Source organism: Sander lucioperca, chromosome 3, assembly GCF_008315115.2.
Source record: "Sander lucioperca isolate FBNREF2018 chromosome 3, SLUC_FBN_1.2, whole genome shotgun sequence".
NCBI classification, from domain to species: domain Eukaryota; kingdom Metazoa; phylum Chordata; class Actinopteri; order Perciformes; family Percidae; genus Sander; species Sander lucioperca.
Window position 1 is genome coordinate 37,483,517 of NC_050175.1, and position 72,089 is coordinate 37,555,605.

Genomic DNA, 72,089 nt, shown 5'->3' on the forward strand with positions numbered 1-72,089 from the left:
GCTATTCAATGACTCAGTTAGTCTACACATACATCTGTACATGAGATTCCTGAGTACAGCAGGACAAGTGGATACATCAACACTTACAAACATTTGCTTGCACTGCTCCATCGAGGCATTTTAAGCAGCAGCCTCATGCCATCATTATATGCCACATTGAGTTTCTGCATACTGCTTTTTTTTATAGCGATGTGTCTTCTAACTGCCTGGTTCAATAATAATAAAAGGCTTTAATACTGTCGGTATAAGACATTTCTCTTTTGGTTTTCTTTTTAATTTGTCTTTAGTCTGAATTCCAGAGCTCATGTCCTACATGAAATGTACTTTTGTGGTTAATGTGTGTCTGAAGGGATGAGATGGAGTTGATTAAAACCCTTCATTTCTCATGTAAGTGGTACTTTCATAAACATGTAGATGTATGGGGCACTGTGATTTAGGATTCAAAGACAACTTATTTGTGTTTATGTCCATTTTATTGCACTACTCTCTTCCTGTTTAGATAGATGTATAGATTTAGGCTAAAGATGAGGCTGTCTGTTAGTCACTCTGGCCAATGTGTTGTCATTTGTTTCGTAACCTACAACTTTACTGTTTTGGCTCACGCTCACTGCTCTCTTCAGCACAATTTCCATCAGCAGGAAGCAGCTGTTTTAAGTGAAAAAAAGTTCTGATAAAGCCACCTAACCAGCACCAAATGACAGAGAGAAACAGTTACAACTAGCGGGTGAAAATAGTTGAGCATTCGGCAGCTAAAAAGCCAGATATTGCTCTCACGAGTAGGCCTGTCGCGATAGTCAATACATGGACTTAACGATATATGGAAATGAGCTCGGTAGCTTTTGGTGACGCATTATATTGCAATTGATCATTTGTATAAGCCTGCGCCGCCGTTGGGGTCTTCACTATTTACCCATAGCTGGGACAGTGGTTGACGGGCATCAGGGCGTTTCCATTCACCGATGGGCCTGCATGCCACGTCTCTGGGGCCCACTGCTGCTCCGAGATCCCGTACAACTTAGCCTGGAACCACAAGGGACCAGTTACCATGTGTGCCACGGGGAGGCGTGTACGAGATCTTGGCAGTGGAGAGGCTATGTACCGGCTGAGGAGGCTTACACACTCGGCTCCTCTTTTCGCCCCTAAAAAAGGGCTGTCCGGTGGCAGTAGCTGAAAGCAGAGAGTGGCAAGCAGAAGCAGCATGCACTAACTACAGCACTACTACTCCAACACTACTGCACTGACGCATCACACGCCCTGCGTGCAAACGCACACACACACACACACACACACACACACACACACACACACACACACACACACACAGACCCACACACAGACCCAAACACACACACAGACCCCCCCCCCCCCACACACACACACACACACACACACACACAGACAGACAGACAGACAGACCCACACACACACACACACACACAGACACACACACACACACACACACACACACACACACACACACACACACACACAGACAGACAGACAGACCCACACATACAGACAGACCCACCCACACGCAGACAGACAGACCCACCCTCACACAGACAGACAGACAGACAGACCCACACACAGACAGACAGACACACCCACACAAAGACAGACCCACCCACACACAGACAGACAGACAGACCCACACACAGACAGACAGACCCACACAGACAGACACACCGACAGACAGACCCACCCACACACAGACAGACAGACAGACAGACAGACCCACACAGACAGACAGACAGACAGACAGACAGAAGTACAAATTAATTTTCTTTTCCTCAGCCAGGCAGAAGCTTTTTGTACCACTTCTTCTTCTTTGGCTTTTGCATCATCTGGCTCTGAAGATCTACCAGCTGGGACCTCATGGTGCTCTCGGTCCTCTCCCACTCTTTATCCTGCTGAGTCAGCTTCAGGCTTTCTGTGGCCTGAAGGAGGGATGACTTGTCCTCCTTCCACTGGTTGAGATGACTCTCCAGCTGCTGCTCAGTCTTCTTCAGAGCAGCCAGGAGGCAGTCACTCACAAAGCTTTGCTCGTCATTCTGATCCACGTATGAGGCTCTTGATTTCTTGCTCTCCTCCAGCAGGGAGGTTTTCTCCTGCTGCCATAGGACACGCTCACTCTCTAGCTGATGTTCACATTTTTTCTCAAGAGCAGCCATGAGTTTCTTGTTGCTTTTGTCCTGCATCTCCAGCTGGGCTCTATGGGAAGACTGGGATCATTCCAGTATCTCCTTTGCCTCCTCGTCCTGTTTTTGGAGAGCTTCCTCCATCTTGCTCAATTTATCCTTCAGCTCCTGAGCTTGAGCCCTCTCCATTTCCAGATAGCTCTCCAACTCTAACTCCACATTGGTCTTAGCTACGGGGAGCGTCTGTCTTTCCTTACAAAGCTCAATCTTCTGAGTCTCCACATTGTCTTTAAGGGCCTCCTTCTCTCCCTTCATCTGCTCCAATTCGACTTTCAGGTCTTCGGTAATGAAGTACTGCAGGTCGAGATCTTTCTGGGCTTTTCGCAGCCTGTTGCAGAATCTTCCCAGCTGGGTTTTCAGATACTCTGTTTCCCCGGGTGGGGAGTGGACACGTTCAGCCAGAGCCTGATCCTGCTGGGCTCTATGGGAAGCCTGGGATCTTTCCAGTATCTCCTTTACCTCCTCTGCCTGTTTTTGGAGAGCTTCCTCCATCTTGCTCAATTTATCCTTCAGCTCCTAAGCTTGAGCCCTCTCAATCTCCAGATAGCTCTCCAACGTCACGTTGGTGGTCTTACCTACCGCGAGCATCTGTCTCTCTTTACCAAGCTCCATCTTCTGAGTCTCCACATTGTTTTTAAGGGCCTCCTTCTCTCCCTTCATCTGCTCCAATTCGACTTTCAGGTCTTCAGTAATGAAGTACTGCAGGTTGAGATCTTTTTGGGCTTTTCGCAGCCTGTTGCTGATTTTTCCCAGCTGGGATTTCAGATACTCTGTTTCCCTGGGTCGGGAGTGGACATGTTCAGCCAGCTGAACTTTCAAGTCACACATCTCCCTCTGCATCAGCTCTTTCTCATGCCTCCAACTGCTGCCCTCTCTCTGTTGTTGGAGCTGATCGAGGACATTGGCCAGCAAGTCCTCTCGGATGATCAGGTGAACTCTTCCCTCAGATTCACATTGGGTGAGCCTCGCCTCGCTGTCCTTCAGTTCACACCGTACTTGTTCTTCAAGTGAACTGAGATAGAAATTCATTTGCGGTTCAATCTCTCTGGAGTGGAATTCCATGTTTTCCAACTGTGTATTCTGCTGGACCAGTGTCTCTTCTCTCGTTGCAATGTGCACCTTTGGATTGTCACAGTCAAACGACTCTCTGATACAAACTGCTGTCTGACTAAAGTTGGGTCCCAGTATTCATAGTGTGTCGTTATGACAACAACAACATGTTTTCCTATGTTTTCAATCCAAATGGTTATTGATTCTATTGCATTATATCTTTGATTCTATTGTTGTTATGGGATACCAGTTTGTTTATGTTTGAATGTACAGTATGAATGTAATGATTTCTGATGATTCCTATAATATGGCAAAGAATATTTATATATTAAATACGTCACTTTACGAAATATGGAAAGGAAAAAGATGGATGTCTTCTTTGCACAAGAGCAGTACACCCAAGTATGCGCCAGTTGGGACGCCATTTTCTCTAACTCCAATAACCATGTGCGCTCAGCAACTACCTATTATTTAAGATGTGCATTTACCACAATAAAACTTATTTTTTTTTACTTTTATTCAAACTGTCCAATACTTTCGATGTTGGATTTGAAAAGCCGTTTAGCCCCTGCTCATGTTTATCTTGTCAATGTTAAAAGTTGTCGTAAAGGAAGTGAAATATGAAGCTATCACTATCCCTCGCTGCTGCAACAGTGAGAATGTCCCCATTGTGAAAATAAAGGACTTTTCACACAGGGAACGACACTTTGCCTGCGTAGTCGCGTGGATCCGCGGGATCTCGCTCCTCATGTGAAGGACAATTCACAAACATGTCATGTTACTCAGTGTTTTCAGTTTTTGGCTATTTCTATTTCTATTCTGTTGTATTATCTGTTATCCCTGTTATAGGGTTAGATATGTAAATATGTACATACAGTATGTAATTAGATTATCTAATGATGTTTTACAGTTTCTTTTGTTTGACCTTTTGTTTGATCATAATTACTGATAAAATAAGACACATTCTATTCTATTTGTCTTACTATATCAATAATTATGATCAACCAAAAGGTCAAACAAATGATAGAATTATGTTATGCAGTTTTACAGTTTTTCCTCTATTTGCCACACAAGCCATTTACATATGGGGGTTTCCGTGATCCGTCTTCCAATGCCATCCTGCCAAGACCTTTTGGCACCCCTTTGCCACCCCATGTCAAATTTTCTAGATCCGCCACTGATTTAGAGGTTATATCAGAATAGGTTTACATGGTTTAATTTTCAAAAAACACCATCTTTTTGTTGTACTGCACATTGCTGCAGCTCCTCTTTTCACCCTGTGTGTTGAGCTCTCTGTTTTAGCTACAGAGTGAGACCTCTCACTTCTGTTCCATCTTTGTTGGGAGTCACATATGCGCAGTACCTAGGTAAGGACTACTAGCCAGTCAGGAGCAGAGTATGAGGGCGTGCCCTGACAGTAGCTAGGTAAGGACTACTAGCCAGTCAGGAGCAGAGTATGAGGGCGTGCCCTGACAGTAGCTAGGTAAGGACTACTAGCCAGTCAGAAGCAGAGTATGAGGGCGTGCCCTGACAGTAGCTAGGTAAGGACTACTAGCCAGTCAGAAGCAGAGTATGAGGGCGTACCATGCTAGCAGCTAGGTGAGCATTATAACGTGTGTTCCAAAGTGACCACGTTTGTCTCTGAAGTAAAGGCTGGACTACAATAGAGCTGTTTGGAGCAGTTAGTGAACAGTGTTTTCTGTTGGAGATGGTAAGTCCCTTTGGGGTGGACTTTGGGCTTTTTCACTTTGTAAACCTATAACGTGCACAAAAAAGATATATAACACAATAAAGGAAAGGGGAAAAGCATAATATGAGTACTTTAATATTGAAAGCTTGTCATTATTTTGAGAAAGCTTCTCATTATTTTGAGATAGTCTACTAAGGGCGCTTTCACACCTTTAGTTCGGTAGACTTCGGTTAAAGTTGCAACATTGTTGTATTTTTCATTTGGTTTGATAGTGTTCACACTGCACTTTAACAAGCACACCAAACAGTGTAAAGAAAAATGGGTCGAAACTGTTGCTGGTCTATTGGCCAAGACTTCCTGGTCTCAGAAATAAGAGCGCAACGCACATTTTTATCATCTTGGGTTTTCTGGTTTTGCTTTAATGTTTCTAATATTTTAGAAGAAGGCGAACAATATGAGCAGCTGACAGACAGCGAGTGAAAGAGAGGGCGGTCCCTGATAAGAAAGAGAGAGATGACGATGACAGACAACCAGCGATGTGTGGTCATAATAGGTCATGGATTTTAAAGTTATCATCCTTTTGTTTAAATCATATATAGGTTTGTAAATTATGTGCAAGGTTGAAATTGCAGGCTAGTAAACACTGTTTTTGGTTCACTTCCTGTATTTGGGTTGGTTTGCATTCTCACCTAAGGTAAACTGAACTCTAGAGCACTTGGAAGCAAACTGAGACCCACATTTTCAAGTAGACAAGCTCACATTCAAAAGAGCTTTCACACCACCCCAAACGAGCTAGACTCTCTCACGAAACGCTCTACGGTTCGGTTAAAAACGGACCAAACTGCTGTCGTTATTTTGAGAAAGTAACTCATTATTATCACTTACTGGATCTTATTTTTCATCACATTGGCAGAAATGGACTTCCACAGTAATAGACATTTACATTGTGTGAATTACAAACAAAAATGTACATGTACTAGAATAAAGTGTAAGCAGAGCTGTGCAACATTGCAACATTGTAATGAAATATATAAATTAAAATAGGTCAAGTTGAACTAATATTTACATATAGGCCTATATATACAGATAAGTAAAGATAAATTAAGATAACAAATAGAATAGTGTGGCCATTGCAGTTAAAAAAAGAAATAAAAACAAATAAGTGAGAACTACTGTATTCAAACACTGCAGCATTTTCAAAGTATATCGAGGTATCTGTTGTGTATGATTGTGAGTGTCTATACCATAGAAATATAATTATTTCATTTTATTTCTATGGTCTATACAGCAGGGGTCTTCAACGTTTTTTAAGCCAAGGACCCCTTAACTGGAAGAGAGACGGAGCAGGGACCCCCTACTACATATATTGTATAAAATGTTGCATATTAAACTGGGTCTACAATCACTTGTAGGGCGGACTAAAGCCTTTATAGACATACCTTTTTTGCATAAAATACTAAGCTATTAAAATAGTTGTTTGAATGATTTTATAAATCTTGTTTTAATGTTAAACATACATGTGGCACAGTGAATCCTTAGAAATAACTGTATCTGTGGATGGCCTTAGTGACTACCTTACCTATAGGCCAGTTTGCTTATAATATGTTGGATTAATTTTTTAGGACATTTCTAATTTTTGAAAAAAAACAACTTAAAAAACTTAACCATAATTTGGAGGCCCCCCTGCATTGACTCTGAGGACCCCCTAGGGGTCACGGACCCCCTGTTGAAGATCCCTGCTATACAGTATACAGAGATCAGCACAGCACTGCAGATGGTCAGTGCAGGAATACACAAATGATTGACAGCCTTTATGGTGGTTTTATTTCAGTGGTCACAACAGCTCACAAATCTTGCTTTGCACATTGCTGTATTTCATCCAGCCGGTATGGATGTTTTTAAAATCTTTTTGGGGTGTTTGTAATGTGTGGAAAGTATATGTCTCTCATGTCTTGTTACAGGTGGCAGGTAGTTGTGTGTGGTTCTGTGCAATCTGTCACAATGTTTTTTCTGTCCTCCAGCATGATAATTTCCCTGCCTGTCTGTCTGCCTAAATGCTCTTTCTCTGCACACACCATACAGTCAACAGTGGCAGTGTCATTCACACCCACATAGACAAAGAAGCTCCAAAACACGCAGCAGTTCAACATAGCAAGTGTCCAATACTGCCATATCACTGTTTCACTAATGGCATTGCATGCATTGCACGAATAATTAAAATGTGAACATATGACACATTTTTATTTATTTATTGTCATAAGCACAACAATTACAGAGAAGCAGTCGTTGGCAGTGGCAATCTTAGATGTCAGGCTGCCTCCAACAACTAAATATGTATAAAAAGAAAAGTAAAGTAAAAAATGAGAATCTAAGACATTAAAAAGTTCAGAAGCTAAAATATAGGGATACAATAAAATCAGAATCAAAATCACCTTTATTGGCCACAGTATGAGTACACATACAAGGAATTTAACTCCAGTTTTTTTGCATCGCTCTCATGTACTTAAACAGAAATAGACATGACAGCTACTGTTCGAGCAAGGACAACAAAGCTGGATAAATAAAGTTTAAGAATAGACAGGACTATTAAGTACACAATATGTGGAAAAAAGGTGTTTATATAAATATAGGACCAATGACCAACAATAAAAATAAAATGTCTACATACAATTGTGCTGTAAGTTGTAAACAAAATAAAACATATGCTATATAAAATAGAATAATACATATTTGTGGTATACAGGTGTACAGTAACTGTAAAGTGAATCAACTGTAATGTAAACAGAAATGTAGTATATGCATAATGAGAAGTAATACATATATATGTGGAGATGTAAACAGGTAGCAAACAGTAAGTAAAAGTAAAAGTAGAAGTAATGTTTATCATTAGCAGTAAATACTTTGTTTAAGAATCTTTATTATTATCAATTATTATGATGATGTTGACAGAAATTCACTCAGTTGTGACACGATGTAATGTCAAGTGGTGTCTACAGTGGGTTTTGTGGTTATCTTTACAGTGCAGACGCAGAGAAGACCACTCCCACTCTCTATCTCGGAAGCTGATCCTGTTTTCAAATGTGACCAGTTTTAGCGCAAACCGCTAATTAGCTTATAACGCTAGTCGTCGGGGCACTGATAAAGTAAAAAGAAATCGCTATTTCTATACCACTAACAAGGCACAAAATAGCACCACACACTCAAACAACGAACGCCGTGCAACCAGTAACATAGCTCAAGCACGGCGTTCGTCGTTCAACTGATCGTGACTGTTTTCCCAAGATGGTGCCCGCATGTATACGTGAATGCTATTGTCTTTATAAACTATCTTTTGAATAAACTGTCTGTACACTTACAAAGTTCTCAATGCTTCGGTTTACATGTAGGGACCCTCATTATGCTACCATGGAAGTGTGATGCTATTTAGAGCCTTGTTAGTGGTATAGAAATAGCGATTTCTTTTTACTTTATCCGTGACCCGACGACTAGCGTTGTAAGCTAATTAGCCGTTTGCGATAAAACAGGTCACATTCGATTAGCATGAAAACATATCCCAGAGAACGGTCGACTTGGTACACGTGTTATTAACCCCTAGGTTCATTTTGCGCCGGATTTGTCCTTTAATAATCAGAACACAGTCTGAGATACTACAGTCTAAACAATACTCCATTACAAGTAAAAGTCCTAAATTCAAAATGTTACTTAAATAAATTACATAAGTACCATCAGCAAAATATACTTAAATGTATAAAAAGTAAAAGTACTCATTATACAGACTGTCACCTTTTATTTCAGGTGCAGCTTTCCCTCCTGGTCTGAAGTCTCGTTCGTGTCCCAGCTGGTCCTTCTCTCTGATCTGTTCCAGTTTATCCCAGCAGGCAGCAGCTCGCATCACTGCCGACATGACTAATGCCCCCCAGCTGACACACTTGTTAGCTCCATGATTCAGCAGCTGGCCTAGGGGGTCTGAAAATTTCAGTTTAAATGGCATTTCAAATGAATCATCAGACCATTTTCACCACCAAAACAAAAACTGTGAAAATGAACACAACTGTCATGTAACTTATTCTGCACGACTGGTCTACTAATCAGAAAATCCAGCTTCAGCCAACACGGTTCTTCTGAAATTCTGCATTTAACTTTACTGAAACAATTTTAAGACGTAAGTTTGGATATTGTTGTATAATTAAAGAGATTTTTTACTTTTCGTAATCTGCAAGCACCTTGAAGATTCCATATTGTAAACAGTGAGATTTCCATGTCTTTTTTTATTATAAAGCAGGTTGAGGTGCTATGTAAATAATGTGAAATTATAAAAACGTAATCCAGAAACTGTGCCTTTACACGAGCCGTCAGGACTTCCATACAGTTGTGATGTCACAAATATACTATTTATAGGTACAAAGTGCCGCTACAGTGCCGTTACAATCATTCCCCGGCTGGAATGATCGTGCAGAGACTCTGGGAGCACAGATGCAAAATACCAGGAAATGTTGACCAATCAGAGTAGACTGGGCTTTTTCGGGAGGGGGGGCTTAAAGAGACAGGCACTAAAATAAAGTGTTTCAGACAGAGGGTGAATAAAGGTATATTCAGACAAACAGTATGAGAAAAGAGTTTTTTTAAACATTAAATCATGTAAACATGTTTTAGTATAAACCCCAAAATACAAATACGTATAAACCTCAAAATGAGCATAATATGGGACCTTTAAATGCCCAAACTGCTACCAGCTCAGATTTTGATCCAGTTCAGTAATGTGTAAGTCCACAATTAATTGGTTCACTGGACTCAAGTGAACACTGTGCTGATCTTCTGTACGTGCTGATGTACACGTATACAGTCACGAGACTGGAGTAACATAAATGTTGTGGGTGATACGGTTCAGTGCAACTTTACAAAGTCAACAATATTGTGTAAGCGTACCTGTGTAAACATCAGCTGGCTGTCACAGCATTGTTCAATCTGGACCCATGAGTTACCTACTTTTCAACGTGTGAATTAATCTAATTTCATTTCAAAACCTTTGATGGGACATTTGCAGATATAATTTAATAATGCACACATCCATAGTACCAATACAAATGTTTAATACTGTTTTTTATATTAAGCTATCGGAAACAAAATACTCAAATGAAAAAGCCACTGTGCCTTTACCTTTAACTAACACACAGCACAACAGACTGACATTACTGAAATAAAAATGATACTAAAATGCTTCTGCTGAACATGTGAGGATGTACCTCATTGCTGAAATTAGTTTTTTTCTGGGGCTGGCCCCTGTTAGTCAACTAATCGGTCTTAGTCAAAAAGAGTTGAAAATGTCTTTAGTCGATTAGTCATTTTTAATGCTTTTTCATGCTAAATGACTTCTTTCCAAGAAACTTATGAGTACATCTCTGGTAAACACAAGATTTAAAGTGGTGCTGTTACATGATTCTTTTGTGAAGAAACTCAGTTTTACAGATGATAAATGGATTGCATTTATATTACGCTTTTCTAGTCTTGATGACCACTCAAAGCACAGCTCTGTCGATTAGTTGACAAAATCATATGAGTGTTAGTCAAATAAGAATGTCTATAGTCGACCAAAGTCCTAGCATTTCCAGCACGAAAATGTGCAGTTTGTCTGCAAAAATAGGACAATACTTCTCTGGTGTGAAACTATATTTCTGCTAAATATTTATGTCTAGCGACAGATTTCCTCCTTTACGACCTGACACAGTCCTCCCTATAGTCACATTGAATCTGTACTTGTCAGCGTTGTGATTTTAAATGATTTTCTAATAACTGTAAAGCATTCATCGTTGCTGTCCGGTTTCAAAGTCCAGGTTGATCCCGGACAGCAGCTCTCCTCCACAGGAGCGGTTCAGCAGCTCCTTCAGGGCTTCATTCACGTCGTTGTTGAAGACGGTGGAGAAGCTGCAGTTGGAGTATCCTCCGCCACCGCCATCCGTGGGAAATGAACCCATCACCTCCTGCACCCATTTCAGCTCGTTGCTCAGCTCCAGACGCAGTGCGTCGAGGTGGCTCTGTCTCTCCTGGTAGCGGCTGCTGACGGCCCCGAGGCTGGAGCTGAAAGCCTGCATGTCATCCTGCAGGCTCCTCTTAAAGGCCTCCACCTTACGGAACTCGTAGCGGATTTGCGAGAGCTCGTGGCGCACATCTTCGCTCTCCTCCTTGTACCAGGCCTCCTTCTCGTTGTATATAGAGACCATGGCATCGATGTCTTCCTGCAGAGAGTCGTGGGCTGCTGCCAGGCTAACGAACGAGCTCTCCATCTGGTCAATGTCCTCTACCACCTGGGCAAAGCGCTCAAAGTTTACGTAGGTGTTGTTGGGTGGCATGCTCGAGTGGGACTTGATAGTGTACTCTCTCAGGCGCTTGGTCTTCAGCTGGCGACGCTCCCGTTTCCTCGGCTCCTGGGCTTTATTTTCCTCCTTGTGCTCGTTGGACTTCAGGGATTAAAAAAGGGAGCGTTAGTGTCGTACAAATAAGAAAGGAGCAGGCACAGATACAGACAGCTCATGCTATTATATAGACCATTTCACAGTTGTAAAAATAAACATTCTTAATTGCCCCAAGTTGATTTCCTGTTGCAGCGTATGAGACTAGAGCTGTAATCGGGCCATAAAAGTTAGGCCCGACAAGGCCCGAGCCCGACAGAATTCGGCCCGAGCCCAACAAGTACGTTTTGATTGACAGCTTTTTAAAAGCCCGAACCGGTTTACAGCCCGACATTATTCAAATGTGCGCACGCACACAGCTCTTTTGCCTTTTGTCAAGAATGAGTCATTTATAAATGTTTTAACATCATGACTAACGTTGGCGCTAGGCTTGGAAGTTGGAACAAAGAAATAAAATAAGTCCTCCGCCACCGCCGAACGAACCCGTTGGGTCCCATCGGGTTCGGGCAAAGATCTTCAGCTCTATATGAGAAATCAATTGACAGGAAGTTAACAAGGGGTGCAGGTTGTTGCCTAGCAATGGAATTCCATTGGAAAGGTCTGTAGAGCTCAACAGTGACCGTCCACTTTTTTAACGGCTCTGGTTCTGAAAGTGTTTTTCTCCATTCATTGACTTTTAGAAAACTGCTTATATAAAGAGTTTTAAATCTGGAACCAAGCCAACCAGCTACGAGAGGAATCGTGAGCATAAAACATTTGATTCGGCGCAAAAAAACATTTTGAAAATGGCAAAAAAAGGCAAAAGGTACAAGACTGTGTACAGTAACTATATCATAGACTTCAATCGCAGAAGCTCGCTCTAGCCTTTCGGGGTTTCGCGGGTACAGTAAATGTTTCTATGGTAACAGCGAGTTGGACCAATCAGAGACGTTACTGTTACGCTTAGGATTGTGGGTACTGTAGTTTTTCTCCATGGATAAAACATGTTTTTCTTAAAACAAGGTTGATTTCATACGGACTTGTAGCTTCTACAGGAACAGAAACTTTCGTTTCACGACCACGCAGCTCATGGTCAGTCTACCTCGGATGGTTTAGACATTATGGCTGATAATCAATGGCATTTTTACTTCCGGAAACACACTGTTAAGCTCTATACTATGGTTGAGTCCGAAATTGCATACAATGCACTACACACTCAATATTTATACTATCGTTCGACATACTTTTGTGTAAAACAACATTAGTGTGTATCTTTTTTGGACGCACTAAGCTGTAATTTTCAACATCACTTCCACAGCCTCCTTGCCGGTTGGAGACGCGTAACCGTGGTAACCCCTGCCGACCTCCACTCTTGCGGCATTGCCAGATAATGCTTGAATTACTGAAAAAGGTCATTAACTAGACCAACAGTTGCAGGTGACAAAATCACAGATTTTAAATTATGTAGAATGTTACAGAGCTGCCTTAGCTGACGTCTGTTTGTCTGTTATGAACTTTGTGGTTACTACTGCATTGCATTGTGGGATACATATGCATTTTGTAATATATATATATATATGTATATATGTATTTCCAACTTTTTTTATTTGAATTTTAAATTTTGACAACAAGTGACACAACACAGTAAACAAAGTGAACACAGCATAGTGGAATTGATATGTCACTTCCCCTCAAGTCCCCTACCCCCCCGCAAATCAACCCAGTACAGGTCCGAAATGGGGACAAACAACAAGACCCATGCACACTGACAAACACACACCAGTAAGGACACACAACATCCAAAAGATAAAAGTAGAAAAGATAGACTAATTAAAAGAGATAGAGAGCTGGCGTCACATGCAGCAGTCCAGAAGGAGGTGTGGTGCACATGAGAAAAAAAAGAGAATGATTTGGCCATGGGAGACGTGTGCCTCCATGGGTCAGTGAGCCCAAGTCGTTTGGCAAAAGCATGCAGAGTTTTGGCTGATTTAGTTAAAGAGTATGGTTTGTTCGACGATCTGTTCAGTATAGGTTCCTGGACCAGATTAAAGTCTCCACCCACAATGATATGATGATTTGCAATGTTGCATTTTGTAATATTTAACCGGAAATATTATGCAATTGACGTACTATTTTTCATACTAAATACTCATACTTCATACTATCTCACATACTGTTTTAGCCTACTAGTATTAGTATGGGATTTCTGACGCAACCTGTGTCTAAATTAAGGAAAACAGCAGTCATTGGTAAAAGAACCTGGAAGCTTAGTATCAAAATGTGTGCAGATTTAAATAGGAACAGCTTCCTGTTTCAGTGTAGAGCACAATAATGCTGTCTATAACAAGCTGGAATTACCAGGCAATGTGTTGCTTCAGCAAAGCTCTTCTTCAAACTTCACAATAGAAACAGGAAGTCAAGCCACCTACACATGATCAGAGATAAACCCGCGAGGTAGAGCACAAGGTCATTGTGCTTCCAGCTTTGGTTGCGCACTGAAAGGTCAGCCATATTTGCTGAAACTGACCCTATGTTCCAGTAGAACTACATGAAGCAGGCCAAAAAATCCCGCTCCTCTGGCACCACCTACAGCCTGTAGTGTGATTTGCAAAAATCCACAGCTCCCTGTTCAGATGCACCAATCAGGGCCGGGGTGTCTAACTGCGTGTCAATCACTGCTCATGCACACGCATTCATTCTCCCTTGTGGGGGGAGGGGCTTAGGAGACCGTTTTGGGCTTTAGCAGAAAGGGGGGGAGGGACTGAGAAGTTGTTGATGTTCAAATTTTTTGGCTAAGTCCTGGATCTTCACAATCCTAGCTACAGCACCTTTAACCTGTAAAAAAAGTAAAAAAATAATTGAGGATATGAAGCTTTATCTGCACATCTTTACATGTTTGTATTTCTGTGATAACCCGTCATTTAGAGTTACTATTGGTCATTTACTGTAAACAAATACTCGTAGTGACGTCGACGCAGCGGTAGCGGTAGCAGCAGAGAGGAGAAGCCATCAGGCAAGTGTTATTTAAATAAACTCCTGGTGTACAAACTTTCCAATGTCTTGTTTTATGAGTACAGAACCTATTTGTACTACTGGAGAAGTTTGGTACCATTCCGGGCATTATTAGTGGTGTAATTTACGAGATACACCTTTGGTTCCGTTAGCGCCTGCACTAAGCCATTTGGCTGATAGCGCTAACTCGACCAATGTTAGACCAAGGGAAAAAAGCTTCTGGGGGGGAGGTGTTTGGCTCGAGGTCAAGGTGCAAAGCAGCCTAGGGTGAAATTACTCCGAACCATCCCTTTAAAAAATGTCTTAACTAAAGTTAAGTTTACACTTTACCTTGATCCATGGGTGATTTAGAGCATCTTGAATTGTTAATCTTTTCCTGTAAGAGAAAAGAAAAAGTCAAAATAATGTTACTAAACTACCATAAACATGAACATTACACAACTAAAACACAGAGATTCACTTTGTTTTGCCTTGAAGAAAACGTCATTTACTACGTTACGCTTGAGCTCTTACTTCTTTCTTTATAATAAAAAAAATCTGTTTATTGATGGAAATTACACAGGAAATACATAGAATAAATGTATATCACTTTTTAAACCTTTTTCTTTAAAGGGGCACTATGCCGTTTTGGCCATTTCTTCGCTGTTTTCTCACTTTTTGCTCGCAGGTTTCTCCATAGAGCTCCCCCTACAGCTTCAGAATAGATATTTGGTAGCACTGTGTAAAAACTCGCTCGGTCAGTCTGCCGTTTCCTCTTTCTCTGTTCCTCCGACAATGTTTTCCTAGCTTTCTGCTTCTTTTTAGCCGGCTCAGCCATGACGATAATGTGAAAAACTCCATCGCTACCTTGCTAGCCGGTTCCTGAATTGGCGCATGTGTGCAGTGCCGTGAAGCAATTCGTTACATCGCGAGACCTAATATCACGCCATACTTCCTGACGCTGAAGTATAGCTTGCCGGCCAAAAGTTGCAAGGCTGGTTTTTCCGCTCACAGACGACCACCATTCAACCCGAAAAAAAGTCATATAACCATTCCAATGACTCCGAAGCTGTTCAGTTAAGGTAAATTAAGCTAAAAAAACGTCGTTTACATCGTAAACATCATTCATCAAAATGCCTTGAACTAGCATTATAACACTACAAGTAAAAGACTAAGAGTAAAGTAAAAACAAAAAACACAACAAAAAAATAAGGGGGGTACACATCAAGGTATCATATCAAAATGCCAAAGTAATACTGATAATAATAACCTTAGTAAATCAAAACATAAACGTAGGTGTTTTATGAGCATTTGCCTGTGTACTGCACATTCTCAAAAAAAAAATTAAGTTCTTAAAGTAGGTAATGATGGGTTGCCATCTCAAGTAAAAGTTTGTCATTGACTCTCTCAACGTAAATTTAATTTTTTCTAACTTAAAGCTACATTGTGTAAGAATTTCTCCCATCTAGCGGTGAAATTGTATATGACAACCAACTGAATATTACTTTCTAGCCCTTCCTCCTACGGTGGCTGAACCCGAAATTAGCTCTCTCCATCGTTTACACGCAGCTGTTCTAGCCACTCCAATATTAACTTTGGTCTTGTTGCTTTGCCTGTCGTGTTGTCATTTTAATTCTCTTTTTCGCTTCCCTGACTAGTAATCTCCCCCTGGCATTCGTCACGGTGCCAACAGGTGTAAGAGGGCGAAATGCGGAGGTATGTCCCTCTTTGGCTAATGTATTTTAAAGATGGAGGTATGTCCCTCTTTGGTTAATGTATTTTAAAGATGGAGGTATGTCCCTCTTTGGTTAATGTATTTTAAAGATGGAGGTATGTCCCTCTTTGGTTAATGTATTTTAAAGATGGAGGTATGTCCCTCTTTGGTTAATGTATTTTAAAGATGGAGGTATGTCCCTCTTTGGTTAATGTATTTTAAAGATGGAGGTATGTCCCTCTTTGGCTAATGTATTTTAAAGATGGAGGTATGTCCCTCTTTGGTTAATGTATTTTAAAGATGGAGGTATGTCCCTCTTTGGTTAATGTATTTTAAAGATGGAGGTATGTCCCTCTTTGGTTAATGTATTTTAAAGATGGAGGTATGTCCCTCTTTGGTTAATGTATTTTAAAGATGGAGGTATGTCCCTCTTTGGTTAATGTATTTTAAAGATGGAGGTATGTCCCTCTTTGGCTAATGTATTTTAAAGATGGAGGCGCTACATGGCTGCCGTCATTCGAGCGAGCGTCAGATTCTACGTGTACAAGAATACTTTGATTAGTTGGTGGAAGTAATTACACATGAATGAGTACATATTTGTGAAAGAACAAAGGGTTTTTTGCTAAGAATCAACTCAACAAATTACACAATGTAGGTGTAAGTAAGAGCATAACATCCTCCAGCCAACGGGCTAGCGATGGAGGAGTGTTGGATTTCCAGCTCTTACTTCTTATCCTTCTCCAACAACTGGCTGATGAATTTCTTGGCTAGCTCACTGGTGTGACAGAAGAACTCCTCGTCAAACTCATAATTTACGGCTGAAATGTTTTCCAACGTGTCCTGTTTGGTCTCCCCCAGGAAAGGCGAAGCACCACTCAGCCTGGAACAAAACGTAAAAAAGAAAGAGCAGTTCATCCCCCTGTTTGACAGGAGCTGCAATGTAATGTGCAGTATACTCTAAGTGACATTTTGGTATTCGTGGTTCACTTGCAGGATATAGGTAATGACCCCAACGCTCCACATGTCTGCTTCTAATCCCAGTGGCTCATAGTTGACAATCTCCGGTGCTTAAAAGGCAAACAGATGACAGGCAGAAAATATCTCTGTTAAAGTAGTTGAAAAATAAGCAGACTCCTGTTCAGTGTGACGCATTACCAGTCCAGCAAACCTTTCCCTTAGCATCTAATATCACAGGTTCTGAATCTTGTTGCGCAGACCGATTCCTCCAGTCATCTAAGGGAGGCCTGGTGTGAAGACATTGGTTTTGAGATATGAAAACATGATTATATCAGAAAGGTAAAGGTAAAGGTAAAGGTAAAACTCAACTGCAACTTAGTAGTTTCATGTTGATTTACACAGTATGAGATCTTTAGCATGACGTGGTCATACTCAGATTCTAGTCAGAATATGAGTCTGATACTGCTCCATTGGGCTGTGATTATGGGGCGTGTTTCAACCGAACCAGGAAAGAAAATGCCTCTGCACTCAATTGGACAGACCTACAACCAATCAGAGCAACAGATAGACCTACAACCAATCAGAGCAACGGATAGACCTACAACCAATCAGAGCAACGGAGACAGACGTCACAGAAGCTGCAAGTCAAAGCCAGGCTTCGACAGAGCAAAGGCCGAGGCGGCGGACGGGTGTGGCACACTGTTCCTCTTTTAAAATGAATGCGTTGTCGATATCTTCTATAACAGACGCGATGGCGGAATCTACACATCTCAATTCTCCAGCAGCAGCCATCTTTGTTGTAACTGTTGATCATCTGTCCATCATCGTATAAAGCCCGCCCTGACAATTTGATTGGTCCGAACAGCTCTGGTTGGAGCATAGTTGCTCCACAACGGATCAAGTCCAGACCGAACTTCCCGACCTTAAATTTTGTGGGCGGGGCTAAGTTCGGCTGGCATCCAGGCTATGACATGTTATCTTAGCGTGGCTAATTGTCAATCTAAGTTACCTTTTCTAAAGATCTTTCACCGGACAGCCCTGACTGTGTCTGTCTGGACATTTTCAGCCTGGATGGACATCAAATGACAGCTATGGACACTGGAGATACTCTGCATCTTGCATGCATGAGCATCTACATACTTGCTAATCTGGAAACTCTTTCATTTTGTCTGACTGTACGTCAGCAGGTGTGTTGGGTGGAGGATTCTGACTTGTGTTTCGTTGTTTCTCGGTTGTGTATGTGTTTATACTTTGTCTTACCTACAAACTCAGGTGTTCCGAAGATGTTTTTGAACTCAACCCCGGCTTCAATCTCGTGGGCAAGACCGAAATCAATGAGTTTGATTCTGGGCAGCGGCACATTCTTGTCCAGCAGCATAATGTTTTCTGGCTGCAGACGAGAGAGAGAGAGAAGTTTAAAATGTTTGAGAAACGCCTACCTAAATAACAAAATACAGACGACATTGTCGTATGATATCTGTATTTCTATTTTAACAACATCTAACAACACGCTTCTGTCGCTTTGACAAAATGTCACGGCCAAGTTGAAAGGTGCATTTCAGTGCAAAGATGTGACTCAGAAATGGGAGTTGTCTCCTCCACAGCACATGTGGTTAAACCTGAGTGTAGTGTGTCTTCACTGGACAAACCTTGAGATCAAAGTGGGCTATTTTCCTGGCGTGGAGGTAGTTGACCCCCTCGAGGATTTGCTTGATGAACTGAGTGGCCTCTTCCTCGCTCAGAGACTCCTTCTGTGCCAGGAAGTCAAAGAGCTCACCTCCAGAGACCCTGCAACGCAGACACGCATCATCCAACTGCCTGCTGTCACCAATTCAGTGCAGAGTAATACTATAAAGATTATTTTTTTGGAGGCAATTTAGGCCTTTAATTGACAGGACAGATGGGGAGAGAGAGGGGGGAATGACATGCAGCAAAGGGCCGCAGGTTGGAGTCGAACCTGTGGCCCGCTGCATCAAGGAGCAAACCTCTATATATGGGCGTCCGCTCTACCAACTGATCTGGGCACCCCAGAGTAATACTATAGAAAATGTTTCACATTCTCTAATTCAGCATAAAACAAAGTGATAGGACATGAAAACTGCCATGGACACATGTTAAACTTTATTATATATGTTTAATACCATTAACACAGCTAATACCAAAACATACCTATATTTGTTTCCCTTTTATTTCTCATGTTTCTTTAGTACCACACTGATTCTATCATATACATTGTAATTAAGTAAAGTTTATTTGTATGGCACTTATCACAGACAGAGTCACAAAGTGCTTCACAGGCCAAATAAATAGTTACTATAATGGCTAAGCCTAAAAACTTAAAGCCACTGAGGGGCTGCTTTACGGACTTGAAACTAACAGTCAATGGCTAGTAAACTAGCTGATGTGCTCTCTTCCACCTTACACCACTCAGTAGCCTACTGTTGGGATCACAGTTTCCAATAGTCATCGTTGCGTTTTGATAGACATGTATTGATCACAATGTTCTTCAAATAAACGTGCAAGAATCCATTTGTCCATTAAGCTCCATCAACAAACATTTCCACATCCACATGAGCGTTGCGGTGTCTAGCGCTTTTATGCGGTTAAAAACTATTTGTGCTACTCCGATTAAAAGCACCCCCTGTTATGTGTTGAAAGGTTCCTACCCAAAATAGACATCACTCTAAAGCACACTAGTGACACCAGTGGGCAATTTGTGTCCTACACCCAAAAAAAATGAAAATGGCTCTTACAGTTACATTATAACAAATTGATAATCATAAAAAGCACAATAAACCACAGTAGGTCATAGTAAGACATAAAAGCATTAAATAAATGAGGAATACGGTCAACAATGTAGTTAAACGAACGCCTGACTAAAAAGATGTGTCTTTAGCTGCTTTATAAAGATGTCAGCAGAGGCAGCCACTCTTAAAACAAGAGGCAACGCGTTCCACAGTCTAGGAGCGACTTTTTCAAAAGCTCTGTCACCTTTAGTGTTCAGCTTAGTACGGGGAACAGCCAGTAAGCCCCGATCAGAGGACCTCAAAGATCTGCTGACAACATAAGAAGAGGGCAGCAGATCACTAAAGTAGGCCGGTGCCTGACCACTGATGGCTCTGTATGTAATTACAAGAATCTTAAAGCTTTAGTGAGTAACTTTTTGATGTTAATGAACGTCCATTACGTTCAAGCCATTGCCAAATGAGTTGCTACAAAGCTAATTAAGACTATCAGCTCCACACAACTCTCTCTGTATTTCTCAGTGTGACTATATTCAGAAGATTGTGTCGTCCCGTGACTTTCGCGCGCAGAAACTCGGATGAAGATAATGACCTCTTCTGAAGAGTGCATCATGGTTTTTTTAATCCTTCGTGTCCTCCTTGAATGTAAATGATGTTCATTAATATCAAAAAGTTACACACTAAAGCTTTAAAGAAATGCCAAAAAAACCAGAGCACTTTTTTCTCCCATCCCTGAATGCTGTGTGGACTAGCCAGACCCTCCTCTGCAGCGCTGTGGAGGAAGGTCTGGCAATGCGAGACTACACTAGTCTGGACCGAGCTTCTTATGTGCTTATCCATCCCGCTTAGGATTGACCCATCTCCCAGAACAAATAATCTTGGGCTGAATGGAACGTGGGGCCCTGTAACCTGACATAGGTTGTCATGTATAAAGATTTTCATTTTTAAACCAAAACGTAGTAGTGTAGATGTAGCCTAAGAGGCTTTATATGATATGATTAAGATGAAATGCACAACTGTGTTATGATGACTAACTCCCTTGACTGATGGTCTGTCACTCACAGCTCCAGGATGAGCACCACGTCGGTGCGGTTCTCGTAGACGTCGTGCAGCGTGACGATGTTGGGGTGCTGAATCTGCTGCAGGATGTCCACCTCCCGCTCGATGTCCTCGCGCCGCACGCCTCGAGAGCTGGCCATGCTCTGACGCTTCTTGATGAACTTGGCAGCAAACTCCAGCCCCGTGCTTTTCTCTCTGCATTGCTTCACGATGGCAAACTGCCCGCTGAAACACAGAGGAGGAATCACACAGAGTTGGATCTGAAGAAGTAGGAGAGGCTAGACTAGTTTTTAGTAGTTTTAGCTTATAACAGATGTATTGGTATCTGCTGGTTCATCAATCAGTGAGTAACATGTTTAAGGCAATTTAGAAACCCTGTCATCATTACTTATTACATACTGGTTTCTAGCTATTTATTGAGAACATGGAATGAATGTGTATGTGCGAGATGTGCTTGGGTGAGAATGTGCTGGTGTATGTGTGTATATATATATACTGTATATTTTTTTATCTTTTTTATTCTATGCTGCTATTTGGAGAGGATGGCTCCAACAGAATTTCGGTGTACTGCATACAATGACAATAAAGATCTCTCTAAATCTAAAATCTAAATGCTTGTTTTTTATGTTTGTTTGTTTAAAAAAAAAATATATAAATTAAATTATATATATATATTTATTTAAATGTGAGTATTGGGCTCAAAATTCACATATTGTTATTAGGGTTGTAACTAATGATTATTTTCAAAATCGACTAATCTGCCAATTAATTTCTTATTTAATAAGTTAATCATTTGGCCTATACATGTATAACATCAGAAAACTGTGAAAAATGAAGAAGAAAAAAAACATAAACATCCAAAAAGCTAAAACAAGAGAATATTTGGATTTTTTTTTTCATAAAAAGACTTTTTTTGCTCTTTGACTAATTCATGAATTGACTAATTGTTACAGTTTTCATTGTTGTTTCCAATGGTTCTCTTTACTGAATTTAGCCTGGTTTTGTGTGTTGGCTCGAGTGACAAGTCGCTATTGAACCCTCCGTGTAAAAGGTGTGTTTTTCTTTTATTTAAGACAAATTGAGCTAAAACAGGTTCATCTCACCAGACAACATGCAACTTATAACTTCATACAGACACGTCTAAAAGATATTTAAAAAGTACACACATTGGCCTGATGGGGGCACTTCAATCAAAGAAGACATTTTCTAACTTTGAAAAGCTACAACTGCTCCTCTACTGGTCCATCTCAACCTTTAAACTCTTAACTTTATTTTTGTCCCCGGAGTGCAATTGGTTTTGCAGCAAGGTACAATACATGAAAAACAACATAGTCACACAATTCAGAAGGAGATTGCTGATGGTGGTGGGGGTGGGGGTGGGGGGGTTGACCCGAGTACCAGTGGGCTAGAAGATCAGCAATAGTCACTGGTGACTGACTTTGACATTTCTAAGTGTACAAAACAAAGCATCAATAACGTCTAAAAAAAGGCGGCAGAATGAGGACACAGCCACAAATACCCACAATACAGTGCAAAGTGACCAGACATATGGTCAGAAATCCTTTTTTCATACATACGCCAAAATTTGGAACGACATTCCCCATCACATCAGAACACTCCCATCCATCACGTATTTCAAAAAGACATACAAACTGTTCCTTCTCAACAGTTAAACTTGCCCTCACTTGATTGAAGAGGTCGAGGGGTGTGGCGATGACATCATCGATACGATAAGTACGCGGTTTCGCCGTCCAAACGAAGCCAAAAGGGAGCCGTTTTCGAATTTTTTCACACTGGTACCAGGTTTCAAAAAAGTGCGTTTTCAGGCAGTGCATTTACTGGATTCGTGTGGACGAATGATGCTAAATATGTGCGTTTGCACCAAAAAGCGTCTCCGTGTGGATGGCCCCTAAGTTGTCTATATCTGTCTAGCCCACGCTGATGTCCTGTACAAGTGTTTCTGTCCTCATGTGCCGTAACTGTGTTCTATGTTCTATGTTTCTGCAGAACAGGAACCTGCTGGAAACTGAATCAGGCCCAATTCTATTGTAACTTAATGTTACTTTTAACTTTCCTGTATAATAAGTGAAAAATTCAATGAACGTCTCTTCCATTGTAACACAAATTGTCTCCATCAGCAGCATGGACATCATCATTATCATCATCACCACCACCATCATCTTGATGTCACAATTACCCTATTAAGTTTAGTTTTATTATTTGTGTGTTGCTAAATGCTTAATTAATATTGTGCACCCCACAATAACCCATGCTACAGGACTCAGACTACTGGTGGGATTGACTGTGATTATATTTTCTTACTCACTCATATTTTCCCACCACTTCAGTCTATTTATAGCATCACACAAATTCTGCCACAAAGTAATAATTGTAAATTCGGCTCTCTTAGATACTCACACATCCCAACACAAGCAAACACGTCATGTAAAATACGTTGTTTGATGTAGATACGTGTTTAAAATTCAAAAGGTTATTTGACTGAACAACTGTATCTCTTTATTTCTGGTTCACTTGAGTGGTTTGTAATCTAACACTCCACTTCCTCATGTGCAGCCAGTCTGGGGGTAGATATAGCCGCAGCTAAAGATAGACGAGTCCTTTAGAAAGCAGCATGACACGCGTAGCAGTTGTCTCCACCTGACGACGCACAGCAACAAACCTATAGGGCTAAAACACATGCAAGTTAATGTTTCTTTCCCCTTTCTTCTCTACCAGTATTATTTCAGTGTTCTGAGGTGTATAGAAACACTTTAATGTGTGAATATACTGTATGTGAAAGCACTCATGTATCAAAGAGGAAGCTTTGGCTCACACATTTGACTCTTGTTAAAGCAGTCAAGGAGAATAAAAGTTATCACAGGTGCAGGAAGTATTTGCAGCATGCAGTTAATAACTCAGAGTCATTTCCATATTGTTATAGACCAACAATAACTGCTCGGTGCAGCGACCTACACGCTTGTTGGTGCTCTTGAGCAATGCAATCTCAAGTTTCCCAGTATGAATGGTGCCTTATTATGAAATCTATGTAGATGTTGTTATTACAAATACCTCTCACAAACTCTACACCAGCACTAAAATCAATATTACTGATGTCTGACTCACTGTTCCTGATCAACTAAAAGATTATGTAAAGAAGTTAGGGCTGTGCGATATGGAGAAAATCAGAGATCACGATATTCTTGACCAAATATATCGAAATCTATATTGCGACGATATTGTAGGGTTGAAAACTGGTGCTTTTACAAAAATATTTTCACAATTAGATTTTAGATAAATAATCATTAATAATGTGGATATAATCACTAAGTGGGTAAAGGCAAGTAATAGAACAGCTAGAACAGTCTGGTAAGTTCAGAAAATGACATCACTTTACTGTAATGCAGCCTTTAAAACCAGGAAACAGACAACACCTAACATATATTACAATATCCCAAATCTAAAATGATATCTAGTATCATATCACAATATCGATAAAATATCGATATATTGCCCAGCCCTAGAAGAAGTTATGCCACACTTTACATCTGCCATTCACAGAATTTTGTGCTGTATGTCCTCACACAAAACAATTAAAAAAAAACAAGATAAGTTCCTCTAAATCATAATTTATCATGACCGGATTCCTCATAAATAATTTCTTTATATATAAAACATTAAAATAGAAAGAAACAGAGGTTTTCCTGCGGCTCTCACTGAAATAATTGAATAAATACATAAATAATAGAGCGGGGTATCGCCAAGTATTCCCCCGAATTGATTATATTTCGATTCACAAGGTCTCGATTCGATTACAATTCTGATTCAATATCAATTAGGTAAGGGACATTTCAGTTTCAATACCAACTTTGCTTGGATATAAAAAAGAATCTCAGATCTGCTGTACATTGTACAAGAAAGAAGCAAACACACTAAAATGTTTTTATAATGCACCAGGTTAATGTTTACATTAAGAAGTTTGTTTAAAGAACTTTTCCATGGTGAAAAGACATGTAGGCTTATAAAAGATAGATGTCTTGATTTTATTAATAATCTCAGATCACTCACAGAAAGACGATCGATTATTTCAACCCAGCCATAAATAAATAAAATGTACAGCATATAGAGGAGTAGTAGTGCTAGCAGGTAGTATCCATCTACCCATCTATCTACTTATCCATCCATCCATCTATCTATCTATCTATCTATCCATCCATCCATTTATACATTATTAGATTTAAGATAGCATTACCCTGGCATGCATTAAAGTGTCTGCATTCACACCATCAGTTATTTGGACTCTGATTTACATTAAACATCTCACCATTATTCATTAAATAAAATAAAAAAAAAACAGATACAAATATTTTACCATTAAGAAGTAAACGAGAATAAATACTGCATGCGTGCATGTCTTTACCTTCCCAACTCTTCACCAATTTCATAGAAATCCTCCACTTTCTGTTGTTTGAATGAGTCCATGGCTGCAGTCCTCACTGATGTTCTTCAGTTAGGATAATACTTCATCTCTCTTAACCTGAAATAACAAGCGTTACACAGTTATTATTATCATCTGGAAAAATGTTTCTACAACTCTTTACATGTAACTAAAAGATACAAAATCTGAGAGAAACGTTTTTAAAACATCCATAGCTATCCTGATATCGAAAATGCAATTCAGTTGAAAGTTTAAACAGTCGCCCACCGACGGTTTCGGTCACCTTTTGGCCCTGGACACTGAAGTAAGAGACTAGTAGGCCTATTGTAAATGTCATAAGTCATAACTAATACAACACATAACAATCAGTGAATATAAAATGTCTTACCATGTAAAAACGTCAAGTCTTAATCATGAACACCATGTCCTCCTCCTTTCGCTGTGTGCGTCTCCTTGTGTTCAAAGAGCACTCCAATTCCCAGCAACACATTCCGCTCACTAGCACGGGAACAGCGTCACACTGAACTTCATTCAGAAAACTACAGATTTAACGTGGCGTTGCTCATAACGTTCTGCATGATATTAGTGGATGAAACGTAACATATTACCGTAATGTAGTGCACGGATGAATGACAACTGTGAGCCGAGCAAAGCAGTACATTTGAATTCAATTTAAACATTTTTTTTTATTATTTCTTCACACTGCTCCTTACATCTTTACCTGACACAATACTGTGAAAACTTATTTTCAAAAGAAGCTTTAGGTGTATTATTTTCAAGCCGAATCAAAAACGGAAACGTACGCACTCAAGCGATACATTCAGAAGAGTTAAATCATGTATGTAACTCTGCAGACATTTAAGTAAACTTTTACTTTGCAATAATACAAATGAGGTTTGGCGTGACTCTGTCTGTGCGCGCGCTCTGCCTCTTGGCTCGTCCGTCTGTTCAGCTCGTGAAACTATGACACACCTGTTGTTTCGCGCGCTCTAGCACACTGTCAACTCTGAAAATCAATTGTAAATAGACACCATCAGGGAGTCAAATAAAAAATATATATTTATTTGACTCTTTGGTGGTGCCTCTTTCATGGGGAAAGCTAAATGCAAATTCTGATCAATAAAGATTTATTTATTTTTCACACTTGCACCCCTCCCTTACCATTTTCTTCATAACTTTCTAAGCTAGCCTATTGGTTACAATTATTTATGTCCCAATCAAGAACAAATTTATTATATATATATATAAATTTAATCTGCTGCAGACATTCATGTTCCCCAGAGTATGAATCCTGCTGATTTTGATGATCTCCTGACTTTTCACTTCACTTCTTCCATCGCCGTGAGGTTGACAGTTTGATTTTGAGTGAAATATCTTGACAACTACACTGTAAAAAGTGCTTTGTTGTATCAACTTAAAATAACGAGTGAACTAGTTGCATTAATTATTTTGAGTTTGAACAACTCTTTCTGGATTGTGCTGCCAACATAACGATAATAGTTGAGGGTACAACAATAATTTGAAATGCACCGCGATGCAAAGCAACCCCGACGCAGAACTCCGAAAGGGTCACGACGCCGTAAGAGCGACGGTGTATCTACGGCGTGGAGTTGACGCAGAAGCATAGAACAGCCTTTAGTCTTTACAACTAATTACCAAGTTTTTAGAACAACTAATATCAAACGGCAACTTGCAAGTCAGAACGCCATGTTTCAAATCCCTTGGACAAAAATATTTTTTTTTGTAGACAACATGAAATAATATATATTGCTGACAAAAAAATTAAAAACCTATAGTGGCTAAATTGTCATGAAATCTGCTACGTATATTCATGTTCCCCAGAGGAAGAATCTTAATTACTTTATTTGAATAGGGACAGATGCTTAGACTTAGACATTTGTTCAACTAATCTCCAATGAACAGCATTACAGCATTTATAGCTATTGTTAATTTCCAATGCCCGTCCCTGGAAGGGCTTTTAAACAGTCATGAAAACAAACATTATGCCCTGCCACACAAAACAGTTTTTACCTCTATTTTTTTTTTTTGAAATATGTTAGGTCTAAATGTGAAAATGAACTGCTACCTCCTCTGTCAGCTCTAGCCACTGAAAAGAAATAAGCGGAGAAATCAGGCCAATTACAGAAGCTGGTCAGTCTGACGTGGTGTTGCCTGAGCTCATTACTATTCATGAGCTCGCCCAGTTGCGCTGGGTAAAGGATGCTGATAGCCAGGCTCTCATTGGCTAGCTGTTAGCCAATCAGTGTCAAGCAGCTTAGCTCGTTGAATATTAATGAGAACTGGCACAAATCGAGCTGAGTCTTCCTGCAGGCTTTCTATACCACGCTAGAATGGCTTGAAACAAGGTAACCAAGGCATTTGTTCCACAAAAAATGTTACAGAGTCCATGGTAGAACTTCAGACATTACCACAAAGTAATGAAATACGTGTGGCAGGGCACCTTTAAACATTGCCACAATTAATTTACAAGTTTGTAACTTTGGTGACCCCCTGACTTTTCATCTAGTGCCATCATCAGGTCAAGATTTTACCAGTGGCCTACTATGGTTTCTGACCAAATTACCTGCCAAATGAATATGGTTCCAGATGCCTGAATGGCTGCCCACATCTTAACCTTAAATTTGAATAGTTAACATTGTTGGGATGGGCCAGAGGGTGCGCGTACACACACACACACACACACACACACACACACACACACACACACACACACACACACACACACACACACACACACACACACACACACACGTTTTTAGTTCCATCAGCTCCTAAAATATTAATTACTATGTGATCAAGCTGTTAAATTTCAACCTGGGACAAGGAACACAGATAGTAAAATGAAATTGGCAACCCAATGAAAGGAGTCTTTGGTAGATAAACTGAAACAATACCACTATTTAGATGAGGGAAACGGCCAAAGGAAATAGTCAAATGAGGCACCTGGTCTTCCTGTAGAGAGTTATGTGAGCGTATAACGTGTGCAGCCCCGACTCTGTCAGCTCCTGACAAATCTGTGAGGATGGAGAAGATGTCGGGTGTCGACCTGCACATGGAGACTTCAGAGGGAGGCCTGAAGGAGCTGGTGCTCAAGTGGTTCACCGAGACTCAGGCACTGCTCATCCTGAACCCTAACGGAAACTTCCCCGACTGGTTTCAAGGCTTTGCTGCACGAAAGTAAGCAAAGAGTCCAACTATAGAATCAGTGTTGACAGAGAGAAGAGAAGTCTGAGTTTTCTTGTGGAAGTTTAAGACTTTAAAATAGAAGTCTCCTCCTCTTCATCTTTAGTTTTGGCCTTTGTTTTTGGTGTTTTTGCTGCTTGGCAACAAACAGCCATTAGGTCACCAACTGGAATGGAGCGTGCATTATCTTGGCAATTTAGGAGCAAACCTGCTTATTTCCAGTGTAACAAATTTGTTCTGATTATATTTTGTAGTAACGAGTGACTAAGATGCTGAGGAGGAAATGTAGTGGAGTAAAAGTATACATTTTATTTAGGAAATGTAGTGGAGTAAAAGTAGAGTATCTTATCTCCATCTCAAAAAAGGTTTTTATAACATTAGCTTTGCATTAAAGCAAGACAATTCGACTTTTGATTGATTTAATGTTTCAGGGCATATTTTTTTATTACAAAAGTGACATAGTCTTGCTTTAAGGAAACAGACATAAAGAATGTTTGCAGAGTGAAAAATCTATTTATTTGACAGGATCGATGACCCTGGGTGTAACAGAAATGAATGTATCGTCCGTAGATCTTTGTCCAGTCCATCACTAAACAGAGGTTTCATGACATGGCAGCAGCATTATTTTTGAATCTAATTTCTAATGTCTCGGTCTCGGCCTCAGGGACACGGAAGATCTACTGAGAGATAAAGCTCTGGGCTGTTTCCTCATTCGCCTCAGTGACAAAGCCATCGGCTACATCCTGTCCTACAAGTGAGGAAAATCAAGTCTGATAAACATTGTCCAGTTGCCTCTTTACTGTCTTTTGTAAATCATCTCACTGGTCGTGCTTTTTTTTTTTCCTCTAAAGGGGCCTCGACAGGTGTCGCCATTTTGTCATCACCCAGAATCCAGATGGACAGTTCGTCATATCAGGAGACTGTCAGACATACGGCAGTCTCACAGAGCTGATAGAGCATTACAAAGTCAGCCCCATCCAGCCCTTTGGAGAATACCTGACCTCCAGTTGTTATGAGGTGAGGAGGGGCCTGTTTGTTGCAAGTGTTAAAGCTTTAGTGCGTAACTTTTTGATATTAATGAACGTCCGTTACATTCAAGCCATTGCCAAATGAGTTGCTACAAAGCTAATTAAGACCATCAGCTCCACACACCTCTCTCTGTATTTCTCAGTATGGCTATGTTCAGAAGACTGTGGCGTCCAGAAACTCGAGCGCGGTGCGGGTTCATGGAAGGCTTGTATCATGTGGACGCGCCTCATGGGGGAGACAGAAACTACACACTATAGCTTTAAGATCCTTGCACCCTGAAGGTCCTTGCACACTGAGTCTGAAATTTTCGTATGCGTTTTTCTGTATCCATCACCCGAAAAATTTGTCATGCATGGAAACCTTGCAGTAGCCTGGCTCTGCCCTCCTACGTACTTCCACTCAATTTTCATTTTCCTTCAGTACATCGTCTGGGTTTGCGGTATATTCACGGGTTTCCTCCGGCCAATCTTTACCGGTCGTATCAGCGAACAGAGGGAGTGGCTGAGAACGATGACGTTGAGGTTGTGCGCTAATTTGAGTTGTAGTTCCGTAATGGCGGCGGAGAAATATGCGAGTGAAGCCATTCGGTCCGTTGTTGTAACGCTGCCGAATATCCAGAAGTTAAAGCCCGAGCAAGAACAATCTTTGCTGAGTTGTGTTGGTGGCCGTGATGTTGTGGCCCTCCTCCCCACCGGGTTCGGGAAAAGTTCGATTTTGCAGCTCGCTCCGTTAGTGGTGATCGGGTTGGCTAAGGCGAACGCTAGCGAAGCTAAGCCGACATCATAGCCAACCAGCAATTGGTTATGGTAGATCCAGAGTGGCTCTGGGCAGATCCAATAGTTTTAAACTTCAACAGAGTACCCGCCTTCAAGGAAGAACATCAAAAGCTAGTATGTGAGGCTAGCAATGACTTTGTATGAGTATGTGAGAAAAATGACTTTTTAATCTGTTGCCATGAAATAATTGAGGAGGCACATGTCTGTTCTTTTGTATGGCAGATCATTTACTTTCATAGCTGCTTTTGTTGCCTGAAGCACAACGCTTGATTGCATTTGTGCATTGTGCATTTGTTAACCCTAGAGACTGTCCTTCACCGAAAAAACGCCTAAATAAGTACTTTTATTTACGTTTATAGTGACGGCACCTTCTAGTGGCTGTAGTAGTTATGACGGGAGCAAAGCAGGAAGTAAGGTTATAATACATTCTTGTTGTGGATAGGTCAAAAAACACAGGACTTTCACCCAGGAAGGTTCGAGTCAAGTTTTATTTTTTACTTTACGGAACAAACAGAGTTTAGTCACGTTCTGCGTCCTGTGCATAACTGGAAGTACAGTAGTGTCTGACTTTAGCCCAAATCATGACATTTTTCTAAACTAATTAGTTTTTGTGCCTAAACCAAACTGTGACCTTTTCAGTGTTTAACACCGCAACCATTACACTCTCTGGTTTACCACTAGGGGTGCTAATTTATATTACCCTGTATGTGGTAGGCCTATTAGAGGGTAGAAACAAACGACCTATATGGTCGTATGGTTTGGAGGTCTCGTAACTCTAATGCAGAAGTGTCAAACTCAAGTTCACTAAGGGCCACACTAGAAAAAGAGAATCACCATCAAGGGCCAGACATGTAGAGTTTATTGACATGCTTTTATTTAATTGAAAAAGTGAAATATCTTCTCACTGTATGTTGCATTTTTCATCATTTTTGTAGTTTTTTTTCAACTTTTGTTGCTTTTTTCGTCTTTTTTGTAACTTTCTCCAACGTTTTAGTCAGGTTTTTTTTATTTGTCATTTTTTCTGATGTTTTTAGCACTTTTTTCATCGTTCTTGTTCCTTTTTTTTACACTTTTGACACTGGTTTTGGACACTTTTTTGGACACTTTTGTCGCATTGTTCCCGACATAAAGCCCAACAAAAGTCAGCAAAAAAAGTTCCATAAGCCATCATAGATTTTAGCAAATCAAAAAAAAAAAACATTCCCGTCTTTGATTTGGCGCACAAGCCCACATTTATTTTGAACCTAAATTGATATGCGGGCCGGATCAAAATCTGCGAGGGGCCGGGTTCGGCCCGCGGGCCATGAGTTTGACACGTGTGCTCTAATGTAACACAGTTTTGTCATTTTAATGACATTTTTAACAGGTTGAATCAGATATAAAACAAAATACACTGTTTGCTCCACTTCAACACTCCACAATCTGAGAGCCATATTGCAGCACCACTGGTTTAATTTGACTGGTGCCTGCATCATTTGCATGTCTCACTTGTGTGAAGAGACAATAACTCCGGTGGTTCTTTTCAGGTAAACACAGGTGAGCTGTATGATGTGGTGAATTACAACCCCAAACAAAAGCCTGGGGTGAGTGTCCAAGCTCTGCGGACTCTCTGGGACCAAAAACATAATCATCACAGCAACCCTGGCAACAATCAAAGGATTCAGCAGCAAAATGACTCTCCTGCAGCTCAGCCACCTGCACTGCCAGCTAAATCCAAAAGCAGAAAGCTGACGGGAGCAGTGTCTGTAGACACAATGTCCCTCTCACAGGTATGACGGAAATGAGAACTAATCAATTATGCATGTATGTTTGTTGGAGAATTCAGCTTCACACGAAGACACTTTTATAATTCTGTTCTTCATCAAAAGGTTGTATTTATTCTAAGGTGTTTGAATGCCTGACACCTTTGCAGAGGTGGAAGAAGTACTCAGATCTTTTACTTAATTAAGTAAAAGTAGTCCAGCATCCCGGGATGGGAGAAAAACGTGCTCTGGTTTATTGGCATTTCTTTAAACCAATCACAATCATCTTGGATGGGGCAAAGTGCTGGACCTAGCAACAGTGCCGCTGCAAAATAGGAACTTGTTTTGGTGTAACGTGTACATTCAAAAGTTGTTTTAGTCGGGAAACAGAAAACTCAGATTGGACAGATAGTCTAGCTAGCTGTCTGGATTTACCCTGCAGAGATCTGAGGAGCAGTTAACCATAGTCCTCAGAAATCCACCAGAGGTTAGAACGCCAACACAAGAAAAGAGGAGGGTGACGGACATCCGTCCGAAATGAGGGACGCCCGCCGGAATTTCCGGCGGCACCTGAACAATCCCAGAAATGAAACGTCGTTGATATAGACTGAGACCACCTAAACCGAGACAAAGTCATCACTAAGACCAGGGAGTATCGAGGCAGAGACAAGACCAAGACCAATGCAAGTCCCACACTGCATGACATGAATAAACGTGGAAAATGCTAACCATAGGCACTCCTCGAATTGATCTAAAAGATCCACATTTGCATAAAAAAAATTCACACGAGACAATAGTTAAAATGCAGTCAATTCCGAGACGAAACCGAGACCTTCAAAAAGTGGTCTTGAGACCAAGACAAATAAAGGTTCTGCATTTTAGATTTTACTCACTTAATATTGTCTTCATTCAAAGTCAAAATAACATTGCAGATTTGAGTGTTTATGAAAATCTTCGTACATTGACATCACACAGACACAAAGAGAGTCACATCCAAACCACACACACCAGACCCAACTGAATAAATAGCTCAATAAAAAGGTTAAAGATTCCATGTGAGTTCTAAATACAGATTTTTATCCGAGTGTTCAGTGGTCAGCTTGCGTCATATGTGAGAGATTAAGTCCTGCCAGTCCTGCCAGTCTGACGTTTACTAAAACAAATCAACCTGATTTGATTTTAGTATGACTTTTTTAAGTCGTGCATAACAGTCAAATAAAATAGTAACATAAATACTCTAGAGCAGTCATACAAAAACTAGTGTGTTAAAGGGAGAGTTCAGATGTTTTGAAGTGTGGTTGTATGAGCTACTTCTCCATAGTAAGTGTGTTATTAGTCTCACATTTCCAGACCTTCCTCCACAGCGCTGCGGAGGAGGGTCTGGCTAGTCCACAAAAAACATTCCAGGATGGGAGAAAAATGTGCCCTGGTTAATTGGCATTTCTTTAAACCAATCACAATCGTCTTGGGCGGCGCTAGGCGTCCGACAGAGAGTCGTGCATCAGAAAACTTGAAGATTGGACAGATAGTCTAGCTAGCTGTCTGGATTTACCCTGCAGAGATCTGAGGAGCAGTTAACCATAGTCCTCATAAGGTACACAGAGGTATTTCCGGCGGCACCGCAGCAATACCGGAAGTGGATTGTCGTGGACATAGACTAGTGTGTTAGCTACAGTAGATGGCGGTTGGCGCGCCCCCAGTTTGGAGAAGCAGACAGGAGTACCGACACGCTAATGTCCTGCTCTGGCCGGGTGCAGCAGCTAAACACATTTTAAACACCTAAAAACATCTATATCTGTGTAATTGTATGCTATATTTAGAATATTTTCAGCACTTTGCCTTGCTGTCAGACAGCCCTTTACGACGGGGAACTGAAGCCGTTATCTCTTCAATTGCCACCAGACTCCTTTGACAAAAACAGTAATTTTACCTCGCAGAACACGGGAGTTGCTGGTCTACCGCTGTCCGCTGCCTCCTAGATAGTTTGTGATATTGTGTGACTTTGGTGTTTCAAAGGGTTAGGATTCATCAAAGTCACACAGTTACACAAATGAACTAACCAATGTTTTTCAGTAGGAACCATTGGGCTTGGAGCTGAGAACAACGATTGTGTAGGGAAGTCAAACAGTATTGAGCATTGGTGTTTTTGGTTGTTCACAACAAGAACATCCTTTAAAATGCAGAAAGTAATCCATCTGCTGAAGAAGATCATGTGATACAATTGCTACAAATGGACCATGAGGAGAGATTGTTTTTGTCATCCATATTCTCACTGTTCTGGTATCCTGTCTTTCAGGTTGTTCCTCCAGTACCAAAGAGAGGCATTCCTCTTGGCTTCTCCCTGAGTGGGTCTTTGCCCGACACAACATCCCATCCTAGTGAAACCCAGACCGACCCAAACAGATCGCAGAGACTCAGAGGAAACACAAACCCAGCGCTAATGTCTGACAGGGACTCATTTAACACCACTGACACGAGCTATCCAGGTGATCTTTGTCCACCGGGGCTCACATACTCGGAGCTGACACAGATGGAGAGCAGAAGCAAATCTCTTCCAAGACTCAACAACAGCAACATGGAGGAAGAGGAGGATGACGAGTACTCGAACCAGCTCGGTAGTCCCGCTTTCAAAACATCTTATTCACCCACTCCTCCGAAGAGGGTCACCTGTCACACCTACTCCCTCCACGACCCCAGAGACAGTCCGCGGCCGAGCAGCTCCAGGTCAGAACAGCAGGGTGGTGACGTGGAAATGTTGAAGTCCAACCCGCTGTACCACACCTCGGATGCACCTGGAGGGAGATCAGCTCAGCTGGGAGACGGCATGTATGCTGAGGTTCCCCAGATACCGACACCTGCTGGGATGCCTGATAACACCTATGAGCAGATCCCTGGGGAGGCTGTGGTCGTCCAGGGCAACATGTACGAGTCGCTGGAGGATGTGAAGACCAAGAAGCCAAAATCAACCTGGGGGAAAAATGTAAGTCAGAACCTGGAACGCATTCTTATGAACGGGTACGATATAGTACGAAAATGTACGCACACTAGTGTGGTAGTGCGTTCCATTTACCTCGGAACTCGGAAGCCGGAGCTGGGAATGACGTCATTGAATGCATTCCATACAAGTCGGATTTTTCATTGTGGGTTAGCCATTGTTAGCAATTCCAGTAGTTAACAATGCATTACGCTGTTATTGTGCATACAAACAGCACAGCAACATGTTGGTTGGGGTGGTGGATGGGTCAAACACCACAGGACTTTCACCCAGGAGACTGGGGATCGTGTCCCACGTGTCACGTTTCCTAAACCCAACCGTCTGTTCTTCTTTTCCTAAACCTAACCGTCTGTTCTTCTTTTCCTAAACCCAACCGTCTGTTCTTCTTTTCCTAAACCTAACCGTCTGTTCTTCTTTTCCTAAACCTAACCGTCTGTTCTTCTTTTCCTAAACCCAACCGTCTGTTCTTCTTTTCCTAAACCCAACCGTCTGTTCTTCTTTTCCTAAACCTAACCGTCTGTTCTTCTTTTCCTAAACCTAACCGTCTGTTCTTCTTTTCCTAAACCCAACCGTCTGTTCTTCTTTTCCTAAACCCAACCGTCCCGTTCTTGTCCCGCGTGTCACGTAAACGTACCTTTTATAAGCCCACCCACCATCTTTTCCTTAACCTAACTGCGACAAAAGTGACGCCAATAGTCCCGACCCAGCGCGTTTAGATAAAGCGCGTTTAGACATGACGCTAAAGGAGACTTTTAGTGTCAATAACAACGCCAAAGACACCTGACCAAGCGTCCGTATTTTACGCGATGGGAGTGAGAATATGTTGGGTGCATACAGCTATAAATACGTGGAATACATACAAATTACAGCGCTTTACGTTTCGTAGTTATATGAACGAATGGTTCATGAGAACAGTCTACTCAGAAAGAATAATCAGAGTTGTTGATGTCATCGAGAGCAATAATATTTCATTTAACTCGCTGTCCTTTTTTTCTGTTTGCAGAATATGAAATGGAAGAATTTCCTTCCCGATTACAAGAAGAAATAAAAAGAACTCAGCGACTGTTTGTTATTTGGTAAATTGAGGCAGAAATGAAATGAGTATTACAAATAAATCCCTTTTATGAGTCCATTTTATTAAGAAAGAAAGTCATGTAGAATCCAGATGTTTAAACACTGCAAAAAATACTATTTTATATACAAATCCAGCAGCAGTTACCATTATGTATATTCTGTAGTTTTCCTTTACATTTAAAATGCTTTGTAATAAACTAAATTAAGACAATTCGTTCTATTATTTGGATTATTATTCACTTCCTGAAAATGGTCTTTATGGAATTGTAGACTTTTTTTGGAAGGTGAGAAACTAACTAACAGGGAAGAAAATGACTTCAGGGACACACAGTAAATGATGGTAATGGTAAATAAGAAATAATCTAGTTCTTCCTTATATATTCCATAAAATCAGAGAGTTTAACATGGCCTATAAAATATTTCAATAATATTTTGAGTATTTTATAGTTGTATGGCTTATAGTTCTTGATAACATTGCGCTGGGGACGTGGTAAAATAAAGCACATGTACCCAAAAAAAGCTCAGTAAAGTTTTAAAATAAAGTGCATTATTCTGTTTATGTGATAAAGGGGACCTTAATCTATGATTTAAGCCATTTGTTGTAAACATTTGACACAGTATAAGGAAATGTATGAGGAAGTTATTCATGGGGACAGGAACTTGCTGCATAACAGGAATGTAGAAGTAGTAATAGTATTATTGTAGTTATTGTATGTGGTTCAGTATTTCGTCATTTGTTTATTTTGTCATTAAACCTTTTCAAACATCTTTAGACTAATTTATTTTACTTGGTTGTTACCTAGAGGTTCAATTCAAAATTCGTCATAAAAAATACCCCGTGAATGTTACTGTAGCCAAATATGCAGACAAAGGTAGTGCTTGTTCCTTCTGTGGTGATATGGATGAAACACTATTACACCTTTTTTTTGAATGTGAGAAAACTAAAATATTTCTCAGTGACTTAAATAGTCACCTTTTTGATCCACCTTACTCTCTTAGCATAAAAGATTTTCTTTTTTATTTTAATAATCCTGATTATTTGGATTATCTAGTGAACTTTTTTGTTTTGCAAGCTACACTACCGGTCAAAAGTTTGGGGTCACTTAGAAATTTCCATTCCACTCCATTATAGACAGAATACCAGCTGAGATCAGTTGCATTGTTTTTTTAATCAGGGCAGCAGTTTTCAGATTACATTATGTGCTTACATAATTGCAAAAGGGTTCTCCAATGTTTTCTCAGTTAGCCTTTTAAAATGATATCAGATTAGTAACCGGAATGAGCCTTTGGAACATTGGATGAATGGTTGCTGATAATGGGCAATGTAGATATTGCATTAAAGATCAGCCACCCACTCAGATCAGCTGGTATTCTGTCTGTAATGGAAATTTGTAAGTGACCCCAAACTTTTGACTGGTAGTGTAAGTTTTTTATTCATAAACAGAAATTGCAAAAATGACAGCCTTCCTTCCAGGTATTTAAGTTAGAAATAGATTTGCTCCTTAAATCACTTCATATAATTAAAAATAACCAAAAAAAATGATCGGTTTCTGTGTCTCTTCTACACAGTCTGCAAGTTTTCCTCTTTGTTTTGTTTTGTATATGATGTTGTTTTTTTTCTTTTTCTTTTCTTTTTTGTTTTGTTTGTTGTTGTTGTATGTGTCTTGTTTTTTGTATGGAAAACTGTAATGTCAAACCATGACAGTGTATGATGTTTTTGTGTATTTGTATCTTTAAGCATCAATAAAAAATTAAATAAAAAAAAGACTAATTCATTTTATTTTAAAAGCAATATTACTCACTGAAAAGTTTGTGTCAGTATTCATTATTCAGCATTCATTCATTGCATATTAAACTGGGCCTACAATAACTTGTAGGGCAGCTAGAGCATTTATACCTTTTTAGCATAGAAAATCAAGCTATTCAAATAGCCTAATAATTGTTGGCATGATTTTATAAATCATGTTTTAATGTTAATCATACATGTGGCACAGTGAATCCTCAGGATGAACTGTATCTGTGGATCTTAGTGATGACCTTACCTATAGGCCAGTAAGCCTATCATCAGTGGGGATTTATATTTGCTAATAATATATTAAGACTTTTTAATTTTTGAAAAAAACTTTCAAAAATTAGCAATAATTTGGAGGCCCCCCTGCATTGACTCTGAGGACCCTTCTAGGAGTCCCGGACCCCCTGTTGAAGATCCCTGCAGTATACCACACATACATAAGACAATAGGAAGGTCTGACAAGCAATGAGCAATTCATAACCTCAAGAAACCTAGAATGAAAATATTATCCAAAGTGCAATATTCACAGCAATAAAAAGAGAAATTAAAGTGCCAGAGAGTTACATAATTGTGCAACGATGCAGTTAAAATACCAAAGACAGTTTCAGTGTTTTCATTGTGCGGTCTAATTGCTGTGTATGCACAGGTGATTTGCTCTACCTCGTAGTTCTAATTTTCTGCATTTTCTATATTTTGTCTCATTTTCTCAGTTTTTTTGCCCTGTATTCAATTTCACTTCTTTGTTCTTTGGAGCAACTTTGTTTACAAATAAGTAATTGCATAATTGTTGCTTGATTCTTATTTTCATTTAGTCAGCGTGACACCTGACACTACTGCTCGTAGAGTTTGTCTGTGAGATTCTAACTCATAGATCAAATTGTTTAAGGCGTCACTTTTGGCTCTGAGTAGTTGTGACGCCATTTCTCACTATTTTTACAAACCAACCAACCAACCAATCAATCAATTAATGGAGAAAATAATCAGCAGATGAATCCATCATGAAAATAATCAAAGGTAAATAGTTCAAAATGAGCTCCAGCTCAACCAACTCCAAAATTAAAACCCTGCTTTTAACCCTCATGTCGTCCTCGGGTCAAATTTGACCCGTTATCAAAATGTCTGTATCAGGAATATGGGGTTCGTTTTTAACCAAATTACCCAAAAATAACATGGATGGTTCCCTACAACGCTCTTCGCAAGTACAATTAATGATCACTATACTTTCATTACATTGTAAGTGTTTTCTTTAATTTTATAGTATTTGAAAAAAATGTAAACGGTTTCTAAACAGTATTCGGACTAAACTTTGACATAAACCAGTCTGTGATTATCCATCAACTTACATTACTCCAATATTAGTCAAAATAATTCATCATTTCTGCTTTTTGACTCCAAAATTTGGTATAATTTCCTTTAAAAGAGGTTTATTGACCATGAATTCCAAAAATAAGTGTAAGAGTAGTGGTAATAAGTTGGTGAGTGGCGCGTATACAGTACTGGTGGTAGTGGACGAACGCATCAACAGTCAAAAAAAGGGACAAAAACATTGAAAAAAGGGACAAAAACATTGAAAAAAAGGGACAAAAAAACCAGACATAAAACATTGAAAAAAGGGACAAAAAAACCAGACATAAAACATTGAAAAATGTGTCAAAAATGTCTGTTAATTTTCTATTTTGACCTGAGAGGACAACAAGTGCATGGTTGGCGTGAAGAAAACGCAAGGGAACGCAAGGGTTAAATTAATACATGAGTAATAATTAAATCTAATTAAATATTAATCAAATTATATATTATAAAACATTATGATATAATTTATAATAGAACAGTCACAGGGAAAATTTTTTATACGTTTAATACTTTAACTACATTTTCCTCATGATCTGAAAACGTCCTCCCCCGCTGTGTCACCACCAGGGGGCAGACGTCTCGCTATGTGACGGTATGTGACGGTATGACGCTGACAGAGAAGAAGGAGAAGTTACGGAAGTACGGCTTCCAAACAGATTCCCGTTGGAAGAGTAAAATACAGTAGATCGCCTTTTTTTTCCAGTTATATCAAATTAAATCTTGGACTAACCATTTCTCAATAAGACGATGGGCACTAGAGATGACGAATATGATTATTTGTTCAAAGGTAAAACAAAGTTTTTTTCCTTTTTCTCCTTATTGTTGCAGCTCTCCAGTCCTGCACAGGCCAGCTGATGCTAACGTTAGCCACCGTTAGCCACCGTCCACCTTTTGTGCTCCCGGTTGTTTTTCACCGAGCTTTCGGAGAAATGTCAGCACGTTAAATGAGTTCACATGACTTAAAACGACCCTTCGCTAAACAGTGGAAGTAGAATCAGCAGTTGGTTCGTCACGTTACGGTAGTTATCGTGAAACGACAGGGCGTCTTGAACGTTAGCAGTTAGCAGATGTTAGCTTCACGTCGGACACACCTAACTAACGTTAACCGTTATCACGTTATCTCCATGGGATCCAACCAGCCGAGCGAACGGGACTATTTACAACATATGCACACACACGTTTACTTATTATGTTATAGGGTATCGTGCGGCTAAGTGTTAGCATGTATTTATTAACTGTATTAAAGCTTGGTTTGACAAACAATAAGAATTAGAATCAGCTTTAATGGCCAACTAAGTGTGAACGCATGATAACGTTACAGGCAATTTGACTCCGGCTTTTTCTTGCTCTCAAAGTACACAGGCTAAAACAAGGACTACAAAGCTGAACTATGTACAGATAAAAGTTTGAAAAAAGTGTATATATACATACACATAGTAAAGAAACGGCTCAATGGAGGATTGTAAATAGTAAGAGAAGTGCAGATGCTGGAATAAATCAGGTATATTAATACACCAGGTTGCTTATATCTGAGGTAGGGTTGCACGATACTGACAAAATGTGATATTGCGATATCGATTATGAATATTGCGATATCGATATTAATTTCGATATTTTTAAACATATGTAAAATTACAAAAGTTACGGGAAAACGCATCAAAATAGATTCATAACAAATTCAACAAGTTTTCTTACAACACAAGATTTATTTCAACTGACGGTCATATTGGACTGGTCCAACATGAATAAATAAATAAATAAAGATCATGTTTTACTGGTTGGACAGTATAAAATATATAAAGAGAACAGGACACAACTTTTCTTTCTCTTCTCTGATTCGTTCCGTTTTGTTGTCTATCTATTTCTTCACTTACTGTCACTCTCTCGAAATATGCACACGTCACATGGTATGCTGACGTGCACTAACGTGCAAACGGCATGATAACGGGCCAATGAAACATGATCATTACAGCGTTTCAAGCGGGCTCTAAATCAAACATTAAGCCACACAGCCAACGGACGGACGCAGCGCTCCACAAAATAAATAAAAATATTCCATACTTATTGCGACACTTTCGATATATTGCGATAACGATATTGAATCGATATATATCTTGCACACCATATGATAGTCTACAGTGTATGTTTGACAGATATTGACATGTTTAAATTATGTGTTAAACAATATATCATTGAATTAAAAGGTGGATGTTTAGTGTTACAGGGTTATTGAGCAGGGATTGGTAAATGCCTGTCAGAGTAAACACACTGGTATCCATTTCCATTTCAGTACAGGTTGGTGTTGGATTTAACCTTTTGGGTTTGCGGATTAACATGATTATCATCAAGATATTAGCACATTTTTTTAATTAAAGTTGGGTAGTAAAAAAGGGTTTTCGTAAATGCTTGTCAATCAGAATGAGATTGATTGCCAAAGTAAGTTTCCACTTCGGTGCGTTTGATGCACGCAATAAACATATGGAAAGCGGATAGACCATAGAGCAATGTACTGCAGCAGTCAGGGACGTAAAGAACAGAAATATTGCAATCAAAATATGTGGAAGACACTATAAGAAATATGTACAATAAAACTTTTAGAAAGAATAGAAGGCTGTATGGTTTTTGTGCCAAAAGAACGTGTAATCTATCTACATGTCAGTGTAGGTTGGTGTTAGATGTAACGTTTGGGTTTGCGGAATAACATAATCATCATGAAGATATTAGTGAAGTATTAACGTTTTATTAATCAAATTATCGTGGTACAAAGTCTACTCGTTCTATAAATTATCTACAGCTTCATGTTTTTCTTTCATGTTACAGGTTTTGCATCTTGTGTATGATGATTAGGATTACTTTAGCACCACATACTGCAGTGTTTCCCACACATAGAATCATTTGTGGCGGTGCGCCACAGAATCAACACCAGCCGCCACATATTGCGTTTCGTTATTCATTTTTTTATTAACGCTATTTAAAATACGCAGCATATTCGTTCAGCTGAATTTCCTTTCCCTGCTCTCCCTCCGTCTCTCTGTCACTCACGCGTCTCTCTCTCTCTCTCTCTCTCTCTCTCTCTCTCTCACACACTCACACACACACACACAGCCCCTCCCCTCCGTGCACACCGCGTCCACCACAAATTGCTTTCTAATCTGTGGGAAACATTGTACTAAAACTGTGACATTTCTACATGTACTGATATGCAGAATACTAAATACCTACGCTCCTCTATATTACTAAATATAGCCTATATTTCCTTTTTTAAAGACAATTTTTTGGGGCTTTTCCCTTTATTTGATAGTGACAGTGGATAGACAGGAAAGGGGGAGAGATAGAGAGGGGATGACACGCAGCAAAGAGCCGCAGGTCGAATTCAAACCCGAGCCGCTGCAAAGGATTCAACCTAGATGGGGCGCGCGCTCTTACTGGGTGAGCTAGAGGCCGCCCCATAGCCTACATTTCCAAAGACATGTAGGTTAGATATTAATGTGGGTGTGAATATTTGCTTGATTTGTCATAAACAACATTCGCAAAACACACCTGTTCAAATATTGACACTTGACCACCTGTCCAGGCTGTGTACAGGATTATAGATGGATGCATACTGGTTGGAATTAAATAAAAATAAAAGATTAGTATATTCCTAAACATATACAGGGTCAAGGGTTTCAGGATATTCTGCAATTAACAAGGCATGACAGGGCAATAGTGAAATTGATGAGATGAGAAAGTAATAATAGACAAGGGCACTAAGTATAAAAAGTATAAACGTACAGAAAAAGTAGAATGCGTACATGCTTTCAGCTTGAGTACCAATATGGCATGAAACAGTAAGTAGGTAAAATTGTGGAATAAGTTGTAATTGCTAATCGTTATTTTTATTATCGATTAATCTGGCTATTTCTTTCTCAATTAATCACAGTGTTTCCTTTAGGAGTTTTTTTAGCAAAGGGGGCTGGTCCCCCCCCCCCCATCCCCACGCCCCGCTGCCAAATGTTTTACGTATGAAACAGATCTGACACTTCGCTGCAACACAAACAAATATATTTATTCACCTCTATTCACACACAATGAAGCATATTTTCATCTTTGATTGAACTGTATTTTCTGAGGAACTATAGGGCACTTAACATCTACAACAGGTCTACAAAATGAATTTTACAAGAAATTCTTCATAGGGAAACCAAAACCCAAATGACTACATCTATGGACTATTTCTAATTTATATTATATTACACTGACTCACTTACCGTTTTAATGTTTCCACCTGTTTGATATCAGGACGATGAGCTGACAGAACTGACAATTAGAACGGACCCACCGCGGTGACGTTTTTGGTGGAGCCGTTCGTTTAATAGTCGACTCGGAAGAAAGTGTAGCGAACGTTTTGACAATAAACTACATCAACACATTAACGGGCCCTTTAACCTCTGAATAGTTCTACTTGTTGTTAAATTGCAATGTGAGCGGCAGGATAATTTAAAAGTCAACCGCGAGTCCGTGACTACATTGTGCGTCTGCCCTATTTCTGATACCGTGGCGGCACAAATTTTGCCATGGCGGGCCGCCACTACAAAATCAACAGAGAGGAAACAATCAAGTACTCATTTAGTCAATGAAATGTAAAAAAACAAATCAACATTGTTTACAACATTTTAAAGCTCAAAGTGACATCTTGAGTAACTTGTTTTGTCCGACCAACAGTTTAAACCCAAAGATATTCAGCGTAGTGTCTCATAGGACGAAGAAAAACAGCAGATCCTCACAAATGAGAAGCAGGAGGACCCAAAGAGTGTTTGGCAGTTTAACTTGAAAACAACTTTAAACAGTTTCATGAAGTAGGGCTGCCCCCTCTTAGTCGATTAGTCGACTAATCGGTTGTTTTGGTCTTGGTCAACTAAGATTTCTTTAGTCGATTAGTCATGTTTTATGCTTTTTTCATGCTGAATGACTTATTTCCAAGAAACGTACGAGCACATCTCTGGTAAACACAAGAATTAAAGTGGTGCTTTTGCATGACTCTTTGCGGAGAAACTCAGATTTACAGATCTGTCGATTAAATCAACTAATCGATTAGTCGATACAATTGAATGAGTGTTAGTCGACTAAGAATTTCTTCAATCGAGCACAGCCCTATCATGAAGTGAGATCAATGCTAACAGGTATCATTTGTATGAAATCTCTTAAAGCGGCCATTTAAATGTAAGTAAAAACTCAGGAGCAATGTTCACACAGGAAGTTGATCGGTTGTACATTTTCTAACACGTAACGTGTTTTTCTTATCGGTTGCATTAACATTATGGCTGGGCGATATGGAGAAAATCAGATATCACCATATTCTTGACTAAAAACATTGATATCGATATTGCAACGATATTGTAGGGTTGACAAGTGGTGCTACCACAAAATAGTTTTTACAATGAGATTTTAGATAATCAGCAACAATGTGGTAAACAGTGTCAAGAGAAATTATAGAAGAAAAAATATATTTTTTTCCAGTTATATACTGACTATGTACATGCATGCACAAAAATAGTGTGATGTTAAAACAAATCTGTAATTCTTCAAATAATATTGCCTCAAAATGTTTCACAACAGATTTTCTGAGAACATTGAGTTAGTATGTGCTTGTTATTACTAATTTAGACAACGTAATTGTATATCACGATATGATTCCATTGAAAGACAATAAATTATCATATTGAATTATTGCTCAGCCCTAATTAACATGTGTTCCCCGTGTCTCAGTGGTCCTTATTGGTGACTCCGGTGTGGGGAAGAGTAACCTGCTGTCCCGTTTCACCCGCAATGAGTTCAACCTGGAGAGCAAGAGCACCATCGGAGTGGAGTTTGCCACGCGCAGCATCCAGGTGGACGGCAAGACGGTGAAGGCCCAGATCTGGGATACAGCTGGCCAGGAGCGCTACCGGGCCATCACATCAGCGTGAGTAGAGAGGAGGACGTCTAACTTAATAATTGAACAATGGCTGTAACCATATTATTTCAAACCTCTAATGTTGACTGTTGATTTGTGTCTATCCTACAGTCTACTTTATTCCCTTATGATGCCCATATTTAACGCTGTCTTTTTTTAAACTTTATCCTTGCACTGCTATATAGTTTTTTATATTACTATGTCTACATTATTCTCTTATATTGTCCATATTTAATGCTGGTCTCTAGACTTTATCCTTGCACTATTGGACTTATTTTCACTACCACCATGACACCCCCTCTCATAGAGCACCTTACCTGCCCTGTCACTGCAAGCGTCTCATGCTTATACATCCCTCAGTACATTCATGTGGATTTTTTATTCAGTGTCTTTTCTTTTATTGCCCATATTATTCAGGGTTTCCCGCAGCACTTTGCAGTTAAGGCGGCCGCCTAAGCAACACACGCCTGCCGCCTTAACTACGTCGTCAAAAAAAAGTGAATGATCTAAATCTAACGAAGCAGAAACGCTTAATGTCAGATAACGTCCATAGTAATTGGACTTTGGGTTAGATTTTTTAGATTTTTTTGTTTTCAGTGGTTATGAGGAGCAATATAAGAGAGAAAGTTGATGATCACTGATCGTTGTTTAGGTACATTAAACCACGTTAAGCTTTTTCACGTTAGGACTTATAAAGCCCATGAGAACCGTGGAGAGTCAACCCACAGCCGCTCCAGACGCTTAAAGCAGCCATATTATGCTCATTTTCAGGTTCATAATTGTATTTTAAGGTTGTACCAGAATAGGTTTACATGGTTTAATTTACTAAAAATTAATAACAAAAAACACCATATTTTTGTTGTACTGCACTGCTCTCTCTCACTGCTGCAGATCCTCTTTTCAGCTGGTCTCTGTTTTAGCTACAGAGTGAGACCTCTTTTCTTCTTCTTCTGTACTATCTTTGATTGCACCCGCACATGCCCAGTAGCTCAGATGTAGATCATGTCAGCTAGCTAGCTCCATAGACAGTAAAAGAAAGGCTGTTTCTACAACTTTGGTCAGTTACAAGGCAGGATTAGCTGGGAGACTTCTAAATGAGGGCGCACATGGAAGTAGTTCTTTTGTAGATTATGGTGAACTTGTGTGTGTTGTAGCAGTGCTTTGCTATTGAGAACGAGGTAGCATGCTAGCGTTAGGATGCTAGCGTTAGCATTAGCGTTAGCATGCTAACGCTACGAGCTAATGGTTGCGGTTAGCCTGCTCGTTTCGGCTTGTGACGTCACAAGCCGTGCCGATTTTGAACAGCTCACCCAGAGACTGAAGGCAGGACACATTCAGAAACCGTATCTCACTCTAAACAGCATGGATGGATTTTTTTCAAAGTTTGTATGTGTGTGTGGAAGCACCAGAGACACAACATAACACCCCAAATCCCAGAAAAAGTGCTTTTTTCATAATATGGGCACTTTAATGTCAGATAGCGTCCATAATAATTGGATAATTTGGGTTTGATTCTGGGTTTGATTTTTTTTTTGACAGTTTTCAGTGGTTATGTGGCGCAATATGTCGTTTATTCACATTTAAAGGGATAAATTGCCATTTCACCGCCGCGTACTTCGTTGTTTGTGGGAGTTTGTCAACAAATGTGTGGCAGCTGGGGCATGCCCGGGCAGAGATGGGGTGAGTGGACTTACCGGAGCGTTGGATATGGCAGGCAGAGAGCATTTATATATATGTATCTCTGTCCTGTTCTTCACATCAGTGAGGCTTTCTTCTCTTGTTTCAACGAAGTGAATACATGACGAAGTGACTGGAACTATCCATCACCTCTCACGGTGGATTCTCAACGCCCCGGCTATTGCCCGGTCTTTGAGACACAGCTGTTGTCTGTTTTTTTTTCATCATTACACGCTATTACAGTCAGATAGCGTAGTTAAACACTACACACAGTGAAATTACGTGTCCTGTTTTTATTTCACACATACTAATACTAATACTTTGTAATATACAAACTCTGGGTCGACTGATAGTGTTTTTTCAGGGAAGATACCGATACCGATTATTAGTAGTTAATGAAACCGACAGCTGGTTATTTGGAACAGATATGCATTTGCAGTAAAAATGCAAATCTTGTGGTCAAAATTAACATTTTGAATGTTACAAACTCCAACACAAAGGTTTGTTTAAACGCTTTAAGCAATTATTCAATAAAACTGAAACTTTAACCCTCCTGAGGTCTAGGGGCATTTTTAGATTTCTTGAATTCTCCTTTTAAGAGTTTTTGCAATAACCTATAACCATGTGTTTCATATCAAAATGTTCAGAATAAACTCAGCTTTCTGTAATGTGACGCCCAACATTGTTCCAGAGCAACGTGGTATATAAGATATATGATAATTTCGCCCTAAAGCGCAAATATTTCTCAAATCACCTCTTGAAAACATACCTACACTCAATTGTTTTGGTGCTTGAAATGAGTTTACAAAAGTCTTGGGTTCACAAAAAGGAGCGTAATATATGAATAAATTAGTAAATGTCTAAAATGAAATTGTTATATTGCTTGTCAAACATCGCTTGGACTCGCCGGTGCGTCTTTTGTCCTCAGAGGGTTAAACATAATACACAGTCAACAAAATGGATAAATTTAAAACAAAAATAGCTTCCTGAAGTTTTAACATGCTACCAGTTTGTTTTGCAAGTGTTGCACACTGCTTACAGAGCTGTAGTGGAGCCAAAGTAGCGCACCTTTTAATTAATTAACTTTATCGGTTATCTGTAAAATGAAACACAGATACAGATATTCCGCAAATACGCCAAATATCGGCCCCGGTAATCGGCCAGGCCGATAATTGGTCGATAATACAAACATGCCAGCCAGAATACACTGTCCAATTCACACAATTGTGATATACATATCATACTTCATAGGATGGCTTTTATGACTTATTCCAGAATTGTTACTAAGCATCAGATCCATTTAAACACCCTCCTCTGTGTTGATACTATAGGGCTGGGTTAAAATAATCAATTCTCAAATTCAAATTGATCTTCGTTTGAGTGATCTAATATCGATTGATAAATTCCAGAAATCAGTCTTTTATTATATATGCCTTTTCACCATTGATTGGTGAGTTGACCCCCTTTACATAATGTAAACATTAACCTGGTGCATTATAAAAACTATTTGAGGGTTGCTTATTTCTTGATCAAATCGACAGCAGAAGTTCTCTGACAATCTGGTTTATTTCCAAGCAGAGTTGGTATTGTAACTGAAATGTCCCTAACCTAATTGATATTGAATCGAAAATGTTATCGAATCGGCACCTTGTGAATCAGAATCAATTTGAGAAATGATTGGCGATACCCAACTCTAGTTGATGCCTTTTCATTTTCTAGTCCAGTTTAAATTTTCTCCACAATGTACAGATTATGACTTCCTGCTGAGGTTGTGCGTGGCCCCAGCAGGCCTGTGTTTCCTATGCAAATCATAAAGGTGGTGGTGACGTCAAGGCACACACAACGTCCACCTCACGTCATTTACTGCACTTTCACACTAAACACGCCGCAGAAATATGAAGCTGTTATACAGTGGTGCTCATAAGTTTATGAACCCATGCTAAAGTTGAATAAAGAGGAATAAAAAAATCATCTTTTGGAAATTGATCTTAATGCCTTAATTAATAAAATGAGGAACCTTTAAGGACACCAATTTTCTTTGTGAATGAATAATGTATCGTAAATAAATAAATGTTCTTCCTTAAAATACAGGGGGCATAAGTCAGTACACCCCTATGTTAAATTCCCATAGAGGCAGGCAGATTTTTATTTTTAAAGGCCAGTTATTTCATGGATCCAGGATACTATGCATCCTGATAAAGTTCCCTTGGCCTTTGGAATTAAAATAGCCCCACATCATCACATACCCTTCACCATACCCCCACATCATCACATACCCTTCACCATACCCCCACATCATCACATACCCTTCACCATACCCCCACATCATCACATACCCTTCATCATACCCCCACATCATCACATACCCTTCACCATACCCCCACATCATCACATACCCTTCACCATACCTAGAGATTAGCATGGGGTACTTTCTATAAAATCATCTCTCAATGCAAATCAAACCAGCTATTAGGCTAACTGAAATAAAACCATGCCAATCTCAAATCCACCCTCGATATTCCAGAGATTTGACGTTGTGTGCATGTGTCTGTGCTGCAGGTACTACCGCGGGGCGGTGGGGGCTCTCCTGGTCTACGACATTGCCAAGCATCTAACTTATGAGAACGTGGAGCGCTGGCTGAAGGAGCTGAGAGATCACGCCGACAGCAACATCGTCATCATGCTGGTGGGCAACAAGAGCGACCTGCGTCACCTCCGAGCTGTTCCCACCGACGAGGCGCGGGCTTTTGCTGGTGAGACCATTGTCTTATATTTATACAATGAAACAACCTTTTTTTTTTTTTTTTTTTGGCATTTTTAGGCCTTTATTGACAGGACAGCTGAAGAAATGAAAGGAGAGAGAGGGGGGAATGACATGCAGCAAAGGGCCGCGGGTCGGAGTCGAACCGACAGCCGCTGCGTCAAGGAGTAAACCTCTGTATATGGGCGCGCTCTACCAACTGAGCTATCTGGGCGCCCGAAACAACCTTTTTAAACGTGTGTTGTCTTCCCGTCGACCTCCGGGGACAAAATAGAAGAAAAAAAATGTTGCCGCTTTTTTACAACATTTTTTTGGTGGTCAATGAACCTAATTTAAATGACACTTAATTTTTGAGTTTGAAAAAAAGCAGATACGAATTCTTTTGGCTAATAGTTAAGATCAGAGGATGTTGAGTGAATCACAGAATGGTTTATGTCAAAGTTTAAGCCTGAGTTTTAAAACCATTTAAAAATGTTTCTCAAATGCTATAAAAATTGAATAAAACAACCAAAATCCAATAGAATCATTCATTTTACCTGCGAAGAATGTTGCATGGTTTCCATACAACGTAAATGCATGCACCAAGTATTTTGGGGCAGTTTGGTTGTAAGAAACCCATATTTCTGATATGAAAAAACTTTGGGTCAACCCTTGTGTTGTCAACCGTGCAACTTGTTGTTCTCCTGCGTAGGAATTGCAAATTTACCCTTTTTTAGACACTTTTTTTTAGGCTTCTGACGTTTCTTTCTGCGTTTATTTTCACTACCACTGGATTCACCACTAACAAATTATTACCGCTAGTTTTACACTTTTATTTGGAATTCATGGTCAACAAACCTCATTTATAAGAAGTTATAGCCGACATAATTTTTAAGTTAAAAAAAGCTGAAATTATGAATTATTTCGACATAGTAAAGATTGAGCAGAAAATCACAGACTGTCAAAGTTAAGTTACTGTTTTTATGTTTTTGCAAAAGCTAGAAAATGTATTAAAACATCAAAAATTCAATGAAAGTAGTGAACTGATCCAAAAAACACAAAATATGCCACAAAATCTGAACTAAAAATACAATACAATCAAAAGGTTTCAATCTAAACCCATCTAAAGAAGAGCTTCACCATCCAAAACGATAACTTAATGAGACAAACGCATCAAGATTGTCAGATACCACAAGACATCGGCCGGAAAAGACAGCACCCAGTTACAGTTTCACAAGGAGAGACTTTGTTTCTGACTCTCTGAGCTCTGGTGTTGATCAGCAACGTCAGCTGAAGTGATGTTAGACCAGACGCTGGTACAACCTCCTCTACTGTTCAGCAGCCTGGCAGGATTTTATAGATGAACTATGACCGGGACGCACACTTTTATGCCTTTTACTGAATTGTAAATGTAATTTAACATCTCATTTTACAGGTAAAAAGTTATAGGGCCCTATTTTTAACGAGTGCACGGCGTGAAGCGCATGGCACAGGTGTGTTTAGGGCGTGTCCAAATCCACTTTAGCTAGTTTGACGGCGGAAAAAAGGGTCCGTGCGCCCGGCGCATGGTTCAAAAATGTTGTACTTAGTGTCTTCATTAATCAGAGGTGTGTTTTGGGCGTAACATGCAACAAACCAATCAGAGATCATCTCCCATTCCCTTTAAAAGCCAGGCACGTTTGGACCTTGGAGCATTGCTATTATGATGGAGGATTTGGACCCTAATATTTTTATTTTTAATCTTCTGCATGTGTGTGTGCTGCTGTGTGTCCCTGTGTGTGTAACAAGCATAGTGTGCGTGTGCTCTGCACGAGCCTAGGAGCATTTTACTAATGTTAAAATAACAATGGTATGCTGCGTTATTGACTTTAGACCAGGTTTTTGTTGGTCAATGGCGCGATCACTTTCCGCTGCCTCAAGATAGCAATACGCCCAGAATTCACCTGAACACACCTCCCTGTAAGACCAGCACGCCCAGAATGCACCTGAACACACCTCCCTGTAAGACCAGCACCCCCATGGGTGCACAGATTGGCGCAGGTGCATTTGCTATTTAAACGACGCGGGCGCTGGATGGGAAATTGACAACTGCGTCGGGCTTTGTGCTGCGCCGGGTGCAAGATAGGGCCCATAGCCGGTTGGATTGGTTAGGTTTAGGCATGAGGAGTGAGATTGGTTAGCCAATCAGAGGCAGAGTAAGGAGGGACAGGCCTTTCGCTATCCCAGGAAACACAAATTCGCACCAGGCGCACTTTTCTCGGCTAAATTGAACTGTAATGACCGCTAGACTAGGGCTGCACGATATGAGGAAAATATGTGATATGCAATAACGTTGAATATCACAATAACGATATTATTTGCAATAAATAAACCGAAATTAAAGTGCACCCAGTTCTGCATTTCTGCTGCTGTCAGTATTCTGCTAAAATACAACAAACTGCTTGTTGAATATAAAATAAATGAAAGGAAATCATTTCCCAAACATTTTTTTTTATTGAACATTGACTTGAATATAAAAGGCACCAATACAAAAAAAAAAAAAGACAGTTACATTTTAAAGTGCAGTTTTCTGAGATTGTTTCTTCAACCAACATAAAAGTGTCTTTCGTGATATGTTTCAGCCTTTCGGGATATTATTATGACGCAGTTGATATTGCGATTGCCGATTTTAAAAAAACGATATATTGTGCAGCCCTACGCTAAACGCGAAGCTGGGGAGAGTTTTGGTGGGCGGGGGGGAGAGATTTTCACCGCTAATGATTAGTTAATTAGATTAGATTATACTGTGTAACTTTTGATTTGATGTAATGTTTTTTCTTGGGCTATATACGAGTAACACAGAAATAATGTTAGGACGATGGCTGGTACAAGTTTCACATCCACATGCTTGTGTTCTGACGGGTCATACCGGTCTGCTCTCTGTGGAATGGGACATATCTGACATGTGGTTATGACGCTGCTTTACTTTGGCCTGCAGAGAAGAATGGTTTATCTTTCCTGGAGACATCGGCTCTGGACTCCACCAACGTTGAGACGGCCTTCCAGACCATTCTGACAGGTTGGTACTGTGTTTTTGTCTTAGGCCTCCTGCACACTGCCTGCGTGGCGTGAGCGTGGCATGAGCGTGGCGTTTCTGTTGCGTGTCAGCTGCGTGGATTTTTCCACGATGTCTTTGCAAACCAGAAACATGTCTGACGCGGCGCTGCTGCTGCTAGCCTTGTCTGTACACATGGATGTTTCCCATTGATCAAATGAAATAATAGCGTGTTCTTCAACTTTACGTCGGCAGTATTGACGGCAAAATAGGCTACAGAATATTTCATTCTGTATTGACAGGTGCAACAACAACAAGTATTTTTTAAATGACATTTATATCTGCATTTATGTCAAAACCTAGAGACTTTCAAACATCACCATGTCATTTATTAATATGTATTTGTGTCTAAATGACATAAACATCTTTTCCTATTCTATTTTGCCTGGAAACGCTTCCAACACGCTTGCGTGTGGCGAAAGAAATAGGCATTGGTTCTATTTCTAGCATGCACGCATTTTTGGCTCAAGCCTTGCCTGAGACGTGCGTGTCACGCAGGCAGTGTGTAAGCTCTAACCCTGTTAACATGGGAGCCGAAATAAAAATGGACACGCCACGCAGCTGACACGCTCACACCACGCAGCCAATGTGCAGGAGGCCTTATGCATCTGCTACATGCCTGCCTCAGTCCGCTCTCATGTCATTCATCCACCAAGCCAAGAGACTTTACATTTAATCAGGAAATGACAAACGGCGTCCTTGTTATGAGGGTGAGTACACAGAGAGAGAGAGAGGGAGAGAGAGGGAGGGAAGTCAGGTGTTGAGTGAACTGCTGCTGGGCAGAGATACAAACCGAGCAGAAGCACACGGCTCCACCGGATCTACTTTATTACATAATGTCTGAATGGCTTATCTTTTCCGAGTGGCAAACCTTTTGTTATCACAAGTGTGTGTGTGTGGGGGGGGGGGGTCTGTGCTGTTGGTCCTGCTGGTGTCTGTGAACAGTCTGTATGAAAGTCTTGTCATTTGTTGTGTAACAGAATGAACGACTGGATCAACGAATAAGGGTATCGCTTGATATCAAAGCTAATATAGAGTCAACTTGGTGGCATTTAAAGGATACGGCTGGTATTATGCTGTATCCTATTGTCTTTAAATCCCTTAAAAAAAAACTATTTAATTAGAGCTGCACAGATTAATCTTAGTTGTCAACTATTAAATGAATATGAAAGATATGAGAAATACGTTCTTGGAAAAAAACAATTAAATAATTCAGCATAGGGCTGGGTATCGCCAATGATTGCCCAAATGGATTTGATTCCAATTTGATTTAATATCAATTAGGTTAGGGTCATTTCAGTTACAATACCAACTTTGCTTCAATATAACGAGATTCCGAGAAAAAAAAGGGGGTCAATTCACCACGTCTATGGTGAAAAGACATTAAAAAGATCGATTTTGGTGATTTTATCAATCAATATCAGATTAATTTTTTTACCCAGCCCTCATTCAGCACGAAAGCAGAGTGTGTGTTGTGGCAGATTGTAAACCAGACAGGGAGAGGGGTAAACAGGCTGTAACTCTAAATGACACTGTTACTCTCCCCCGCCCCCCAGAGATCTACCGTATCGTCTCCCAGAAGCAGATGTCGGAGCGTCAGGAGAGTGACATGTCCCCCAGCAACAACGTGGTCAACATCCAGGTGCAGCCCACTGAGAACAAACCAAAGATGCAGTGCTGTCAGAACATCTAGCCCAGCCACGGATCTGCTGCTACCCCCTCCCCCTTTGCCCCCCGCCCTCGCCTGCCCTCCCCTCCCTCCCTCCCTCCCTCCCTCCCTCCCTCCCTCTCTCCCTCCGGCTCACAACTCCTCCAAGCCCCGCCCCTCAGAAAATAGACTGCCTCAGTGTACTGTGTGGTGCGGGAGGGACGAGCCACAGCGTCGAGGCTGTGACCCGAACCCTGCACCTATCTGTACCTGCCGCCCCCCCCCCCCCCCAACCCCCTCTTCCTCTCCCTCACTCCTAACCCCCGCCCCAGGTAAATATCCCCCAGTGTAAGAAGTCACCGCGTGGGGTGACCCCCCAAGCAGAGCCCCTCTGTCGCTAGGCGACTGCAGGACAGCAGGCAGCAGGCATTTCATATCACTTTAGATTTCATTACTGTAGATGCGCTGACATGTCACACAAATGTCTTAATATATGAATGTGATTTGTTTTCTTCATACTTTTGTGCTCCTGTTGATTTCTCCACATTGTTTTCATGATCTTTCTCTGTCTTGTATCATATCTATAACTAGGTATAAATAAATTTAAAGCACATCAAAGTTGCTCTGAAGTGTATTCCCATATACAAGCTTCTCCCCCCTCCCCCCCTCCTCTTTAGTGCAATGTACTGTTTTTTTTGGATGTATCGAGCACAGTGTAGACGCGTGCTCCGGTAGTGTCATACCATTTGATCTGATTGCTGTGAATATGATGCTATTGAAACCGTTTTTTTTGTTGCATTTGCCAAGCTTCAGTTTTAGCGCAGTGGACAGAGCGAGTGAGCTTGCATGTAGCGCGTTGTTGTCACCGCGTTTACAGCGGGTGGCACGGTCGGGCCAGCTTCGCATGTCTTTAAAAAGATGGCACTCTGCTGTGCTGCATGTTTTATCAGGCGAAAGACTCAATCTGGACTTGTTTGTGTGGAACACTATCATTGCCTGGAGGGTGTGGAAATTTGGGCTGTCGCCGTGGAAGCTGAACACAACTCCTGTACATTCAGATTTTCATGTTGTCCTACTTTAAGTCTCGGTGTAGCTTCATACAGAGATTGTCATGCTTATACTGAAGGATTTTCCGATCGAAGACACGTTAGTCCATCGGGCTTTCCTGCTCCATTAGGGAAAACAGAATGCATTAACTTTTGACTACAACTATGCAGAAAACTAGCACATGGCTGTTTGGATGTTTTGTTTCTTAGTGCACTTCTATAGCAAATGAAGGAATTAAAAAAAAAAAGAAAACTGCAGAAGTCTGAGTAACTGATATAGTATTCTCGTATTCTTATGATACTCAACAATATAATCAAAACAAATCTGTCGTTGGGCAAATTATGCTTTGCATGTAACCACGGAATTGTAGCTAGGACGCAACCTGAGAAAGTAGGAAATGTCCTTCACCATCGGGGTTGATTTCATGAGCGTGAAGTTGTCACCAATCTTGCACTGAACCTTAATCGATAAACATTTCTTGTCTAGGATTAGATTTTTACTGCACATGGAGAATCTGGACCTCTTTTTTTTTTTGTCGGATGTACCGCGTTTTTTTAAAGACGATGCCACTTTTCAAAAACCAAAATATGTTCAGCCACTGCGGAACGTAAAGTCTCAAAAGTCTTTCCTCGAATCCTTGTTAACAGGCTGAAAATGTTTGATGAAGGACACGACGAGGAATCAAGGAAACACTTTTCGGGAGTTGAGCTCCATTCTTGCCAACGTCTGATCACAGTGCCTCCTTCACCTGTCTCATTCACCTGCTAACAACTCGCCCTCATACCCACCTCCTCCTCAACCAACACCGTTGCTCCATCTGTCCCTCGAGGGGACAGACAGCTGTGTTGTCCCCGTCACATTAAGCCTACGTACACCGAGCTGCCTCTGACTTCAACACAATGCATGGCTTTCTGTTACGACTGCAACTCCGTGTCGTATCGCCTTATGTAGCTAACATTGTCATTAACTGTGCATGAAATCTGCTGAGGGTTAGGCTTGGCTAGCTAAGACGACATGCTAACGAGCTAAGTGTTGTGTCCAGTGTGTGAGCGGACAGATGCCTCGCTAAACAACCTACTTTACTAAAAACTCCAGAGTGTGTGTTCTGTTGAATTTCCAGGTTATAGCCGTGTCAGTGTATGGTGGTGTTAGCAGACGTATACAATGCCTGAACTTGGTGTGTGTGTGTGTGTGTGTGTGTTTAGAGGCAGAGGGTAGATGGGTAGCTCTGGAGTGTGTGTGTGAGCCTGGCTGGCAGTGCCAATGGCGTTTCTTGGGAACAGACGGCGCCGCCAGCCGGGCCTCGCCAGACTCACTTAGCTGGCAATCTGTGGACAAAGTGATTTCTTTCTTCCGAAAATATGATTTCCGAATCCTGTTTCATGTACCTCCATTGTTCTGTTTTTTTTTTTTTTTTAAGAATTGTGATTTGATTTCTTTTTGTTCTTTTTTTTTTTTTTACTATATTGAATTCTATAACTGACTGTAATTCCAGTATAAACGTGTTAAGAGTGAAATGATGTCATTTCAATGGATTTGAAAGGTTGAATGTGAGAGGGGGGTCAAAATGAATGGTTTTATGTTTTGTACAGATTGATAAATTGTACAATTGTGTCTATATCTTAAGTTATCAGTTCATCTTAATAAAGCGCACCAGTCATAAACCTTTATATGATCTTGTATTTTACTTGTGATATTCTTACGTCATCTAACTAAAAGGGAGAGTTCAGATGTTTTGAAGTGTGGTTGTATGAGCTACTTCTCCATAGTCAACGTTACGGTAGTCTATATCGACGAAGTTTCATATCCGGGATTGTTCGAATGCCGCCGGATATTCTGCCAGATGTCCCTCATTTCGTCCCGATGTCCGTCACCTTCCTCTTTCTTTGTGTTGGCGTTCTATCCTCTGGTGGATTTCTGAGGACTGTGGTTAACTGCTCCTCAGCTCTCTGCAGGGTAAATCCAGACAGCTAGCTAGACTATCTGTCCAATCTGAGTTTTCTGTTGCACGACTAAAACAACTTTGGAACGTACACATGTTCCACCAAAACAAGTTCCTTCCAGAGGCTATTTTGCAGAGGCACCGTGGCTACAAACGATGCTTAGCACCGCCCAAGACGATTGTGATTGGTTTAAGGAAATGCCAATAAACCAGAGCACGTTTTTCTCCCATCCTGGAATGCTGTGAACTAGCCAGACATTCCTCCTGTGGAGGAAGGCCTGGCAATGCAAGACTAGTGTGTTAGCTACAGTAGATGGCGGGCGGCGCGCCCCCAGTTTGGAAAAGCAGGCAGGAGTACCGACACGGAAGCTAAGCTAATGTCCTGCTCTGGCCGGGGGCAGCAGCTAAACACATTTTAGACACCTAAAAACATCTATATCTGTGTAATTGTACGCTATATTTAGAATATTTTCAGCGCTTTGCCTTGCTGTCAGACAGCCCTTTACGACGGGGAACTGAAGCCGTTATCTCTGCTCTCTTCAAAGCCACCAGACTCCTTTGACAAAAACTAACCCTTTTAAAACCCCAAAGATCCGAAAAATCCGACCTATCCCTTTAATGGTAACACTTCACTTAAAGGTGCCGTAGGTAGGATTGTGAAGATCCAGGATTTAGCCAAAAAATTTGAACATCGACAACTTCTCAGTCCCTCAACCCCCACAAGGGAGAATGAATGTGTGTGCATGAGCAGTGATTGACACACAGTTAGACACCCCCCCCCCCCGGCCCTGATTGGTGCATCTGAACAAATGCACATGCACAGTACCTATGTAATGACTACTAGCCAGTCAGAAGCAGAGTAGGACAGGGCCTGACAAGCAAGCTAGTGTGATCCAAAACAAAACCGCTTCAGCCAGTAACCATGGCTACGGCTCAGCGTACAACCTAGACTGGAGGAAGATGTTTTAGAGTGGTAAGTTATTTAAAAATAAAAAAATGTGTCTTTCATGCGTAGCGTTTTCATTCTGTCTCCTGGACAACTTTCTGAACTCTTCGGGCCTCCGCTCTAACTAGCTTGGTTTGAGGGCGCACCACGCTAGCAGCTAGTTGAGCATTATAACGTGTGTTCCAAAGTGACCACGTTTGTCTCTGAAGTAAAGGCTGGACTACAATAGAGCTGTTTGGAGAGGGCGTCTGGCTAGCGCACCTGGTAGAGCAGGCGCCCATATATAGAGGTTTACTCCTCGACGCAGCGGCCGCAGGTTTGACTCCGCCCTGTGGCCCTTTGCTGCATGTCATTCCCCCTCTCTCTCCCACTTCATGTCTTCGGCTGTCCTATATAAATAAAGGCCTAAAATGCCCCGAAAAATAATAATAATAAAAAAACATTTGTGTTTAGAACAGTTCATGAACAGTGTTTTCTGTGGGAGATGGAAACTCCCTTTGGGTTGGCTTTTCACTTTGTAAACCTATTACATGCACAAAAAAGATATTTATACAATAAATGAAAGGGAAGAAGCCAAAAAGCATAATATGAGCACTTTAATGTAAGTAATCAACTATGGAAGTTTACTGGTGATATCTACTGTATTAGTTATTTTTTTTACCCTATTCACTTGTAGTGTCTTGCATTAAATGGATCTCAGTTTTTACAGGAATTCAGCTTAGAGCTGAAACAATTGGTGACACTGTTGATAATGAATCATTTAAGCCAATAATAAAGCAAAATATTCTCTCAGTCTTCAGATGTGAGGGTTTGCTGCCTTTCTTTGTTTTATATCTTTGTACACATCTTTGGGTGTTTGTTGGACAAAACAAGCAATTTAGATGGTTTAGGTATACTGTCACTATTTTTGCACATTTTAGAGACAAAAAATGAATAAAAAAAAACCTGATGAATTAATTATAATCAATGGCAGCCCTAATTAAAATTCTAGCAGCAGTTTGTGGAATGAAATGCCCCTGCAACTCTCCCCAACTCTTATCTACTTTCTGCGTTTACTTCTATATAATTGACTTTTTCTTTCTCACAATCTCAAATGAATTAGTGGGTACTTACCATATGTAGTGTCTGAGAACATTATTTCCATTTTCTCTTTAATTAGTACCAAATTACAAAGTCTTTTCCAGGAAATCGCTGAGAGAGTACAGGACCCGTCGCTAAAATCTGCTAATTAATTAGACCAATGTCCTGAAGTGTGATTAGTCAGCCAGGTTGTGTAACACCTTAAGGTCCCTGCAGCTGCTTTGAGTTGTTTTGGCTGATGAGGCCTCTGCTCAGGTTGAAGTAGAGCAGAGTAACGAGGGGACACACATTAGGCCACCAGATGACTTTGGCTGAATCTCACTTCCCTTAAAATGCATCCACATTTCCTTCACTTGCTTCCCTTCCTCCTGAACACCCACATAGGTGTTTCCAGTTAATCTGGTAGATTAGACCTCTTCTCAGGACTGTGTGGGTTTGTGTAGTCTGATTGAATGACATCTTCCTGAGTCTCTTGTTAGCTTTGTTGCACCTGTTAGGGAAGGACAAATGACACCTTTATCATTCTTATTGGTAGATGAAGATTTGTGACCGGATACATTCTCATCAAAGCTCAAACACCCCTTCAACCTGAGCAGAGGTCTAATCAGCCAGAATACCTGGAAATCAAATTAGAGAAGTGAGATTCAGCCCCTAGCTAGAGGTCTAATCAGTGAAAACACCTGTGTGGGTGTAGCCCAGGTGTGCAGGGCCTGTAAGATGCTGTCAATAGACAGAATATTTTACTTATTTTTCACAGTGGGAAAAGCACAGGCGTTACTAATATCATTAATGATGGCTCAGTTCTGTAGTGTCCCGGTAAGTGAATTCAGTCATCAGTCATTTTATTATTTACCCCTTTTACTGCGACAATGTCAAACTGTGGGAAAGGTCTCAGGTATTTTTTCAACTTTGACTCCACTGCATAGCTAGTTTGAACTTTATTTGATGGTAGTATATAACACATAGTTTCTTTGAACATATTTTCTGTTACTCATGTATTTCACCACATGATTTGTATATGCAGAACACGGAAGATGTCTGTTAAATAGTGGTGTCTTGCGGGAAGCATGGATCAAATGTTTGGCATGATACAGAAATAAAATAAAACTAATAACTATTTTACATACTGTGACGTAAGAAGACTAAGCCCATGTTTGGTCCAACAAGTCTGCAGCCATGTTAGTTTCTGTACTTTGGCAAAACTCACGCTCATGCTAACATACCCACAATGACAAAGTAAATATGCTGATGTTAGCATGCTAGTTAGCAGTTAACACAAAGTGCAGCTGAGGCTGATGGGAATGTCCTTAATTAGTTCTGCAGGTATTTGATCATAAACCAAAGTATTGGACATTTTTAAACTTTGACCTGATTATGGCGCTAGATGCAGAGTCAGAGGATCAAAGTCATCACAATTCATCCTGAGGGGAACATGAACGGTTTTTGTTTCAGGGCTGACTGCTAATGTGGCTCAAAAAACATCTGCACAACAGTTTTCATGCATTTAAGTCTTCTGGCACATAGTTGATCATTTTGCACAAATGGCTATTCTAAAATATACTTTTCATATATTGCTAAAACATGCATGAATAAGTGAGTGTGGTCGACTTGCAGGTAACTGAACTTCTGATGAATTGTTTCTTATGTTCTTAAAATACAGGCCGATAATGTTTCCTGTTGGTCTAGGTGATTTTGTACGACCGACACTTTATACAAACTCTCTCTGGGCAATATAATAAGTAAACATGATGTCAAATATTATGCAGACGACACACAATTGTATATCTCCATTTCTCCGACAGTTTAAAGCATCTTCATACCAGAAGCTATTTGAATTAAAAGGTGCATATGTAAGATATCATTGTTATTATTAAACATCTGTTGCGTAACAAGACATGACACCACTCCCCTGAGCTATGACAACTTTATTTAGTTTAGGCTTGAAACAAAAAGACCAACAAGCAGCACTCGATACATCTACAGTAGCTGAAACTATTACTTGGATCAAAGTCGAAGGAAAGACATACAAGCAAGATAAAGTTTGAGCAAATGCAACAGAAGTAGGAAAATAAATTCATGGGAAAACAAAGCTGTTTACATCTGATTGTCAACATGTCCTGTTATTGCTATTTGCCAAGGTAAAATTATCAGCATGTTTAACAAAAGTCACCTGTGTGTCATTGGAAAATGAGTTCACATTACAGCTCTATTTCATAAGTAATGTGAGAAACAGTTGCCACAAGATTAGAAACAGATTTTCATTGTTTGGCGAATGAAAATCTAGCGATTCTGTAATGACATGAAATCATTGACGGCCTTTTTATAGCTTCCACTTTGACCTCACTGCAACAAATCAGGCTGTTCTCATTTACTGTTTGTACTTTAACCTACGAAAAGTAATGCACACATTAATATGTATATTACCCACGTACTGTAATCGTGAGCCAGCACATGCAGGGCTGCCTCTAACTAGGAAGTTTGGCGTGGCTCAGTCTGTAGGGACTTGGCTTAGGAACTGGAGGGCCACCGATTCAAGTCCCCGTGCGGACCAAGTACCGAGTGTGGACTGGTAGCTGGAAAGGTGCCACTTCACCCCCAACTGCTCAGAGCGCCTGTCATGGCCTCACTCTGACATCTCTCCATTAGTGCATGTATAGTTCCTGGGCCTGTGTGTATTTCGGGCCCGTGTGTAATGTGTGTAGTAACTAAAAGAGAGAAAAAAATGTAATTTCATCAATAACGTTTATCTTAAGTCAGGCGACGTAATATAAAGAGCTATGACCTAGCTACTAGGTTGGTGTGGATGGATGGTGAAACAAACACAAGACGAATGTACTTATTTTAACCCAAACCACGATCTTTTTCTAAACCTAACCAAGTAGTTTTGTTGCCTGAACAGGTTCGGCACTGATCGCTTGTGTTTCTGGACATTTGTAGGCTAACTTTTCGTAAGATATCATAAGAACCGTCTTTATGAGGATACATTGAACAAATACATCAGTGTGTTAGTCCCGAAACAATAAGTCAATTAATTGAAACTATTTCGATAATCAATGAATTGTTTGAGTAATTGTTCAGGCAAAATTGTGTGTATATATATATATATAATATGCTGCTTTTCTTACCGTCATGTGATAGTAAATATATTTAGGTTCTGGACATTTTGAAAACGTCATCTTGGGCTGATGACAATTTAATAACATTTCACAGGTCAAACAGATTAATTGAAAAAATTATTGGAATATGAACCTGTAATTAAAATAACCGTTAGTTGCAGCCCTGCAGTGCATTTTCCCAAAAATAATGTTTCAGTTGTTCCCATGTTGAGACAGTCAGATGACAACAATCAGTTTGCACCAAAAGACATAATATGGGTATTCCTGGCTAAATATTAAATCTCGAATAATCTTTGGCATGCATCTGTATTAAGCTTGACACAACAAAAGAAACTCACAATAATAATCACTAGTGTACAGTAAGTGTACAGCCAATACACCACTCTGTCTACAGCACATACAAAAAGATAACTTTTCAGAGAGAAAATATGGATCCTCGACGGGATCTTTAAATATGTAAACAGGAAATAAGAAACAATGTGTAAAAATACCAGAATTATACAGGGAGTATAGATCTGACCAGACTGCAGTTTGTGTTAATTTCGTCGCATACTTGTAAGTCCCTTTTTTGGGAGAATATACAGTAAGTGGTAATGAGCACCTTTTCTCCAGACTTGTCCATACTGTACAGGTGTGTAAGCACTGGGAGGAATAATGCCCGTATGATGCTTCTTCATTGTACAGGTTCGGTAGATCCACTCAGTCCAGGTTGTGACGTGGGCCTCAGTCCAGTCTTTGGCACGCACATTCACTTTTCAGTACAACAGTCCAGCCAGAAACATTTACAAGTAACTCAGTCATGTTGTTTTCTGTTTGCGATCATCCTCGACTTTCCATCTTCTGACGTATCAAGAGATCAGCGTACCAGAAAAAAAGGTATGCTTGTGTGCATATGTACGTGTATATTCCCTCTGTTGACATTTTGTTGATGAGTGGGAATTTAAAATACACACACAAATAAGTAGTATTGATTGGCACAAAAACAGTTTGGATACAATACAGTGATAAAATATCAAACAGCTGTGCAACAGTTGGAGCACTGCAAGAAGGCAAGTCTCCCCCCTTTTCCTAAACACACATCATCTCATGTCCCAGTTCACAGTTTCCTGGTTCTGGATGAACTGGGAGCTCTGGTCCAGAGTCCAGTCTGGGGTGGGGGGGGGGGTCCTAAAGCAGCGAGCTGGTGGGGCTGCCGGGCAGCGGGGGGCTGTGGCTGTGAAGGGTGAGGCTGTGGCTGTGGGACGGGCTGGGGCGCACAGGCAGCAGGTCGTAGTGGCTGGGGATGTGGCTGTTCCTGGGCAGGTCGTACGGGTTCTGAGGGTAAATGGGAACCGCACCGCCGGCTCCCTGCACGATACTGATGGTTGGTTCTGAGAGGGATTCACGTAGAAATTATTAGTTCATTTATCAGTTTTTAAACTGCTTTAAATTTTAGTTTTCGGTAAACTGAATGGATGCTCTCGCTGTCTCACTTCCTGCCCCGCTGTCCGGACGCTGTGAAAATAGACCTGGCGCGTATCTTTAGCGGAGCGGAGCAGAGAGCCGCTTCATGCACGCTTCTGATGTTTTCTTTTTTTATGATATTTTATGGAGTAAATGATTAATCACTTTAATCGACTCATCAAAAAAAATATGTTGTAAGAAAATAATTTGTAAAATTAAAGATTTTGAAAGGTCATACCGAGTTCTTACAAGTTTTAGTTCCTTAATTTAATTTATTACTTGATACGTTTTTTGAATGCATGCTGTTGTTTTTAATTTCTAGTTACATTACAGGTTTTCCAATTATTTCTTTGATTGTTCACTTGAGTAAACTTGGCACCCTCTATTGATACTTTTGTCTGTCCAGATGTTTATCATTTACATATTAGGGCGGGGGCAATACGGGAGAAAAACATTACAAGTTACAAAGCAGCAATGAGGTTTAAAAATCGAATCCAAGGAAACAGGATCTAAGCAGTGACATGCTAACGTTTATCTGGCCGTAAGCATACCCATGTCGTAGACGTTCTTGGTGGGTGCGGACGTGGTGGTTGTCGTGGTGATGATGGCGGCGGAGCAGCAGTGGGTCATGTGTTCATGGTGAGCCGGCGATTTCATCTCCACGTAGCTGCTCTCTGAGTGTTTGCACGCGGCGGGCGCATCGTTGATGGTGGCGTACGGGTTCTCACTGTTGATGGAGCAGGTGCTGGACAAGGAGCCCTTCATGTAGTCTGAAAGATAAAAACCACATCCGTCGTTTAACCCAGTGTGTGGAGAATAAACACTCTGCGACTCATGGGGGAGTGTAAACTATTCACATGAAATTAGAGCATATCGGCGGCTGAACTCTTGTTGAACTCAAAATGCTCAAGAGGCTGCTCTCAACTGTCATTGGAGGTTTGCTGGTGATTTCCACAGTATGCTCTGTAGCAAACTGTTACAGACTGTTTCTCTCAAAATCTCTGACTTCCACTTTTCACATTGTAAAGCTTTAGTGCGTAACTTTTAGATATTAATGAACGTCCGTTACATTCAAGCCATTGCCAAATGAGTCGCTACAAAGCTAATTAAGACTATCAGCTCCACACAACTCTCTCTGGATTTCTTAGTATGAATATGGTCAGAAGATTGTGGCATCCGGTGACTTTCCCGGCGCAGAAACTCGAGTGAAGATAATAGTGATGTAACGGACCATAGTTGATCCGCGGTCCGTACGGATCAACACTCACGGTTTGGAATTCATGTGAACCGCAGATCAGTTGCAAAGTTTTATATGTTCCATTATATATGTTTCTAATTTGTAAACAAATCCCATGAACAGAAAACTTTCTGACTTCGCTTTCATGTTTAAAAAAGTGTCATTAGCTCCCTAAAGCAGCTGGTCACTGTAGTTTTTAGCAAACACACAGGAGGAAATAGTGCATTTGTTGGGGACTATTTTCAGCGGTGGATAAATCCATATTTGGTGCTCTATGAGTATTTGTGGCAGCAGGACAGTGTGTGTGGGATTGAGTCAGGATAAACTACAGTGTGTGTGTGTGTGTGTGTGTGTGTGTGTGTCCATAATGATGAAGGAATATGTCAGCCAGTGCAACAGTGTGGCTCACTGATGTGTTTTCATGGCACAGAGGAAGCAGATATATTCTTCAATGGCTACTGATTAATTCATTGTTGGTTTTTGGTCTTTTCATAGGATTTGTGGTGAAAAAAAATGTCAAATATCACCAGACTTATCCTGTAAGAAACATCATTGCATCGCTGGACAACAAAGGTTACATTGCAAGGCCAACGTCAACATTCAAAAGCAGTTTAGGTTAAAAAAAACAAAAAAAAACAGCTCCAGCTGAAGGAAAAACACATCAGGTGACAGGAAAACACACAGCATTCAGTTATTGTGAGGGAGAGATTCCCCCGGGTGAGTTTTGGGAGTGATGGGGGGTCAAAGCAGGAGGAAGAGCCCCGGCAGAGAGGGGGAACACACAGAGGAGAGGAGTCGGTTCATCCTGCAGAGACACAAACACACCTGTCAGCACTGGTTGGTTCATATCAACACCATCAAATCAATTCCAATCCTTACATTCAAGGACATTCAGGTACAGGCTTGGATCAGAGAGGGGGTTTCATGCTGCACCTTTTCTCCTGCTCACCACTGTCTCATCCACATGTGCACTTCCATTCCTAAGAACATCCTCTCTAACACCTCAGGTTGGTAAACGGCATTACTCGGTTATAGGATGCACGTGTTGTAGTTCACTTTTTGACATACCCACTGTTAATGCTGACTTATCTACTTCTACTTCTGTCAGGGCTCCTGCACACTGCCTGTGTGGCGTGAGCGTGTCAGCTGCGTGGCGTGTCCGTTTTTTTATTTCGGCTCCCATGTTAACAGGTTAGAGCTTGCACACTGCCTGCGCGACATGCACGTCTCATGCACGGCTCAAGCCGCGCCGAAAACGCGTGCATGCTAGAAATAGGATCGACGCCTATTTTTCACGCAAGCGTGTTGGAAGCGTTTTCAGGCAAAATGGAATACAAAAATATGTTTATATGTCATTTAGACACAAATACATTTAATAAATGACATTTTGATTTTATTTGACATTAATGCAGATATAAATGTAATTTAAAAAAATAATAATAAATAATTATCGATTTTCAAATATTGCACCTGTCAATTCAGGACGAAATATTCTGTAGCCTATTTTGCCGTCAATACTGCCGACGTAATAAATAAATAAATAAATAATACATTTATTTATGTTTAACATGAAGTATACTACTGCTTGAGTGCAGTTAATTTCCACAACTCTCTCCCCATGTGTACAGACAAGGCTAGCAGCAGCAGCGCTGCGTCAGACACATTTCTGGTGTGCAAAGACATAGAAAATGCCACGCAGCCGCCACGCAGCTGACACACAACAGAAACGCCACGCAGGCAGTGTGCAGGAGCCCTTAGGGATTCCAACATTTCCCAGAAATTCTTATACAGATACCTAGATACAGCTGCAATATGTACAAGACTCCGTGATTTTAATATTCTACATGTCTCATGGATTATTTTATTATGAGTGAGTATATTATAACTTTCACAATGAGATATTTGTTTTTTTTTAAACAAACAAATGTTCCCAATTTCCTGTCTGAACAGCTTCAAAATGTATTTGTTTTTCCTCTTAATACTAATAATATGTTTAATACTTTACTACTCTTGTTACTGCAAAGGTTTCTGGTACTGAGTGTGAAGCACTTGTTTAGAAAATCTAAGGAAAAAGAAGAGATCTACATGACAAAGTTATGTTTTTATCTATCTTATAACTTGTCTGCAATTGTACAAGTCAAACAACTGACTGAGCAAATAAATCAGAGGACCAAAATCAACTGGATACTTGTGCTTTTTCCTGCATTATGTTCAAAGTAGCCAGTCATTAAAAAATAGTTTTCTTTGCTGCAAAAAAACTAACACATTTTGTCCTGAAAGTCATTTGTTTTTCAAATTTTTCTAATAGTATAATACACAATTGAGAAGATAATGTCCATGTATTAACCTTAGAGGATGGGGAGTTAGAAGAAATCTATATCCTGCTTATTATTATTTTCTCGGTTTCGGATTTCACTTTCTACTAATATAATTTACATTTGGTCAAAAAAGAGAGATTTTTCTATTCCATTTGCTGATAATATTCATCAGATTTAGACACTAAGCCCTACATTTCAGTTTTAAGCAAAAATAGTGTCTGAATCTGTCAGGCTCACTAACACATGTAGCTCACTAATGGACAGTTACAGGAGGGATGACTTCAGGTGAACAGACAGTAGACTGAACTATTTCAGGTTTTTTAGAAAAGCTGATTAATGAGGAAGAAGAAAAGCTGAGGTAGAGGCGGTTGTTGGCTGAGGGAACTGTTCGAGCAAAAGCCTTGGCAGTCCAGCTCACTCTGTACCTCTGTAGCGCGGCTCCACGTGGTAGCTGTAGCGCCGGTCGATGCAGTAAACACCTGCACAGAAGCCAGAGAGAAAAGGTCAAAACAACAAAAGTAAAAAAAATGTACTCTTGAATGTAACTGGCATCTGTCGCCCGCCACGCGTGATACCTGTAGTGGAATGTACGGTGGCCGACAGGGGCAAACACCCTGCAACTTAAGAAAACACACGCAAATAGACAAAACACAAGCAAATTAAGAAAACAACTTAATTAATTTGACAACACATGTGCAGCATTCAGCAAATGCGCTGCAAATACACACAACACAACCAAATACATAAACGCGCTGCAAATATAGAAACGCAGCGCGTTTGCTGAATGTAATTTGTAATGAATGTAATGTTTTCTTAATTTGCTTGTGTTTTGTCTATTTGCGTGTGTTTTCTTAAGTTGCAGGGCGTTTGCCCCAGTCGGCCACCGTAGGAATGGCTTCAATTGACGACCAAAAACGCTTGTCTTTTACTGTGAACATTTACTGTTCAATATGTTGCAGTTTTACAAACAATAAAGCCAACAACTTAAGGTTGACGGACATGTTTTGCATCTAGCGTCGTGTCTGAATAATCCTATAATGGATGGGCCGTGTAAGCGGCCAGACAGGAAAATAAACAATTCATTAATCATTGTCTCGATTCGCCGTGATTGCTGCCGGCGGCTGTGGCACCGCTGCTCCACAGCGCAGACGCGCCCGGTGGGATTTAGGGATAAGTGTAACTGGCTGAGGACGCAGAGACAACAGAAAACAACTAACAACAAACAAGAAACTCGGACTGACCCAGCTCGCTGAGGTTACAGTAGGCCCCCCACTCTGGAGCACTGTTCCTGTGTCGCTTCTTTGTCTTCATCTGGAAAACACACACAGAGTGAGAACACATGAGAAAGCACACACTGAAACGACATCATCCCCTGATGACATGACAATTTTCTACTCTGAAGATGAAACAGGATGTTGTAGTAGGATATACATTAGGAGTTTAAAGAAGAGAAAATGAGTTTTATATAAATTATTTTAAAGTATTAATTTATTTAAGGTGAAGGCGAGTATTATCACTATAAATTCTGTGAAATTTAAATACAGTTTATAGATTTATACGAAGGCTTATTAGGGCCATTGTACATAAAGTAAAAAAAAACAAATGACGTAGCGGGGGGAGAGGGGCATTTTTCAAGAAAAATTCTGAGATTCCAGGATTAAAGTCACAAAATAAAATACTTGGACACCAGCCCCGGAAAGTCTTATAATGCTGCATATCGGCTTTACTACAGCTCCTCGAACACAGCTTCAACATGGGAGGAAGGCTTGACAGGCCTGCTGTGCCTAGTTACAGTTGCTAAGCTATGATTGGACAATCGCTGTTCGGGGGAGAGGTTTGTCGAACAGTCAATTGGTCAGAAGTTTTCTTCACACTTACTGTTATAACACATGAAAACTGGGTTAACATGATCCAGTTAGATTTTATTTGACACTGACTTTAATTATAAGTCAGTTATAAGTTATAAAAAAATATAAACTACTTTTGTTTTTACTACAGTACAGTAAATAGTAAAGGGCTGTTTTACCCAAATATTTCATAGGGGCTGTTCCTTCTGTAGAAAAAGAAAGTGCCTATTAAAATGTTTCAACTTAAACTCTGGGCAAGGGCCAACATTTTTTTTATACAGAATATCTCTTGCATACTCAGAAATCTGAAATATTAAATGCCTCTACATAAACCAAGCTGCAGCTGAATCACATCTGCAGCACTCAGCAAAATACTTCTCAGCATGCTGAGTACAAGTCAGGAAGTCCCTGGACCCACCTTGGTGGAGAGTCTCTTGTCGGGCTTGGCGTAGTGCGCGGCGTAGGTGCAGGGCCCCAGAGTGTGGTAGCTGGGGTTGGAGAAGCAGCCGCCTGCAGAGCTGTTACGGGGAGAGGACTCTGGAGAGGAGAGCAGACCTGTGCACTGCAGCCCTGCTGTCACCACACAGCATCAGCACATGTTCTCACATCAGCAACATAACATAACATGCATGTGCACACGCGGTGCACACTCAAGGTATCTAAGCACTGAAAGCCCAAAGCTGCAGATTAAAATGAAGGAAGTCCACCTGGAACCAAGAGAAGGAACCTCAATCTCGTAGAGCATTTATAAAACAAAATGTACCTGCGAATTCCTGAGAGAGCTACACAGGCACTCACATTCATATTCTCATACAGCGTAGGTCAGAGCTGGAATAATTACTTGATCAATGTACAACCATTTTACATTATTGATTAATTGTTAATGTAATTTATCAAACATCATAACAATTTGAAGGCGGTCCCTTGTGCACGGAGCTCTTTTTCACAATTCTTCTGTAACGACTTGTCGACAAATAATCAGGGGTTGATGCAGAGACTGTGTAAGTGAAGCCAAAACATCTGGATCGCCCCCTGGTGGCTGCAGTATAGGTCATAGACCCCACCCCCCTCCATGTCAGCGGATGGGACATAAATGCGCCGAACAAAATTTTTTTTTTAAAAAGTACACGTTAAATAAATGTTTCCCAAAGATGGTTTCTGTCATTTTAGGTAGTTCTGAGACGCTGATGTTTGTTCAAGTATTCATTTTTCTAGTTATTATAGTAGTCTAGTTATTTCATGCATCATCAACATCATGAATGATAGCTGTAATTGACGAATGGTCGAGTGGATGTGGCTCCAAAATTACAAGATAGCGGCGCCCGTATCCTGGATATTTTGGCTTCACTTTTGTACAGTGGGAGGAAGTGGAGACGAGTCGTCCATCTTTATACACGGCCTGTGTAAATAACCACTTCCAGTTGTAGTATAGGTTGTCCAGTCTGTGTTGCTGTGAATAAAGAAAAGCACCTGGAAGGAAGAAAAAGACCCAAAGATACGGACGTCTTACCTGAGAGTGAGTAGTCGGTGGAGTTGATGTGAAGGGCGGGCGTGTAGGTGACGCTCGGCACGCGGTGGCCTTTCTCTCTCTGCCGATAGCGGAACCAGATCACGAGGCCGAGCATGGCCATGATGAGCAGCAGCAGGAAGATGATGCCCAGCACGGCTCCGGCTGATTGGCGCTCTGATGCCAGAGCCGGGCTGATTTTTGTGTAAGGGTTCAGTTCCTCCATCATAAGAGCCGCTGAGCAAAACAGGGACATGGAACAGGTCAACACACAGCACCTGAACTCCTGTAACTAACATGATGTACAGCTATGTAGCTTACAACAATCCTCATATTTCCTGAATTTTATTTTGATTGAGTTTCCAAATAAAAGTCCTCACATTTTACCTAATACTGCATTTCATTTAAAGGTGCAGTAGGTAAGACTTATAAAACTAACTTTCTGTCATATTTGCTGAAACTGACCCTATGTTCCAGTAGAACTACATGAAGCAGGTCAAATATCCGGCTCCTCTGGCACCACCTACAGCCTTTAGTGTGATTTGCAAAAACCCACCGCTCCCTGTTCAGATGCACCAATCAGGGCCGGGAGTGGTGTCTAACTGCGTGTCAATCACTGCTCATGCACACGCATTCATTCTCCCTTGTGGGGGGAGGGGCTTAGGAGACAGTTTTGGGCTTTATCGGAAAGGAGGGAGGGACTGAGAAGTTGTCGATGTTCTGGATCTTCACAATCCTACCTACAGCACCTTTAATGTACTGCTTCTCTAGTAATACTCTAGTATTTTGTCTTATAAATCTGCATGGGGTAGACAAAATAACATGAACAGTTAACAGAGCAGGACTTTGATGTAACTACTATCACCTCTGCAAACACTGCTATAAATGTGGGTCTGACAAGGGTGCATGACAATTAAATGTAGATTTGTGAGGAGCGAGTTAAGTATCCCTGCTGTGGACTTTTATTCTTCAAATCAAATTTGACCCGAGGACAACACAAGGGTTAATCTCTAAAATAATGTATATATTTGTGTTCCCCTGTCATCTTATTTTCTTTACGTTTTATCTGAACCTACAGAAAGAAGCAGCATCAAACACACTTTCTCCCAGAGTACAGGGAACATTACTGCTCACCCTGGTCACAGCGGATGCCTTTGAAGCCAATACTGCAGTAGCAGGTTCCCGTTACGTAGTCGCAGGTGGCGTTGTTCATACACTCACACAGCTGCTGGCAGCCGTAGCCAAACGTCCCCGCAGGACACTCTGGACGCAGGAGCACAGGGTTAATACATCTTCACATCTTATGCACACATCTTACAGGTGCAG

General features: G+C 40.6%; 4 protein-coding genes across 7 annotated transcripts in view; 2 read left to right on the forward strand and 2 right to left on the reverse strand.

The window, feature by feature from the left end:
- Window positions 1-9,971: 9,971 nt before the first annotated feature.
- On the reverse strand, window positions 9,972-25,871 carry dapk2a (death-associated protein kinase 2a). Its single transcript, XM_031323686.2, has 9 exons — window positions 25,613-25,871; window positions 25,207-25,323; window positions 20,793-21,014; window positions 18,636-18,774; window positions 18,247-18,376; window positions 17,021-17,096; window positions 16,757-16,909; window positions 14,667-14,712; window positions 9,972-11,393 (listed from the first exon to the last, which is right to left on the reverse strand). Exons 2-9 carry the CDS (start codon window positions 25,266-25,268, stop codon window positions 10,740-10,742), a joined length of 1,482 nt encoding a protein of 493 aa, XP_031179546.1. The 5' UTR covers window positions 25,269-25,323; window positions 25,613-25,871; the 3' UTR covers window positions 9,972-10,739.
- A 2,346-nt stretch (window positions 25,872-28,217) lies between these two features.
- si:ch211-112g6.4 (SH2 domain-containing protein 7) lies at window positions 28,218-36,107 on the forward strand. The gene is made up of 6 exons (XM_031323511.2): window positions 28,218-28,422; window positions 29,093-29,182; window positions 29,280-29,445; window positions 31,760-32,002; window positions 34,272-34,955; window positions 35,974-36,107. The coding sequence occupies exons 1-6, from the start codon at window positions 28,268-28,270 to the stop codon at window positions 36,016-36,018; spliced, it is 1,383 nt and encodes a 460-aa protein (XP_031179371.2). The 5' UTR covers window positions 28,218-28,267; the 3' UTR covers window positions 36,019-36,107.
- Window positions 36,108-39,785: 3,678 nt separating this feature from the next.
- LOC116067298 (ras-related protein Rab-11A) lies at window positions 39,786-56,997 on the forward strand. Of its 2 annotated transcripts, XM_035999693.1 has the most exons (6): window positions 39,786-39,973; window positions 44,935-45,130; window positions 49,358-49,551; window positions 52,516-52,596; window positions 54,189-54,374; window positions 54,417-56,997. In XM_035999693.1, exons 1-5 carry the CDS (start codon window positions 39,934-39,936, stop codon window positions 54,323-54,325), a joined length of 648 nt encoding a protein of 215 aa, XP_035855586.1. In that variant the 5' UTR covers window positions 39,786-39,933; the 3' UTR covers window positions 54,326-54,374; window positions 54,417-56,997. The 2 variants fall into 2 exon arrangements, with proteins under 2 accessions (XP_035855586.1, XP_031179574.1); XM_031323714.2 differs by having other exon boundaries at window positions 54,189-56,997.
- Window positions 56,998-61,205: 4,208 nt separating this feature from the next.
- The window catches only part of LOC116067271 (multiple epidermal growth factor-like domains protein 11), a 190,032-nt gene continuing 179,148 nt past the window's right edge, over window positions 61,206-72,089 (reverse strand). The window contains exons 20-26 of one of the 3 annotated variants that reach the window (XM_031323670.2): window positions 71,898-72,026; window positions 70,767-71,000; window positions 69,675-69,826; window positions 68,651-68,720; window positions 67,835-67,888; window positions 64,406-64,624; window positions 61,206-63,781 (exon numbers count right to left, since the gene is read on the reverse strand). In XM_031323670.2, coding sequence (XP_031179530.1) covers window positions 63,579-63,781; window positions 64,406-64,624; window positions 67,835-67,888; window positions 68,651-68,720; window positions 69,675-69,826; window positions 70,767-71,000; window positions 71,898-72,026 — 1,061 coding nt within the window. In that variant the 3' untranslated portion in view covers window positions 61,206-63,578. Of the gene's footprint in view, window positions 63,782-64,405; window positions 64,625-67,834; window positions 67,889-68,650; window positions 68,721-69,674; window positions 69,830-70,766; window positions 71,001-71,897; window positions 72,027-72,089 lie in introns of all 3 variants that reach the window. The other 2 variants (XM_031323669.2, XM_031323672.2) reach the window with 2 other exon arrangements.

Coding starts and splice junctions, on each gene's coding strand:
- dapk2a (XM_031323686.2), bottom strand. CDS start 25,268: ATGGACTCATTCAAACAACAGAAAGTGGAGGATTTCTATGAAATTGGT. Junction 18,377..18,635: donor TAGCCCACTTTGATCTCAAG/GTTTGTCCAGTG, acceptor TCTCGTCTGCAG/CCAGAAAACATTATGCTGCT. Junction 11,394..14,666: donor TAAATCACCCATGGATCAAG/GTAAAGTGTAAA, acceptor TAATCCCTGAAG/TCCAACGAGCACAAGGAGGA.
- si:ch211-112g6.4 (XM_031323511.2), top strand. CDS start 28,268: ATGGAGAAGATGTCGGGTGTCGACCTGCACATGGAGACTTCAGAGGGA. Junction 29,446..31,759: donor TGACCTCCAGTTGTTATGAG/GTGAGGAGGGGC, acceptor GGTTCTTTTCAG/GTAAACACAGGTGAGCTGTA. Junction 34,956..35,973: donor AATCAACCTGGGGGAAAAAT/GTAAGTCAGAAC, acceptor TTCTGTTTGCAG/AATATGAAATGGAAGAATTT.
- LOC116067298 (XM_031323714.2), top strand. CDS start 39,934: ATGGGCACTAGAGATGACGAATATGATTATTTGTTCAAAG. Junction 39,974..44,934: donor ATATGATTATTTGTTCAAAG/GTAAAACAAAGT, acceptor CCCGTGTCTCAG/TGGTCCTTATTGGTGACTCC. Junction 45,131..49,357: donor TACCGGGCCATCACATCAGC/GTGAGTAGAGAG, acceptor TCTGTGCTGCAG/GTACTACCGCGGGGCGGTGG.